Raw genomic sequence first — 72,089 nt, forward strand, 5'->3', positions numbered from 1 at the left:
ATATGCGCTCTGACTGTCATACCAATGTAGTTTGAAAAGCGATGGTGATATCAACGAAAACACTGTTACAGTAATAATGACGTTATTATTAGTAGCCCAGTAATAGTGACAACCGTATGTGTAGTACTATTATTATTATTATTATTGTTGTTGTTGTTATTGTTGTTCATATAGTTTAATTTCATAATAATCATAATGATGAACACTTATAATAATTATTGTTATGAAATATGATTCATATTGGGTGAGTTAGATGAGTTGTGTATGTTGTGGGGTGGCAAGGTATAAAAGTGGGTCTACTCCCTTTCTGTATACGTTTAGATGTTTAGTTTTTCCTTACATAAATAATAAATATGAAACAAAGCATGTATAAAGACAATGTTTATGACAACGCAAAGGAGAGATAATAAATTAATGCAAGGGGCATAATTTGGTCATCGTAGCCAAATTAAAGAGGCATCTTAATAACGTAATAAAACAACAACCAAAATCAGAGGCTTTAGGCTGTTTACAAACACAAGAAAAATATATATTTTTTAAATTGTAAAATAACAAAACAATAATCAACAGTCAATTAATTCAGACAGATTGATTAACCATGTTGTTATTATTGTTATTATTATTATTATTATTATTGTTGTTGTTATTGTATTCCACCCACATCGATGTACAACGTCCTCAATAATGGAAAGTTATAGGCTACAATTAGCCTACTTCCTTTCATTTATTTTTATATCATATTTTTGTCATGCTCCTTGAATAACGTGAACAAAACACTGTCCTTTCATTATAGCGCGTGTAACTCGAACTACAGCAAATATTCCTTCCTTTGACATGAAAATCGTTTAGGAAAAATCGAATTCTATGGTCATGCCAGGACTGCGGCCTTTCCCTGTAGTATCATTTTTCGTTGGAAAGGTGAAGGTGAAACTAAGCACATTTGACTGTTACGCATAAATGAGCAGTGAAACCTGATTGAGTTAGACCATTATGGCTCCTTGAGCATCAGGGCGAGAAGGCGGCTCCCTGAGGAGTGCTACCTGGCGTGTGGTGTGGTTCTCCCTGCCTGCCTACTGCTGCAGAAGGAGAGTACAGGTACTTGAGCGCCGTTAACTTTACAAGAGAGCCTCTCCTGAAACGCAATTTCTTTTGACTGGCTGCATGGCTTTCTGATCTGAGACGACGAGACGAGTTGAGCATCCGGATATGGGGCGATACGCTGCTCTCTCTCCTCGCGCCCAACTAATGATAACAAATCGAAAAGGGGTTAATCATTCACGCGCTGCCACTTAACACGCGGATGTGTATTTGTTTACTTATCCGTCAATTTTCCTCCCTTGTAGCAGAGAGCAAGTGCACTTTTGCATGTTTGAGTAAGATGCGAGCATAATGCAAACACGTCTGCAATCAACCAGAAGCCTCTCGCGCCCATTAAAAGTCACTAGTTCAACTCAGGCTTTTCTCAGAGTACAGAGCTTGTGTCCTAAATGGCACCCTATATTCCCTATCGTGCATTATTGACCATCAGCAGTGAAACGTGGTTAAAAAAGTGCACTAAATAGGGAATAGTGTTCCATTTGGGAAGAGATCGGGGTGGGTTCCCCAGCTATGAGACTCTCAAGTCCGTCTAGGCCCCTTTTCATCAAGAGGTCCTCGTTAACATCACTACAGTTAATAAAGTGCAATGTGGTGCTTGTGCCCACTGATATCATTATACTGCTGCGTGTTTGTCAACCACAACACAACAAACCCACCTACCTACTGCTACTAAAGTAGCCTACCTACTGTCAATAGCCTATAATACACAGGTAGCCAATGTGCATGCACTTTGGTTTATGGATTTGTGGGAGGGAAGCTGCAGAGCGCATGCTGTAGCTTGGCCAACATGTAAGTGAAATTATGCCTTTGGGTGCAACGAGGTTGAAAGGAGAGGAGGATAGAGCTGCTTTGTATTGTTGCCGTAGTTGGTGATGCCCCGCCTCTGATGCTAGACAAACCTGGCACCCTGCTAAAACAAACGAAAGCCAGCAGCACCAAGCTCAGCCCAGCTCAGCTCCCACTCAATGCAATTAAGGCGGACTTCAGTCGATTCTTCTACCTACGCGCTCATCTAGCAAGGATCGACGTTGAGTCAACAGGAACCAAAGGGAGAGAGAGAGGGGCTTTGGTCCCCCCCCCCCAAAAAACAGAAGGAGAGATTGCCTAGCCTTCTAATTTCTCCTCTCCACCAGCCCCAGAACAATGTCGATGAGCCCTAAGCATACGACTCCTTTTTCTGTTTCCGATATCTTGAGTCCTCTTGAGGAGAGCTACAAGAAAGTAAGTATGGAGAATAACAACTTAGGGGCACCTCTCGCGTCTTACCGGCAACCGCAGGTGTCTCAGGCGGCGATGCAGCAGCACCACATGGGCCACAACGGGACTGTGTCCGCAGCGTACCACATGACGGCGGCAGGGGTGTCCCAGCTGTCACACACCGCGATGGGGGGCTACTGTAACGGCAACCTAGGCAACATGAGCGACCTGCCGCCCTACCAGGACGGTATGAGGGGCAGCGCCACTGCCACCGGCTGGTACGGAGCCAACACAGACCCGCGATTCTCCACGAGTAAGTGTACCTTTAGACTGCATGAAGCCGTACAGCTGAGGGTATAGCTTTTTGTCACGCATCAACACGTACGCTAGTCTACACTAGATCCATATGCTCGAGTCTGCACTGAAATTAGCGATAGAAATGACTTTGTTTTCAGTTTTTGCATCGATACTGACAGGCTATTGTTTCACTAAGAGGGAGTGTCAGGTATATTCATTGTTAATCACCCAATTTAGTGACTCACTCTGTGCCTTTTTTTTTTGCCAGTCTACCAATATCATGTTTACCATGGATAGGAACATGTTTCGAAGAAAGCCGACATTACCTTGAAAATGTCCTTCACTTTTTAGTTTCTGATACATTTAGGCTCCCGCGGTCAAGATTGATGCTTCTAATAGTCTTATTTGATTTAAGATTATTGTCACTCCAGTCTGTAAAGATATAACACAGACACCTGTTGCCGGTTTCTACTCTAATGTGAGTAGCCTGCAGAAGTTTCATGCACCTGTCATGTGGAGGGTGTATCGAATACGTTATTAGCCGATTATTCATCTGATTGCACTAAATATATAAACGATATAATTCTGTTAAAATAGGCTACTAATTATGGTTAAGTCATTTGTCCATTAGGAGACAGGCCTGTGAGTGACATAATCATATTAGTCACAGTTTTTAATAAGGAAGAGTCATATTCCTACACGTTTTAAATTCAATTCATTCACATTGTGTATTAGTTTATGGTTAAAGGTATTGAAGCGTTATAATAATAGCATTATTATTATTATTATTATTATTATTATTATTATTATTATCATAATCATCATCATCTCACTGGCCTATTTCTGCTTTCAGTCTCCCGCTTCATGGGCTCTTCCTCGGGCATGAACATGGGCAGTATGGGCAGCCTCGGCTCCCTCGCGGATGTGGGCAAAAGCATGGGCCCGATGTCAAGCACCCCGAGAAGGAAGAGGCGCGTGCTGTTCTCTCAGGCTCAGGTCTACGAGCTCGAGCGGCGGTTCAAACAACAGAAGTATCTCTCGGCGCCCGAGAGAGAGCACCTGGCGAGCATGATCCACCTCACCCCGACCCAGGTCAAAATCTGGTTCCAGAACCACCGGTATAAAATGAAGAGGCAAGCTAAGGACAAAGTGTCGCAGCAGCAGATGCAGCAGGATAATAGTTCCTGTCAGCAGCAGTCCCCTCGGCGGGTGGCCGTGCCGGTGTTGGTGAAAGACGGCAAGCCATGCCAAGGCAGTGCCCACACTCCCACCACTACTGTCCAGACACACCACCAGCAAGGGGCCAATGTTATGATCATGTCCAGTAACGGTTCAGGCCTAGGCCAGCACCAGGGCCAGCAGGTGGTTAGCGCAGATCACTCTCCAGACCTAGCACATCATTCGGCCAGCCCGCCGTCTCTCCAGACCCAGGTAGCTAGTCTCTCTCACCTGAACTCATCCAGCGCCGAGTACGGGACAGCCCTGCAGTGTTCTGCTCTCTTATACGGCAGGACATGGTGACAGCAAGACAAACTATGATCACACACAAACAACACTGCTGTCAAAGCTTTTGCTAAAAAAAAGTCCCTCAACAGACAAACAAACAAACTCGGTTACTTTGTATACATTTTCAACAACACCGCTTGGTGCATTTGGTCCACGCTCTTCTGAAATGTTATTTACTCTGATGGAAAGCCATGTTGGATGCGGACAGTAGGAGGGGAAGAAAGAAACTTGAAAGACGAAGTGTTGAGTACATGCGATTTCAAGCCTCGCCTTGAAGGTGGATTTTTATTTATGTAAATTATACTGAGAAGGTATAAAACGTCAAGAGGTAGGCCTAGGTCTCAATAGAAAAACTGTGGGTGCTTTTCAACTTTTGTCACAGAAGGCTCTGGTTTATCATAGATTTAATGTAAAACGTAGGTTGTATATTTCTGTAAGAGTTTTGAATTGAACATATAGCCTAGTTTTTAGCAATCTGTTGTACAAAGTTTTTATGCTTTTGACGGTTTGTTGTTGGTTCTTTTAGTTCTATCGGTATTTGTACGTTTTATTTACTTGTAACTTATATAGATATTTTACTTAAATACAGCCAAACAATCCTATTAATAAATTATGGAAATAAAATAATTCAGACCCATTTACTGAAATTGATTTGTATACTGTTTCAGAGAAGAATATATAGGCCTACGAGAAACCTTGACAATTTCTTTTCAGGAAATGATATAGGCCTATTAACAACATCATCTTCAACTTATTGTTATTACTATTATTATTATGTGATTTTGTTTTTTAATGTAACCTTTATTTAACTAGGCATGTCAGTTAAGAACAAATTCTTATTTACAATGACGGCCTAGGAACAGTGGGTTAACTGCCTTGTTCAGGGGCAGAACGACTGATGTTTACCTTGTCAGCTCATGGATTCGATCCAGCAACCTTTTGGTTAACTAGTCCAACGCTCTAAACAATAGGCTACCTGCTGCCCCAAAATAGTGTCTATTACCCATTTTAGCTTGTCAATTCAGTACGCCTCAATTTATACCGACATTATTTTGCTGTTTCATTAGAATAGCCTATGTTAACTGCACACAAAATTGGCTTATAAGCAATGCATGACTAATGAAAACCTGTTTCTTGACTAGGGGTAATCCAAATTGCTGTTACAATGTGCTTGCTTGGTAGACTAGCCTACATTGCTATTAGCCTAATGCTAACCTTTGCGTGTTAAGAGCTCGACCCCAATTCCACGTTTTTTTCGTCACGTTTATTATAGCTACAATCAACGACTGTGAGTAATATGGTTAATGGATCTCTGTGGCCGTTCCTACAAAACGCGGCTCTTCACAAATCGTATATTAAGCTAATGGATAATTGTGTACACAGTATCTCTCTTGGATAACGCTGAGTAAACCTAGGCCAGGCCATTGTGTGCTGTCGGCGGCCCTTTGGTTCTAACTTTCTTGTATTCTCGGCTGCGCGCCTGTGTGTTTCTGGTTTGGGTGAGTCAGTTAGGTGAGGCCCCGAGGCGTTCTTTTTAACAGTGGGGATCAAACACGCGTTGGCTGAAGTCTTATCGTTCAAATCCCTGCCCAAACAGCTGTATTCTTCTCAAATAACTTCGCAAGACAAATCTCTTCGCTTCTTATCAGAGGTAGGCGTGCGTTTATCAATAATCAATCAGTCAACTGGGATTGAAAGGAAAATAGCGTGCCCATAGCCACTCTTTACGTGGTAGGCCTATTGGTAACTCGCTTTTAACCTATAGGCTTTGCACCAAAAACTTTTGATAGCCTACCTATTTTATTGAATTGTTCTAAATCTATAGCACGTAGGTCTTGGTCACTATTTCCCACTGTGCAAAAACTGGTTGAATCAACGTTGTTTCCACATAATTTCAACAACAACAGAAAATCTAATGTGATGACTTGAAACAACGTGGAAAACGTGGATTTGCAAAAAGTCCCCAATTTAAGGGAATTTCGTATTTTTTCACCCAACTTTGAACAAAAATCCAATGACATGGTTCATTTGTTGTTGATTTCACGTTGAATTCACGTTTGTTGACAACTCAACCAAATGTAAATCAAAACAAGATGTTGAACTAATGTCTGTGCCCAGTGGGTTCTTTCATAGTCTCTTTATGAGCATTTCTTTGGTTTGTTGCCAACTTCAATGTAAACATGTTGTAGAAGAGTGACCCGAGTTTAAACGATATGAAATGGCCAGCCTTGCACAGGGATGCAGACTTAAATCTAGACCTATCAAATAGGATATTATTTTGACTGAGTATGTTCATGCATTTGGCTCTGGCGCGTCGTGTCATTTGCATGCCGTGGGGCAGAGATTTTGCGGTTCTTAATTGATTCGAAAAGGTTTTAACATACTCCAGAATATAAATGGTACATTTCAAATGAATTGTGTGAGACGGATACATAGGTACATAGTGTGGAAGGACTAGCTGTGTGTTCTTCTGTAATTTAGCTGTTAATTACCTTGATGTAACATACTGCAACTAATAGTATGATATTATATTGGTATAGATTATTCATATTATTAATATTAATATTATTTATTACTGTATTATTATGGGAATTGCAGGTATTTTGTAGTCTTTATGATAAGGATATTATATAGTGACTTGTTTGATAAGGCTATGTCAAAATAGCCATACGTGCTCCCCCCTGCAAATGCGAAGCGATTGAACAACGACCCAAAGTGCTTTCTCAAAATACTTTAGTCTTAACCGCACTGGGCCCCTAAATAAATATTTCAGTATGCTGTACGACGCCCACGGTTACACTATATTCTCTTTATTTCATGCATTATGATAGGATATTTGCGTTATGATCTTTAGAATATTTATACGTAAACTTGAGACACTTGACAGAAATCATGAGATCGTCTTTTACCAATTATCAAATGGCTGATTCAAGCAGCAGATTGTGCAAACATATGAAGAACAATAGAATACTCTCATCAAACACTTCTGTCAAGTGGAGAAAAGTATAGTTGTAAACTCGATTATTATGTTTTAATGAGCTCTCACAAGAGTTACACTTCAAACAAGCAAACATCCTGCATCATCAGCATTTCAGACTCATGCCAACCAATGGTAAACACTTCAAATTTAGTGCAATGCTATTTTCAATACTGTGCATTTGACCTAAAGGGATTATTAACCTAGTTTCAATATAGCTTATTGATTTTGATAAGACTAATGACACAGGTGGTTGTGCATGCGCTTGCCCGGTCCTGGCTACATTGTAGCGTTGGGCTATGACAAGCCATTGTTGGAAGCACGCCTTTTGGTCGCAATGGGGTTTTTGAGCAAGAGCTTTCTTCGACACAAGGTGAATAGCCTAGCGTAGCCAGCTTTCCATTACATCGGCTGCACCATTATGGCACAGGTGCAGTGAGGTTGCCCTGACTTTAAAACAAGTCGCTGGTGCATCTATCGCCTCAGTTACAGACGTCTCATCCTACTGGCACATACGTCAATTCAACGTCTGTTCCACGTTGGTTCAACGTCATTTCATCGAAATGACGTGGAAACAACGTTGATTCAACCAGTGTGTGCCCAGTGTCATGACACGGTTGACTTTATCTCGCTAAATATGGTTTGGAATAAGCATTGTTTTAGAGATTTTAGGACTTCACGAATAGACTAACATTTAATTGAAATATAGGCTACTAATCGAATGTCCGGAATAGTCAACGGAATTAACAGAGCACCAGACGTCTGTCGTAACCCTGCGTCAAAACGCAGCAGTGCAAGGATTTTAATGAGGTACTGATTTTAATGGCGCTCTACTTTTCACTTAAAGTGGATCATTCAACCAATAGGGCTTTTCGTCGATTATTTTCTATATAAACTATAATGTACAAACCTCTAGCATTCTGGGCATAGAGCCTATTTGCTCTGTGATAGCCCAATTTGATGTTTGATATTATATGCGGCAACCTCTAACCCTCAGCATTGTTCTTCCCTTTTGCCTAAGCATTTACTTCCCGTCTGTGTGGCAGTCTATATATGCCTGCCAGGAAAATGTCAACCCTCCATCTGTCCTATATTCGTTCTATAGCGACATGCGTAAATTGAGATCTCCGTTGTCTGCAAACGGATGTAGTTTGCTTCCTTAATCGACCCATCTACCACCAGTATGATACAGGCTAATTAACATTGTATCAATACTTTATTGGTTTTAATTGTGTTGAGTAAACACATTCCAATTCTTTGTCCATTTCAATTCATTATTAGGCTATTTGATATACACCGGAGCACATGATTTGACCCCATTAACGCCGCTCGTGGATTGGAAATGAGTCTGAATATTTCACACATACTTACATGGAATTATGACTATAGCTCTATTATAAAGAGAGAAATCCCAAAATGTCCATGGCTTCCTCAACTTCCAAAGAGATTCAGTCCTCTGTCTGCTCACTCAATATCTATTTTTATTGGGATCTGGTACTATAGTCCTAAAGTCCAACCATTTCCCTAAAACTTTAATTCAGTGAGAATTCGGGGCATTTTCAAACGACCCCTTTGCAGCGTCAGATAGAGCAGAACAGCGTTCTGTGAAGTATTTGTTGGTGTGGTTTTGTTCAGGATGAGCTCTGAGAGGCTCAAGCTTACGTTATTACCATGTCTGTGGCGCAGTGTGTGGTCTTTTTGTTGGGCTTGTAGCTGTTCAGAATGACTTGTTGGAAGCGTGTGTGCTCTCATTGCTCTCTTTAAGACTTGTCTTTAGACAGACACATTGTACAACTCCGGCAAGTCCTCCTTGCTTTATACTCCCCAGGTCTCCACCAACCCAAAAGCAATTAGTTCCTAATCTCAAGGCAATCATATTTGAGTTGCGCGTTTGTTTCCCTTATTTACTGTCATTTAAAATGCAAAAATATATTTAGGACAGCCTATAGAACCTGTGTGGTATACCCTCATTATTTGGAGACTATCAGCCATTAGACCACCTTAGTTGAGGATATTTTAGTTGAGGAACAAGAGGTAGAAGGGTTAACTTCAGATTAAGTTGTAGGCCTGTGATAAATGAATCCAATGTTAATCAAGAGGGGTCCAATTCTGAGTGGAAAACCAAAATTGTCTTAAACGCATCAAAGTTTTGCTCCTCAATTGATAATTAAGTCAAGAGTTACAACTTTTTGACCGTATGGCATTTTCTTTGGAGGTAGCGTTGATTTTCACATGCATTTACAATCAGGGAAATATTTGGAATAAGTAAACAGAGCTTTAAACAAACTGGCATGCAAAACAAACCAAAATGTTCTGGAAAGTGTCTCCCATTTGGCCTAAAGTTCGATATTTTTACACCTTTGACTTCAGATATATTTTAATAATATCCCATAGAGTCTAATTAGCATAATACAACAATCCCCATAAAAATGAAGATTGATCTGCGGTGGAAGGTGGCAGAGATATGTCCACTGTTTGTCAGAACGGGAGACATCCCTATAATCGGTCTTCTCACGAAAACGTCTGTGGCATTTGAATGGTTAGGCCTACAAATGAATGGTGTTCTCCGTTTTACTCTACGACCCCTACGCGCGTCATGGGACTCCTCTGAAGGTAACCAGGTACCGGGCTGAAAAATGAATGGAAGTGAATGGGGAATTTCCATGTCAAAGCTGTGCAGATAATTTCAACATAAAAAAAATTCCCTGCGCTTTCTTGTATCTCATAGATATAGGACAACCACTACAGAACATACTTCCTTTTGATTTATTTTTGGACTATCTGTTTTTCTGTGTACTGTATGAATCAGTTATTCAATGCGTTTCTAAGGGGTAATATCATAATGTCAGTAAAGCCAAATTAAATGTTTCATCAAATAATGTTTTATAAATACAGGTCAAGTCGAAAGTTTGGGCACACCTACTCATTCAAGGCTTTTTCTTTATTTTAAAAATGTTCTACATGGTAGAATAATAGTGAAGATATCAAAACTATGAAATAACACATATGGAATCATGTTGTAACCAAAAAAAGTGTTAAACAAATCAAAATATATTTGCACACTCTTGGCATTCTCTTAACCAGCTTCACCTGGAATGCTTTTCCAACAGTCTTGAAGGTGTTCCCACATATGCTGCACACTTGTTGGCTGCTTTTCCTTCACTCTGCGGTCCAACTCATCCCAAACCATCTCAATTGGGTTGAGGTCGGGTGATTGCGGAGGCCTTGTCATCTGATGCAGCACTCCATCACGCTTCTTCTTGGTAAAATAGCCCTTACACAGCCTGGAGGTTTGTTTTGGGTCATTGTCCTATTGAAAAACAAATGATCGTCCCACTAAGCGTAAACCAGATGGGATGGCGTATCACTGCAGAATGCTGTGGTTGCCATGCTGGTTAATTGTGCCTTGAATTATAAATAAATCACTGACAGTGTCACCAGCAAAGCACCCCTACACCATCACACCTCCTCCTCCATGCTTCACGGTGGGAACACATGTGGAGATCATCCGTTCACCTACTCTCCGTCTCACAAAGACACTGCAGTTGGAACCAAAAATCGCACATTTGGACTCATCAGATCAAAGGGCAGATTTCCACCAGTCTAATGTCCATTGCTCATGTTTCTTGGCCCAAGCAAGTCTCTTCTCCTTATTGGTGTCCTTTAGTAATGGTTTCTTTGCAGCAATTCGACCATGAAGGCCTGACTCACACAGTCAACTCTGAACAATTGATGTTGAGGTGTGTCTGTTACTTGAACTCTGTGAAGCAATTATTTGGGCTGCAATTTCTGAGGCTGGTACCTCTAATAAACGTATCCTCTGCAGCAGAGGTAACTCTGGGTCTTCCTTTCCTGTGGCGGTCCTCATGAGAGCCAGTTTCATCATAGCGCTTGATGGTTTTTGCGACTGCACTTGAAGAAACTTTCTAAGTTCTTGAAATGTTCTGTATTTACTGACTTTCATGTCTTAAAGTAATGATGGACTGTTGTTTCTCTTCGCTTACTTGAGCTGTTCTTGACATAATATGGACTTGGTATTTTACCAAATAGGGCTATCTTCTGTATACACCCCTACCTTGTCACAACACAACTGATTGGCTCAAACGCAATAAGAAGGAAAGAAATTCCACAAATTAACTTTCAACATGGCACACCTGTTAATTGAAATGCATTCCAGGTGACTACCTCAGGAAGCTGGTTGAGAGAATGCCAAGCGTGTGCAAAGCTGTCATCAAGGCAAAGGGTGGCTACTTTGAAGAATCTCAAATATAACATATATTTTGATTTGTTTAACACTTTTTTGCTTACTACGTGATTCCATATGTGTTATTTTATAGTTTTGATGTCTTCACTATTATTATACAATGTAGAAAATAGTAAAAATAAAGAAAAACCCTGTAGGTGTCTCCAAACTTTCGAATGGTACTGTGTATTTGATTGCCTACCTACAGAAGTCCTCAAATTCAATATTAAAAAGCTAAATGATCCTTGGTATGACCATCTTAAAACAATTCCATATGTTACTGACTCATAGATGAATCAGGAGGATGTCAATAACAAGTGGGTTGATTTGGGCCTTGATGAGTGCAGACAGCTGTCCTTACTGGCGGTGACAACAATTTTGGACCCCCTTGTGGCCCCCCTAAATGTGGAGTATGAAATAATTTTTACATAACTAATACTTGCTATCATTCTTTTTTTACATCCGTTATTAGACAGTGGCAACGATGATGATTATGAACATGGTCTTTTGTCTGCTAATGCCTGCAATGCAGTGAAGAAAACTATATGACAACAATAACGTCTAATGTAACTGGCCCCTCTAACAGTACAACTGGCCCCAGCTTGCCCCCCCCCCCCCCCCCCCCCCCCCCCCCCCCCCCCCCCCAGTTGAAATGGTCTAGAACCGCCACTGTGTCTGCCTTGATTGTTTTAGATAGATTTGACCAGCAAATTTATGAGATCAATTACGAGTCTTGCTAGCTGCCTACCTAATGATGCTGGTATTGAAAACAACTTTAACATAAAAGATAAGCTTACTCGTTTTCGAAAACGAGACATTTCGTTATTTTCGTTAGCCTTTTACTAATTTAGCCTACATAAACTCTTCGTTAGCCATGTGTACAAATAACAATTTCACGTCAAAATTCAACATCACTGAGGATTCTTTTCAAAATCCCAACTTTTTGTTTTCTTATTACCGACAGGCCTACAGCTTTGACGTTAGGACCAGGGTATGGGGTGGAATAGCTACGCCTCAATTTGGCGCTGTCCAAGGTTCTGCAATCCACAAGGCGATGAGCGTTTACCAAACCCGCCCGGCGTCAGAATTCAAAATGACTGCCACTCATGTTTGAATCAACACAATCTGCTATAGTAAAGCATGAAGAGTGACTGATCGACGGTGCAGTTTTATTGAATCTACTAAAACCCTATGTAGGCTATATATAGCCTTGCCGTCTGCATGGTGGCTGCATGGCGCAGAGAAACGTTGGACTGCCCGGAAAGGATTCATGTGGTTCTGAAAAATCTGCGTTTTGAGGTCAATGCATTGTTTACCAGCTCGAATTCGAATCGATCTGCAAAATGGTTTGTGAAAACTTTTTATAGGTATAAGCCTATCTGATACACATATGTGAATACCGCTTGTTGACTATTCTGATTTCTAGACAGTTTGACACAATACAGTTAATGTAACTCTGAATAAGGAATAACTTTAGTAAAAACGACTTAATTTTGCTAAGAGTTATTTTAACAACATCACACTAAGCAAGCATTCCTTACTATGCTGTGCAAGACAAATTGGACAATTACACTGTAACTGCAATCACCTCCTCTTTAGTAAATCTTATTGTCAAACTGGTAAAAAGAAATCTTTAATTGTCCTACATTTATCTGGTTCTTGAAGCCATTGTGCGAACAGGGCACCCGAGGTTCATTTGCGAAGTGAAATACTTGGGTCGCATCCCAAATGGCATCCCTTTCCCTATATACTCCCTTACTTTTAGTGGGATATATAGGGAATAGGTTGCCATTTGGGACGTAGTCTTGTCATGCAAAGCGGAATACAAGATGCTGTATAATACTTGACCTTTTCAGCATAATTGTTGCAGCAATGAAATGCAGGGAGCGCATTCAGAGCCCGGCTGAATAGTCTTTTCCCTCATAAAGGAACAAAAAGACACATTTTTATACCTTCGTTTTTCATTTGGTTTTGTTTCTTCTGTGAACATTATTATTTTAATGGCTATAGTCTACTCTAGCTGCAATCAGTCAGCATTCTGAATGGGCGAGGAGCGGAGGGAGAGGAGACATGAATTGCAGAAATGTCATGTCTCCATTTGTTGTTGTATGGGTGAGGAAATGCATCGTTCCACTGATGATTTGTGTTTTAAAATGTACACGGGATGGTTATTCTGCGGATTTCATGGGTCATTGTTGGAAATGAGCACTCGATTTCCTGAAAATGTTATTCCAAATGAATCAGTCGAATAGACCTACATTAACCTTCATATAAATTGTATTACAGTATAAAACAAACATTTTCATTTTTCTTTGATGAACTTTTAAGATGTTCTACTAGGACTACTTCAGTTGACATGGATCACCAATAGTGCTCTCGCAAAATAGGACTTATTTTTCGTTGGTTGCAAAACATCCTTTAGTGCCGCTTTACAAAAAGGCACTACTGCACTTAACAAGACCCAGGTCGGGCAGGCACGGCTGTCAGTGAGGCTGTGGACATGCGTAGCATCTCAATCACAGGCTTTCATTGATACAGACGTTAATTAGCCACATTTCTCTGTGGCCCGGCAGCCCGGCTGAGCTAACCTAAAGTCTGCTCTGAGACAGCTGAGAAGCCACATGCCATGTGGGACTGGGCCCCTCTCCCATCACACTTCCTCCTTACTGGAGAAGCTCACATGATGGGGTCTGAGGAGTATTCAATCACATTCGAGTTGTATATATTCGAGTGGGGGTGGTGGAAGTATGCGCGTCAATGTTATTGCTCTTGTTTAATTGTGGTACAAACTGTCCGCTATAGGTATGGGAATGCTTTTATTAATTAAGAGGTTTCATCCCGCTCCAACAGGGGATTTGCCATGCATGGCCTTGTAGGCTACTGTACCAGCGGGGATCCTTTAGTAGCTACTGAGCCATTACTAACCGTGTTAACACGAAGTCTTTACTAAGTGGCGTGTAATCGTCTCTTTTCCCTGTCTCACTGTCGAATCCCACCATCCCCCACTAAAACAGCTGTTTCTATATTTCAAACGGCAAAAAAGGTTTAGCATAATGTAACTTAATTCGAGGACATTGCAAGACACCTACTGAGCTTCAGTCTGCTCTCACAACGGGTTTACTGATCTGGATAAATGTATTTAGAGGAGATGAAATGGAGGCTCTCACTCCCCTGCCACAGTCAAATTGAGAAATAGGGCGTTATTAGGCTTTAATACAGCAATAATGAACCAACCACACCAATTACGGGAAAGATGCGGCTGGGCAATTTTTCGCCTCATTTACACAATTGACTGAAGTTAGAGAAACGTTGTTTTGACAGTTGCTCCGATTGACCTGGAACAGCAACAACAAAAACATCCGTTAGAATCTTCATCAGGACTAACGTGGATATGAACATATTGGAATTCCGACAGAAAAGCATTATGGGAGATCAAGGACACATTGAGCAAACTGCGTTATTGGGTTTTATTATCAACATGGTCTCATTGTAATATGTAAAAAATGGTGATATTTACCGTTGTAGTCATGTCCAACACGAATGTCACATTTTTACCCTATACCCTAGTTTACAAATGGCCTTGTCAGTAGGGAGGCATTATGGGAACCCTATATCACATACCCAAAACGCAGTCTTCTGTAGGCCGTATAGATGGTGAGAAGTGTGCCTATAGCCAAACCATTTCCCTACGGAGGGGGTGAACAAAACGAGTCAAAACGTTTCTAAAATAACTACCCTAACAGTAACAAGCCAAAATAACAAGCAATCCAATCAATACACTTTATTCCTAAATAACCTCGGAATTACCATGCCATGACAGCATGATGAGTTCAGACTGAAAATAATCCCTCTAAGTATATGTTTAACCAACAGGTCTATACGGGTCGGGGCTGCGAAAGGCAAAGCACGTCTGTTTAACTCAAACCAAAAGAAAAAAAAAGAACGGCAGCCGAATGAAAAATACCGGGGGGTGAGGTGTGAGGTTGGAAAGGCTAGAGCATTAGAACCTGTTGAGACGTTGGTAGGCGTTCCACGTTCGTTTTGTTCTAGAACCTCTAATGAAATATGCAATTAAGACAGATTCATGCGACACAAAAGGCACGGCAGTCAAAAATTGCCCCACTGTCGTTCGATAATTATATAGTTTGCCCTGGCAGCGGGCTGACTCGTGCCGAGGCAGGTGGCGATAGTCCATCATGCAAATGGGCTTGGCTGTGTCGACATAATTAGCCTCTGCGAGCCGCTTAAATGAACAATTAGCTAACATGCAATTCGGTCCATGCAACGTGGTAGTTCTCCTTTGTATTGTATTTCCCGCCCATCAGTTGAATGCAATGAACACTGTAGGATTTGTTTCATAGGTCAATACTCAGCTGGCACATTTGGTTCCTTGGAAGTTGTGGGAACATATGTTTTTGGTTTCACATTGATTGTGGGAACGAAGCCATAAATTGCCTGAGTGGTAAAACTGGACGTTTTTTGTTCTGAGATCAGAATGATAATAAGAAATGTGCCTGTTCTGAGAATGTTTATTTTTTAGTTGCAAGGAGGTTCTGAGAACGTTTTACTCTGGTTCCTTGAACGCTTTCCTGGGAGGTTTTATTAACGTTCTGAGAATGGAAATGATATGTTATTTAGAGGTTTTTTAATAACTTCCTTAAAACTGTCAGTGAATGTTTCAATATGACTTTTAATACAACTGCTAGTTTATTGTAGGTTAACTTTTTTGAATTCCAAGCACAGATAGAAATTAATTTCCTTAGGCATTAATCATGCAAACTCATGTATTTCTTTTATTGGGAAACGGCATCAGTGAGATTTGTTCGACCCTGTAATCTTCTGTTCTCTATCAATGGAATTAGGCCACTACGCCACCAGGATGGAGCTAGCATGCTATGTTTTATTTACGCATACAAAGCAGTTCATTTTATTCTATTCAAACAGATCCCATTGCAAAGAAAACAAGCACTCATTAAAATCAGGTGTGGCCAATTAGTGGGCGGGGCCAACACACCTGAACACACTTAGCAAGATAGAGGATAGAGTTTTGTTGATGCTCAGAATGGAATGTATATGTTTAATAACATTCTAAATGGAAGTTTTCTTGTGGTTTTTATAAAAAGTTTTCTTAAAGTTCTCAGAACAGTTTGAGAACATGACTTTAAATAAAACCATGAGGAAACCTGTACGAAACGTTATGCTGAAGTACTGAAATTCCCACAGAGGAACGTTTTCTTAACATTATCTGAACTATTTGCGAACATTCTCCAATGTCAAACCAGTTGGAGAACATTCCTAGAACATTACCAAAATTGAAAATAAATGTAACCATGTTTGAACTTTTAGGAAAGTTCTGTTAAAATAATGAAATACCAAGAAAATTGTTCCTTAAAAATATATATATATATATATTTTTTTTTTTTGTCAAGTTCCTTTAAATGTGCATAGAATGCTCCAAAGCCAAGCAACTATCCTAATCTGCACTATTCCCAGAAAGTTGTGGGAAGGCTATATGTAAATTAACCATAGGACAGCCAAGCTCTAACAAACATATGGTTCTAAAAACGTTATGTGCTAACTGGGTATTAATAAGCTAAATCTGAGGGAACGGAACTCGTTGGTGGTACAAGCCCATGGAGACACAGTCGGATCTCTGTGTTTGGAAGAGCTGAGTAGGTTATTATCAGTTAACAAGTTCAATACATTTAATTCACACCCCATGGCCATATAACTTTAGTCAAAGTTACGTTTCCTCCCTTTTGATTAGGCTATTCTTTCAAGTCACTGTATAGTTTTTACTTTAAACTGGGTGCTTCGAGCCCTGAATGCTAATTGGCTGACAGCCGTGGTATATCAGACCGTATACCATGGGTATGACAAAACATTTATTTTTACCACTCTAATTACGTTGGTAACCAGTTTATAATAGCAATAAGGCAATTCGGGGGTTTGTGACATATGGCCAATATACCACCACTAAGAGCTGTTTCCAGTTACTCTGCTTTGCGTCGTGCATAAGATCAGCCCTTAGCCGTGGTATATAGGCTATATACCACACCCCCTCGGGCCTTATTGCTTAATTATACTGCCATCAACAAATCAGACATTAGGCAACTTTAAACCCTAGGACGGGAGTAATCAGGACCCCGTTTCTGTTAATGAGAGGAAACATGCAGAGGGATACACACACAGCCTAATCAGTAGAAGCTGTCGGACAATACTGGTTTAATGTTCAACCGATGGATGGACTCTGAACGCAAAGAAGGGAAAATGCAAGTCAATTAGAATCCCTTATGACAAAAACGATTTCATTTCACATGTGATCACATTTGATAACATGAAACTGCACATCTGAAAACTTTATCTCATGTGAAATAAATGTGGGATGCAACGTTTCAACCATGAAACTACCCGTGACAACATTTTGAAAGTTTTTCACATGTAAAACGGCAATTGTACATCAGAGAGAGAGATTTTTACGTGTGAAAAAGTCACGTGAGGCGAAACATATTGTTCTCCTCACATGTGAAAAGGTGAACGCTGTACATGTGAACATATGCTTTCACATGTGAACAACTGACCTCACATCTCTCTTTTGTTGACGTGAACTTTTTTAAAACAGCTATTTCACATGTTTTTTTTTGTAAGGGAAGTAATGAAATGGTATGTGGGTTTTTAAAGTAAGTTCTGCTAAAATAGTGTAAAAATATTTATTCAACAAGAGTATGATTACATTTGACATGATCACTTAATACTTACTTTTCAATATTATCCCACCTGGGGTTTGAACTCACAACCTCTGGATTTGGAGTACACTGATCTTTCTGCTGTGCCATAAAGTCTGCAGCATTATCAGAAGTCCCCCTACACATTCATTAACTATAATACATCTCTGTACTTTGCAAAAGAGTACAATCTGCACTGCCATTGTAGTTATCCGTTTTTTTTCAGTATTCTCTCATCATTGATTTAATTGACTTATTTCAGCAATTTGAGAGTTTTCTGTATAGTTGTCTAATGTTGGTGAGGCATATTATTCTGTTTTCATGTTACTCCTCGATCACTAATAAATATAATTGTTTTTGTTGAGTGTATTATACACAGCTGAACTTTACTTTGAAGTCCAAATTGTAGGAATACAGGTGAAATCAGTAAATGACAGACATGGTGGTGTCGCAGGAAGATTGGAATGCTGTGAACAAAGACATTAGGAGTTCAAACCCCAGGTGAGGACATGTTGAATAATAATGATTGTATAGATAAACATGCACATTGTAGTCATATATGTCAAATATGTAAGTTGAAAACAATGACTATTTAGTGATGTTCCCGGCAACACCTAACCACTCATTTTAGTTTTCTGCTCATCACTTGTGAAATCAAATTGTCACGTGAAAATTTGAATCCTCATGTGAAAGGTTATGTGATCACATCTGAAAATCCACATGTGAAATATTGTGTGAACTATCACGTGACGTGTTCCAAAACAAAATGGTTTCACATGATTTCACATCAAATATTACATGTGCAAAAGTGAAAATGTTCCATATGTGAAAGATTGTTTTTTCCATAAGGGATCCTCGTTCTGTGTTTGCCTTGAAACCATTCAGTCTATCTGTAGCAATTACTTCATTAAATGTCATTTGTCGTCCTAGCGTATAGGTTGCCCTAAACAGCCACAACAGTTGTTTAGTCCCAGTCATCATTTTAACAAGACCTAATGAATGTGATGGGACAGGACAGCCGTCTGGCTATGCAATGAGTTGACAATCCCTTGAAGTCACTAAATTAGGTTAACACATTGCACAGTTGCACAATGAAATCACTGAAACACTTCAGGAGGATTTTTTTGGGGGGCTATTTCTTTATAAATGTGTAGATTCTAAAGCTTACAACATCATGAAGTTTAAAACATAGGCCTATACCATACCACCCACTACAGACTGAATATGTAGGCTATTGTGCGTTTATTGATGTTATGTTTAGAAATAATGTTTTTGATCACTTTTGAAAAAACAGGGGTCAAGGGATTTTATTTTGATCAGACAGAACTGAATTTGTGACACATATCATTTGGAAAGTATTCAGACCCCTTGACTTTTCCACATTTTGTTACGTTACAGCCTTGTTATAAAATGGATTACAAATTATTTTTGCTTTGTCATTAGGGGGTATTATGTGTAGATTGATGAGGGGGACATTTTTTTTCTCATCAATTTTAGAATAAGGCTGTAATGTAACAAAATGTGGGAAAAGTCAAGGGGTCTGAAAACTTTTTCAAAAATGCACTGTGTCACGTATTTTTTGTATTATCTTTTAGTGTGTGATCACTGTTAGCTTGACTCACTGCAGCTACTACAACGTTACTCGGCTTCTGCCAGAGGCCTTCCTCCTCTAGACTATGCGGTTGCTATAGCATTCTCAAGCACCATTCTACTAAATCCCCACCCCCACAAACCTGCTCTGTGCACTTGTCATAAATTAGCCTCAAGTGAAACAGCTCAAATGATATTTGGAGCAACTGGATTAGGCTGGACATGGCAGGGGCACTTTGGTGAATCATACCTCACAGACACACACTCTTCAACTTCATATTGTGTGAGTGACCCTGAACCTACTCTATCTGTATACAGTTGATACACCTGGCGTGTCCATTTCTGGTTTTGTTTTTCTTACATAATCCCAGCGATGGGTTTGCTGTTATGTGGTCACATTTGGCACCAGTGGCAGATTGGCAACAGACAAAATCTGTATGCAGCAGAAGAAACATGTCTCGCATGCAGAGCCTACGCCTCGCCCCTATATTCCAGTTTGAAGTGCAAACATATGTGACGACCAGGCTACTGAGAAGAGCTCTGATTTGTTGACTAATTGAGAATGGCCCTTCAAAATGGCCCCTAAAGCGAACCACCACTGTAGACAGGCACCTCCAGGTTTAGCAGTGAACAAGTGGAAATTTTTATAATTCAACCCCCTTTTCTATGAGCCCCATCTTTGCCAAATTGAATGCCGATTGAAAATAATTTTACAGCTCTTGACTTGTGCGATTCATTGGCTCTCTGGATTTGTTTATCACTGTCACATTGCCACTAGAATGCCAATAAATGCAGTTAAAGCTGAAGTAAATGCTTCACATGATTACTACGCATGGTTGCATGGTCATTTTGTGGAGAATGTGTACAGGGTGAAGGAATAATGACTATATTGAAATATTTTCAAAAATGGCGTGTTTTTTACTTTTGGAGCTTTTCAGGACAGCCTGTTAATGTTGTGATTCTTTTTTTGGAAGGTTTTGAATTGACAAATCTTTTTTTATTTACTTATTTACTTATTATTTACTTATTTATTTATTTTTTATTTTTATTTACCTTATGCATTGACATGGATGTAACAAAAAAAAAAGCATTGATAATATACTCAAGCTTGGTAAATAGTCGGTAGATGTAAAAGCATCACAACATCCAAGTGTATTGATTGCTTTTGTGCTCAGGGAAGTAAAGCACCAGGCAAAGAATCATTGAGTTTGTCTTTTTTCATACCTTTATAGAAGTTCATACCTTAGGAGACATTGATACATGTTTTCAAATACTAAAGCCTACTGAACATACCCCCCCTTACCAGCTCTCCTTACCCTTGCCCCCCACCCCACCCAAGTCAACCCCCCACCCTATTCACCTCCCACCCCAGCTATTCCCCCGCACTCCACCACAGGACCAGGACCAATCGCACGCTGCGATTTGGCAGAAAATCAATAAAAGGGAAAATCTGTTCTAATCATCGGTACATTTACCATCACAATCAACAATCAAAGCCAAGACCCTGGCGCTTTATTTGTAGGCCTGAGCCGCCCAATTTACCCACTGTGAGACGCAGGCTAAATTAGAACCTTTGGTTCCTGTTAGCTGCTCCTAATGGCCCTGATTTGTGAACTGCTAAATGAGGTTATGTAAATGGCTCCTGAGTGTAGTGGAGTCTAGGCAGCAGAGGAGGAGCAGAGCAGGGGCTCCCAGGTGACAGGTGCAGTCGTCCCAATGTGGGGGCAGGGTAGAGAGAGGGAGGGAGGAGGGGGGAGATGTAAGGGGGGAGGGGGATGCTGGCAAGAAGCGCTGCAGGGCCACTGACTAAGTGAGAGTGAGAAATGAGGCAGTTTGACTGCACATTCCTCAAAACGTTGAGTATTGCCCTACATTTATTTGCCCCACAAAATCACCTTTGATACCTAAAATGGCAACAACAAAAAAACGATGGGTAATATTGCTACCGCAAGAAATAAAAATAAAAATATGTCTTTGACATTTGGCAATTGCTTCACCAATTAGTCACGCTACAAAGATCCATATGATGCATCCATCTACAGCATGCAGACAAACAGTCTTCCAGACTGGAGTGCTCATAGTTGTGAGGATATAATAGCAAGACAACTATCAGCATGCTTCTTCTCCCTCTCAGTGGAAGTAATGCTGCAGAGTGATTGGCGCACTCCTCCGATTCACTGCACTTCACTTCTGCTCCCTGTTTAGACCCCCCATGACCCGGGTTACTGTCACAGCTGAGATGGGAGAGAGAGGGGGCTTCTTTCTCTCTTCCCCTATCTTCTCTTTCCCTCTTCTGATTCTTCTCCCTTTGTTTAGGCAGTAGGCATAGGGACTTGTGTTTACCTACCTCCATCACAAGGTTGCAGTCAATTTTATGTCAATTCAGTCAGGATGTAAAATTAAACTCCAATTCCAATTTGACACTAAAATACAAATTCAAATTTCAATTAAAATGTTTCTCATTGGACTTCCAGTTTGCTTCCAAAATGAACTGAATTGAAATGGAATTGATTGCAACTCTTCTCGCGCCGTAGATATTTTATTAAGTAAATACTGTATATGTAATGAGAAACTTTACTCAACAAAAAGGTGAAAGAGGTAAGTCTGAGCGTCAGTCAGGCTCTTGAATGTGAAGCCGGATCTTTATTATATTAAGAGGTCCAATTGAACATGGAACAGCCTGGGCTCTGGTGTTCGTAGCTAAGCCTCTATAGTACTTCTGTTGATTGGTGACACAGTCAGTGGTGGGAAAGAACAGAACAGCACTATAACTGACTGCTTTAAAAGCCTAATGAGTATTCTCATTAATGCTCTCAACAGCGTAAAGTGGAACTTTTACGTAACTTTTTTTCATTTCACTATTTGATGTTATTAACACATGTTAAGGATGTCGTTTTCTTTCCCACTGTAATTGCTTCATTTAGTTGAAATAATGTAAAAGCTAAAGGCTATTTAAAGTTGCATTTGTTTCACCTGTCTGGTTGTTTATATATTTTTATTTATATATTTATATTTTATTTGTGTTGTCTTTTTTTAAGGCAAAAATACAATTATTGAAAGATAAAAAAAATATATATAAATATATGCATTTCATTTTTCATGAGACAAAGAGGTATCTAGGCTATTCTACCGTCAATTGTCTGCTGTACAGTTTGCGTTACAGGATCACTCTGTGAGATTTACAATGTTATACAATGTTGAAAATAGTGCATGTTTAAAAACCTCGCTGATGATCAACATATGTGGTAGGTCAGAAATACACGGCCTGGTATTAGTCTACAACTACTTACAGTTCCACATTTTACTGTGTTTCTTTTTCCTTTATTTAAACTGTTCAACTATAGTTCTACGTCAGTCCAGACACATGACATTACATGATGTTGTTTTGAATAGGGGAAGTACGACTAGCACTTCTTTTTCTTTTCCCTTTGTCACTTTTGTCTAGAAGACTGGAAAAGAAAACAGAAAAGAAATGAATTAATCAGAGAAACAATCATGGACAACGTTCTCTTTGTGCTAAGGAGTGTAGCTGAGAGTGGGAAATATCCCTGGCATCTCGAGTATAGGTGTGTGCGTTCTGAATATTGCTCCCAAACTGAAGCAGGAAAAATATCAACGCCTATCAAATCCCCATACAAAAATATAACATTTCAGAAGCCAACACTACTCTCTCCTTTCCTGTCACTCTCTCCATCTCTCTCTCTCTCCCTCCCTCATTTTCTGTCTCTTCCTTTATCCGTCACCTACTCTGTCAACATCATCTGCTAGTGGAGACTAGACAGACGGGCTAAATAAGCAGCTTTTTACTATGCTGCAGGTGGCTGATGGTAGAGCAGCAAGAGGCAGCCTCAATCCCTCTTCAGATCCCCATCTCCCCACCACCTCCACCACCTCCACCACTTCATGCCAGCCTCCTCCGTCTTCCATCCTCCCGACTCCAACACAAACTCCTTAGACCTGTGAATGCACCAATTCCTGTCCTGAATAAAGCTAAAACCATTTATCATAGAGATCAAATATGAAGTTATCCAGTTTCTAATGATTACAATAAACGTGTATTTGTTTAGCACCTTTAGCACCAGTTTGTGCAAATATTGTTTTGGATTATTTCAATGGTTATTTATTTTGTTTCACAGCACAATTGCAACATATTTGCTGAGCACAGAATCATATTTAGAATCAAATACAGTACCAGTCAAAAGTTTGGTCACACCTACTAATTCAAGGGTTTTTCTTTATTTGTACTATTTTCAACATTGTATAATAATAGTGAAGACATCAAAACTATTAAATGACACATATGGAATCATCTAGTAACCAAAAAAGTGTTAAACAAATCAAAATATATTTTATATTTGAGATTCTTCCAAGTAGCCACCCATTGCCTTGATGACAGCTTTGCACACTCTTGGTATTCTCTCAACCAGCTTCATGAGGTAGTTACCTGGAATGCATTTCAATTAACAGGTGTGCCTTGTTAAAGGTGAATTTGTGGAATTTCTTTCCTTCTTAATGCGTTTGAGTCAATCAGTTGTGCTGTGACGAGGTAGGGTTGGTATACAGAAGACAGCCCTATTTGGTAAAAGACCAAGTCCATATTATGCCAAGAACAGCTCAAATAAGCAAAGAGAAACGACAGTCCATCATTACTTTAAGACATGAAGGTCAGTCAATCCGGAACATTTCACGAACTTTTAAAGTTTCTTCAAGTGCAGTCACAAAAATCATCAAGCGCTATGAGGAAACTGGCTCTCATGAGGACCGCCACAGAAAAGGAAGACCCAGAGATACCTCTGCTGCAGAGGATAACTTAGAGTGACAAGCCTCAGAAATTGTAGCCCAAATGAATGCTTCACAGAGTTCAAGTAACAGACACATCTCAACATCAACTGTTCAGAGGAGACTGCGTGAATCAGGCCTTCATGGTCGAATTGCTGCAAAGAAACCACTACTAAAGGACACCAATAATAAGAAGAGACTTGCTTGGGCCAAGATACACGAGCAATGGACATTAGAATGGTGGAAATCTGTCCTTTGGTCTAGTGAGTTCAAATTTGAGATTTTTGGACCCAACTTTAAGACATGAAGGTAAGAAAATCCGGAACATTTCAAGAACTTTACTGTCTGTTGTGTCTGCTGTGTCTTTGTGAGACGCAGAGTATGTGAATGGATAATCTCCGCATGTGTGGTTCCCACCGTGAAACATGGAGGAGATGAGATGTTGTGGTGCTGCTTTGCTGGTGACACTGTCTGTAATTTATTTAGAATTCAAGGCACAATTAACCAGCATGGCTACCACAGCATTCTGAAGCGATACGCCATCCCATCTGGTTTGCGCTTAATGGGACTGTCATTTGTTTTCAACAAGACAATTACCCAAAACACCTCCAGGTTGTGTAAGGGCTATTTGACCAAGAAGGAGAGTGATGGAGTGCTGCATCTGGTGACCTGGCCTCCACAATCACCCGACCTCAACCCAATTGAGATGGTTTGGGATGAGTTGGACCACAGAGTGAAGGAAAAGCAGCCAACAAGTGCTCAGCATATGTGGGAACTCCTTCAAGACTGTTGGAAAAGCATTCCAGGTGAAGCTGGTTGAGAGAATGCCAAGAGAGTGCCAAGCTGTCATCAAGGCAAAGGGTGGCTACTTTGAAGAATCTAAAATGTAAAATATATTTTGATTTGTTTAACACTTTTGTGGTTACTACATGATTCCATATGTGTTATTTCATAGTTTTGATGTCTTCACTATTATTCTACAATGTAGAACATTTTCAAAATAAAGAAAAAACCTTGAATGAGTAAGTGTGTCCAAACTTCTGACTGGTACTGTATATATTTGTTGAAATATATTTTAAGTAATTTCTGTAAAAGTCAATTGTCAGTCAATCATACACAGTCCGTCAGAAAAATGAAATGAGCAGCTAGCTCCTCTCAGTGTGGGAACATACAACCACAGCATGTCAAAAGATGTCAAGTAACCACGGCTCAGCATGTCAAAAGATGTCAAGTGTTACAGTTCCCTTCCTGCTGCAAGGAGAGAGAGAAAAAAACCTAGAAATGAATTAAAGTGAAAGGCTTGTCTCTAAACCCCTTCCTAAAATGATTAACCCGTCCACCAGGACATTATGAGGTTCAGCTCTGAGTGCTCATGCTTTCTTATTGCTGTTAATTGTTCTTTTTCTGTTGTTGCCTCTCTTCATCAGTCTCCCCCCTCATTATATGAAAAGAGGGGAAAATGTCGACCTGAATAGAGGAAGGAGATTTTCCCACAGTCACTTAACAGAGAAATTCACCATTGTAGACCAGGCAGGTTCCCATCCCTTGTCTGACACACACACACACACACACACCTCCAGCACAGTTTGATAGACAGTGTTTTTATAATTGAGTGACCAGTGAAATTGAAAAAACTGAGAATAATATAGTTTTGGTAACAGGGTGAGTATCCCAAGTCATTCACTTTCTGTCAAACTGATGGACCATTCACTCAGGTAACACTTCAGTGTTTAATTGGTATTTTATCATACAAACTATGTCCCAAATGGCACTATAGGGTGCACTACATTTAAGCAGGGCCCATAAGTCTCTGGTCAAACGTAGTGCACTAAATAGGGAATAAGGTGGCATTTGTAATTGCCTGGGAATAATTCAATTCACAATTACGAACCATTTCAATAAAAAATATATGTATATAATATCTTCAGATTGGAGATTAATAAACCAAATGAATCAGTTTTGGAAATTGTCAAAGCAAAACTGTGTACATCAAATGTTTTGTGATTCAATTTTTTAAAAACTATTGAGCTCAGGTGCATCCTCTTTCCGTTGATCATCCTTGAGCTGTTTCTACAACTTGATTGGAGTCCACCTGTGGTAAAGTCAAAGAAAAGACATGTCTATATAAGGTCCCACAGTTGACAGTCCATTGTCAGAGAAAAAACCAAGCCATGAGGTTGAAGGAATTGTCTGTAGAGCTCGAGACAGGATTGTGGAGAAGGGTAAAAAAAATGCCATTTGTAATTGCCTGGGAATAATGCAATTCACAAACACAACTCATTTCAATAAAAAAGTACTGCAGTATGTCTCTATAATATACCATCTTCAGATTGGAGATTAATAAACCAAATTAACCAGTTTGGGAAATTGTCAAGGCAAAACTGTGTACATCAAATATTTTGTGATTCAATTAGAAAAAACTATTGTTAAAACACAAAAAAAGCTGCATAAACCAATAAAATGTGAAATTAGGAGGCTATTATTTGATTGCCAGGTCCTTGCTACTAATACAGGTCCCATTTGATTGTGGTACATAAAAGTTAAATGTTAATGGTTTAGTCAAATATTTAGGACTTTAGTTTTGAGTACCGATTCATATATGATGCAAGTTAAATAATTGTTCTGAAGTGCTACTACTGGTTCTGGAGTGTTTGACTAACCAGGTCGTTGGTTCACTTTGTTGTTAGCAGTATCTGCCCCCTAGCTCATTTGTCCATTGTATATTATTCATATATACTTGTGTTCCCTCATGTACTTCCTGTATTGTTTTGTTGTTAATAAAAAAATAAAAAAATAAAACAAATTAGCAGTATCTGACTTTTCACCTTGAGTAGTCCTACCTTCTGATATTCCAAAAGGCTGATTATATTCAATTAGTTATATTTTCGCTACAATGATAGTGGAGGTATATATGGATTTTATATGCGCATAACATTTCTTTTTTTCTCAGTTTGTTTATACTAAGGCCAACTTGTTGAACGTTTTATGCACCATCCATTTATTGCTTTGCAGGGCTACGTAATGAAACTTCCGGTATTGGAGGGACCGTTTCTAACCAATCGCTGAGCACTGTGCTTGAGACGCGGAAATGCAATGGCGGACAGGATGAAGTTGAATGACGAAAACGGTGTGGGCGATAAACAAAGGGAAAATGTTGCCATAACGTCTTCTTGCAAGGAAATATCAAGCTACAGAGACAGTATGTTCATTCTTTTGAATCTGCTCACAGACTTTGGGAGTGAGGTTGGTATAATAATGCTTTTTACACAATCTAATTCAGCTACAATTGCTTCGATCACTGCGAGAGATGCCCACGAGATGTGCAGCATGTCTGTTCTTATCAAATAGGAATTTGTCAAATATCCTTTGTCGCATGCAATCGCACGCTAAATGGTACAATGTTGTAAGAATATTTTGTGTTGCAGCACAGTAGGCTACTACTACTAGCTTGCTGTTGCAGTGATTACAGATAGACTCCTCCTTTATCTAGCAGGCTGAATACGACAAAGTAGCAATCAAAAAAATCTTACTGACAACTGCCACGTGGAGCAAAGTAACAAATAACAGCCCTCGTTTGTATTAACAACCTTTGCTTGTTTTTTCCCCCAGGTTCTTATAGCCCTGGAAATAGTTGTGTAGACTTAGTATATCTAAAATGGAGGCTTAACTACTCTTAGTCCAGGTTCTGACCAAGTTTCAATTATTTATTTTCTAACTATTTTTCATTTCAAGCTGAAATTGGGTGAAGCTGCACTGAAAATCAGCGCCAGTTTAGAAGCAGTGGATGTGGCATCTCTTCAACCTACTCGTCATGTGTTCACCTGTCTTCAGCGACACATCTCCAAACTACAGGTAGACTACACTACAGTCTCACAACAATGTGCTGGCAGGTGCACAGTGGTGTCATGTCTGAAGTGTCGGAAATTAAGGATGGATATGCAACACGACTTTCAGTATTTATTACATTTTTCATTCATTTATTACACTTTTCATTTCGTTCATTACTCTAGAGCAAGCATTCCCAAACTGGGGTATGCCAAATAAAATGTGATTCACATTTAAAAAAAAAAAATATTTATTTAAAAAATAAATTCTTCACATTTTCAAATAGTCCATTTATATTTTCCAACGGGGCTATGCATTTGGGAGTTTTTTTTCTCACCTGAGTAGCCTCGTTTCACTGCCAAAAATAAAATTAAAGCATCTAGTGTTCAGCGAAATAACAACACAATGTCAAATACAGGTAGCCTAGTCAAATAATTAACATCCGATCACATTAACCGTTACTCTCTCGCGGGAATTCCACTAACGATCGCGTGTAACCAAACGTAGCTGCTGCTCATTCCGTTTGCTAGAAAATGGATAAATGGTTTAAAAAAAGTAAGGCACACGTCCATAGACGCATACCAGTTCTACTGGTAGTACTGCTACTACCAGCAGTACTACACCTGCACCTGTCGACGACACAAGTTTTTCTGCTTCCATGAGCACATCCAATGCTAGCATCAGTAATTCTACATGTGTTGTTAGCCCAGCTAGCATGGACACTGACAGTTGTGAATCTGATACAGCTGAAGAGCTACTGCCCCCTTACCCGGGAAGCACCGAACAACAGACAGGGACGTTGGACCATCGAAGAGGCGCAAATATGATGAGAATTTGGGGTTCACTTATATTGGGAGTAGTGCCTTTCTTCAGCCACAGTGTGTTATATGTGGAAAAGTACTCTCTCACAACTCGATGAAACCTTCACTCTTGCGTAGACATTTAGAAACAAAACATGCCAATTTCAAAAATAAGCCACAAGTTTTTTGAGCGAGAATTAAGATGACTTTCGAGTAGTAAGACATGTATAAATGCCACAGATACCATTTAATAAGAAGGGGCTAGAAGCGTCTTATATGTTGAGCTACCGAGTGGCTAGGACAGGCAAGCCCCATACTATTGTGGAGGACTTAATTTTTCCAGCTGCCGCAGATATGGCTGGGACAATGCTGGGGATAAAGGCCCAAAAAACTATACAGACAATGCCTTCATCAAACAACACTGTTTCACGACGCATCAGTGACATGGCAGGAGATGTTTCGAAACAGTTACTGCTTTGTATACAAGCCATTGAGTTCTATGCGTTACAGCTGGATGGGTCAACAGACCTGTCAACGGGCCTGGCACAGCTCCTGGTATATGTTGTTTATGTTTATGGGGGGTCAATTAAGGAAGGCATCCTCTTCCTAAAACCACTGGAAACCAGGACAACAGGAGAGGATATTTTAAGTACTGGACAGCTTCGTGACATCAAATGGACTTTGGTCATCAAGATGTGTTGGTATCTGTACTGATGGCGCGAAAGCCATGACAGGGAGACATAGTGGAGTGGTAACGCGCGTGCAAGCAGTTGCTCCCGACACCACTTGGGGACACTGCAGCATCCACCGAGAGGCTCTTGCTGCCAAGGGAATGCCTGACAGCTTGAAATAAGTTTTGGACACTACAGTGAAAATGGTTAACTTTGTTAAAGCAAGGCCCCTGAACTGTAGTGTATTTTCTGCACTATGATGTAATATGGGCAGTGACCATGTAACGCTTTTACAACATACAGAAATGCGCTGGTTATCAAGGGGCAAAGTATTGACATGTTTTTTGGAATTGAGAGACGAGCTTAAAGTTTATTACTGACCATTTTCACTTGTCTGACCGCTTGCATGATGACGAGTTCCTCACACGACTGGCCCATCTGGGTGATGTTTTTTCTCGCCTGAATGATCTGAATCTAGGATTACAGGGACTCTCCACAACTATATTCAATGTGCTGGACAAAATGGAGGCTATGATTAAGAAGTTGGAACTCTTCTGTCTGCATTAACAAGGACAACACACAGGCCTTTCCATTGTATGATTATTAAATTTTTTTGTGTGCAAATTAACTCAGGCTTATGGACAATGTCAAATGTGATATATCGAAGCACCTGAGTGAGTTGGGTGCGCAATTACGCAGGTACTTTCCCGAAACGGATGACACAAACAACTGGATTCGTTATCCCTTTCATGCTCTGCCTCCAGCCCACTTACCGATATCTGAACGAGAGCCTCATCGAAATTGCAGCAAGCAGTTATGTGAAAATGTAATTTAATCAGAAGCCACTGCCAGATTTCTGGATTGGGCTGCGCTCAAAGTATCCTGCCTTGGCAAATCGCTCTGTTATTAAGACACGGATGCCCTTTGCAACCACGTACCTATGTGAGAGTGGATTCTCGGCCCTCACTAGCATGAAAACTAAATACAGGTACAGATGGTGTGAGAAATGATTTAAGACTGAGACTCTCTCCAATACAACCCAACATTGCAGAGTTATGTGCATCCTTTCAAGCACACCCTTCTCATTAACCTGTGGTGAGTTATTCACAATTTTCAATGAACAAATAAGGTTTTATATGTAAGATGGTTAAATAAAGAGCAAAAATGATTTACTATATTATTATTTGTGCCCTGGTCTTATAAGAGCTCTGTCACTTCCCACGAGTCAGGTTGGGACGAACTCACACTCATTCTTATGTTTTAATAAATGTATTGTATAGTGTGTGTGTGTGTGGCAGACTTACAATGATGGTAAAAAACAACATTTGAGAGTGTGCTGACCCTGGTGCTAGCTGGTAAGCAGCTGGTGGTTGAATGTTTGAAGTGGTACGGGACTATAAAAAGTTTGGGAACCACTGCTCTAGAGTTCAAAAAAAAAAAATGGTTGCTTTTTAATGTATTTTGTGTTTTGTTTATTCTTTGTGTTCTATTAGTTAATGGATGTTGATAGGGACTTCACCGTCTCTCCCCGTAACCTGCTTTTAATCCTCAACAGTCCGTATCAGACAACCTGAGGGTACTGGTGGAGGCAGAAGACCAGTCCTCGTCTTCAAAGAGCAACAAGGATGAAACCACTAGCGCAGTCTCTTCTGATGAGATGACCATCGACTCACCACCCATTCTACCTGCAGCTCAGCCAACCAGGCCAGAGGTAGAGGAAGAGGGCAAGTTGCAGGTTGATGACCTCAGCATTCAGATCAGAGCCAACAAATCAGAGGTGAGTGACTGTAGCTTCTGTTTGGTCATTGGTCAACTCTGCTCAGCTGTACTGACGCTGCGGTTTATACAGTAGTATTTTCAATACTATTTCCTATTCCCAGCTAAAGCCAGTGAATACTCATAAGTAATTGCCTCCGAGTGTGCTGCACACTTTGCAATAACATAGCAGTGAATCAAATGCTTGATCAGGACCTGATGATAAGCCAGTTTAGCACAGAATAAGGGCTCCTTCTGAGTGCTGCAGTCAGGGAATGTGGGAGTGTGTGTGTGGTCGCTGACTGGTGTGGTGGTAGTAGCAGGAGGGCTCTGCGAGAGGGCCAGGCCCTTGATATATTATGAAGTGGATGCTCATTACTCTAGAGAGATTGCATGTGGATGAAGGACAAGAGGATGCCGAGGCCTATTGTATTTCATTGTGTATTTATTTTGGTAGCCAAATAAACAGTATTTTGTAGTACTTCGTCATTTTTAGAAATGGCAAAACAATTGAGATGGGGTATTCTGAATCCGAGTACATTTCACGTGCTGTTTGGAGGTGAATGCTAGTCTCGTTCCGCTTTGCTTGCCCCTGCCTTTATTACCATCATATAAACAAAAAAAATCGACTGTCGTTTGATTTCAATAGCTCTTTAACCCAGCCTGTGTCACATCTCCAACTGTCTCCTCTACTACTATAGATTGATAGGAGGATATCTGCATTTATAGAGCGAAAGCAGCTGGAGATCAATGAAAACAACGTGAGGGAGTTCTGCAACGTGATCGACTGCAATCAGGGTAAGAATCTGAGTGAGGTGTGGGGAGAGGCGTGTGTGTGAGAGAGAGTTGGTGGAGGGAGGGGGGGGGGGGTGACCGTGCACAGATTGCCAATGTTTGGAGAGGGCTGATTTCCACAGCCAGAGAGGCAAGAGGTCAGACTGAACTGTTATAATAGTGGGCCTGAAGTAGCTAACACCCTCCTCAGCTGGTCTCAAAATAAATCCAGCTTTGTCCAGGTTCTTTGAACAGAAGGGACAAGTTGTTGTTTTTCTTCAGAAATAGATGGTGTGAAAGGACAGTAATACAAATGACAATTAACAGTAATGACCATAACAGAAGTGAACATGTCACATGGACAGTTCATTTAATTTTAAACGGATGCATCAGTTAATTATCTACGAAATGCATATTTCAAATCTAAAATATATATTTTGCGCTGGTTAATATAAACTGTTTTCTTTTGCTATGATGTAGAAGACAGCTGTGCCAGAACAGATGCAGTATTCACACCCTACCCAGGCTTCAAAAGTCATGTTAAAGGTAAGAACATTCTATTTAAAGTTTAAACATAGTTTTCTTATGTTTATTGGTGGGTCGTTCAAAGAAATGAGTCCCTTTTCGCTAGTGTAACTTGATAAAAAATAAAGTTACCTAATTTTAACATTCTGTCATTTATTAATAAAAAAAACCCAGTGTATTACCATCAAGTTAAATACATTACTATAGTAATTTCCTATTAAGTGCCAATTAAAGTGACAGCGTTGCCTGTATCAGGGTTGTCAGTCATTAATCCCCATGTGACAGGGGGAATGGAAGCTTGTTGTTTGCAACAGGGAGGGGCAATTGAATGCACGTTTCACAAAGAAATATACATTGTAAACATTTCTAGCCTGTCTTTCTAAGGGTAACAGGGTCGACATGTTATGTTTGACCCACTGTTTTCCACCACGATACACCAGAAAATGGCCATGAAGAGTAGAACCGGCTCACCTGCCTTTACACTATGATTTGACAATTAGATGTTCAATGTTCCTTTAGAAAAAAGATTTAAAGGTCAACTGCCCCTTGGAACCAACTTCTCTGGCTTTAAAGGGCCTATGAGGCATTGATATGGGTCAAACATTAATTCTAGTATCAGAATTGACTACAAAGTATAAATAGGATCATTTTGGTTTATAAAGTCAGTCTCGTCCAAAACGGAGTTTGGTAAGTGACTGCGTTATGACTTACTTGATGGTTTGGATTACGGTTATGTCAACAATTCATGCCCCATTTTAGCCTATTTACGCGTGATGACACTGTGTTTTCTGGGAAAAGACTGGGCGAGTTTGCTTTGCGTGGCCCGGTGCCCCTCGACAGACGGAGGAGACCTCTCCTTAGGACAGTTTTTCCCAACCCTGGTCCTCCAGTACCCCCAAAGTACACATTTTTATTGTAACCCTGGACGCACACACCTGATACAACTTGTTAACTAATCATCAAGGTCTCAATGAGTTGAATGAGGTGTGTTTGTCAAGGGCTACAACTAAACTGTGTACTGTTGGGGGAACTGGAGGACCAGGGTTGGGAAACACTGCCTTAAGAGGACCGTTCCATTGGTCCTCTTAAGGTAGTGAGCAGACCCCGTCTACCCGAGGCACCGGGTCATGCAGAACCAACTCACCCACTGGAACCTCTTCCCTAGACAAGACGTGGTTAGTACATACCCTAACCCATACTATATATGCAGAAGTATGTGGACACCCCTTCTAGTTAGTGGATTTGGCTATTTTGGTATTTTATTAGGGTCCCCATTTAGCTGTTGGAAAAGCAGCAGCTACTCTAACTGGGGTCCACACAAAACATGACCCATAATACAGAATGACATGATACAAAACATCAATAGACAAGAACAGTTCAAAGACAGAACTACATAAATTAAATAAAAAGGCACATGTAGCCTAAATATCAATGCATACACACACACTATCTAGGTCAAATAGGGGAGATGCGTGGTGTTGCTTTATGGTTTTTTTTAAACCAGGTTCGCTGTTTATTTGAGCAATGTGAGATGGAAGGAAATTCCATGCAATTAGGGCTCTATATAATACTGTACACGTTCTGGATTTGGGGACTGAAAAGACCCCTGGTGGCATGTCTGGTGGGATAAGTGTGTGTCAGAGCTGTGTAAGTTGACTGCAAACAATTTGGGATTTAACTCATTAATGTTTCTTATAAAAAGAAGTGATGCAGTCAGTCTCTCCTCAACTCTTAGCCAAGAGAGACTGGCATGCATAGTATTTATATCAGCCCTCTGATTACAATTAAGAACAAAACGTGCTGCTCTGTTCTGGGCCAGCTGCAGCTTAAGTAGGTCTTTCTTAGCAACACTGGACAATTTGCAGCCACACCTGTTGCTGACAGGTGTATAAAATCATGCACACAGCCATGCAATCTCCATAGACAAACATTAGCAGTAGAATGGCCTTACTGAAGAGCTCAGTGACTTTCAACGTGGCACCGTCATAGGATGCCACCGTTTCAACAAGTTAGTTCATCAAATTCTTGCCCTGCTATAGCTGCCTCGGTCAACTGTAAGTGCTGTTATTGTGAACTGGAAACGTCTAGGAGCAACAACGGCTCAGCCGCGAAGTGGTAGGCCACACAAGCTCACAGAACGGGACCACCGAGTGCTGAAGAGCATTGCACGTTAAAATCGTCTGTCCTCTGTTACAACCCTTACTAATGAGTTCCAAACTGCCTCTGGAAGCAACGTCAGCACAAGAACTGTTTGTCGGGAGCTTCATGAAATGGGTTTCCATGGCTGAGCAGCCGCACACAAGTCTAAGATCATCATGCACAATGCCAAGTGTCTGCTGGAGTGGTATAAAGCTTGCCGCCATTGGACTCTGAAGCAGTGGACTCGTTCTTTGGAGTGATGAATCACGCTTCACCATCTGGCAGTCCGACGGACGACTCTGGGTTTGGCAGATGCCAGGACAATGCTACCAGCCCCAATGCATAGTGCCAAATGTAAAGTTTGGTGGAGGAGGAATAATGGTCTATGGCTGTTTTTCATGGTTCCGGCCCCTTAGTTCCAGTGAAGGGAATTCTTAACGCTACAGCATACAATGACATTCTAGATGATTCTGTGCTTCTAACTTTGTGGTAACAGTTTGGGGAAGATCCTTTCCCGTTTCAGCATGACAATGCCCCTGTGCACAAAACAAGATCCATACAGAAATAGTTTGTCGAGATCGGTGTGGACGAACTTAACTGTGTGGACGAGCCCTGACCTTAACCACATGGAACACCTTTGAGATGAATTGGAACGCAGACTGCAAGCCAGACCTAATCGCCCGACCTCACTAATGCTCTTGTGACTGAATGGAAGCAAGTCCCTGCAGCAATGTTCCAACATCTAGTGGAAAGCCTTCCCAGAAGAGTGGAGGCTGTTATAGCAGCAAAGGGGGGACCAACTCCATATTAATGCCCATGATTTTGGAATGAGGTGTTCGACAAGCAGGTGTGGCCCATGATGATGCCAATGCTTCCCACAATTGTGGCAAGGTGGCTGGATGTCCTTTGGGTGGTGGACCATTCCTGATACACACGGGAAACTGTTGAGTGTGAAAAAGCCAGCAACGTTGTAGTTCTTGACACAAACCGGTGCGCCTGGCACCTATTACCATACCCCGTTCAAAGGCACTTACATTTTTGGTCTTGCCCATTCACCCTCTGAATGGTACACACAAAGTCTCCATTGTCTCAAGGCTTAAAACTCCTTTAACTTGTCTCCTCTCTGTCATTTACACTAATTTGAAGGGGATTTAACATGTGACATCAAGTAAGGATCATAGCTTTCACCTGCATCACACCTGACCAACTGAGCTAATTGATCAGTTCAGTGATTGCCTAAATTCAACACACCTGGTCTTCCAGGTCGATTAAATCAAAAACATGTGGTGCCTGCGGCACTCCTGGACCAGGGTTACCCCTGTACCAGGCTAGCTAGCTCATAACTAAGCAAAGCTGACAACATGTTTGATGCATGTTACCAGCTTGCTTTCAGCACATTTTTTTTAAATGCGAACTGGTTAGCTGTCCTTTTTTTGTTGTGACTGAATGACAGTCAAACCCAAGAAACACGCACATCAAACCACACCCCCAAGACGACTCTTGTTTGCCTTTTATTCACAGCCGCTAGCACTCACTGTATATAGACTTTTAGTTTTCTTTTGTTCTACTATATTATTGACTGTATGTTTTTGTTTATTCCATGTGTAACTCTGTGTTGTATGTGTCGAACTGCTTTGCTTTATCTTTGCCAGGTTGCAGTTGCAAATGAGAACTTGTTCTCAACTAGCCTACCTGGTTAAATAAAGGTGGGAGAAAAAAATACAAATAATTCCTAATGAGCAATGATGAAAGACGAGGCCAAATCAGGAAGTGCAGTCGCCCTTTAACAACAAATACTTTCACCATATTAAAAGGTTAAAAAAAAATGTAAACCTTAAAATGCATCACTAATCACATTAAAAGAAATCTTCTGAAATGACTTTGTCAAAGCAACGAAAGAACTAGGGCTTTGTGAAAACTGCAGAATTTTGGGCACATTAGCTAGTCTTTATTCATATATATTGAATTTTCCATGTGCTCTATATTAAAGGCCACTACATTTTAAAATAACAGGCTTTTAAAATCCAATGTAGGTGCACGATTTCTACTTAAAATATCAAAGGGATGTAAAAGGGACTCATTCCGTGAAACAACCCTGGTATGTTTCTTTCATTTGCTTGTGACATTTAATGGGTTTCTATTGTCTGTATGCCTTGTCTGTGCAGTGACTCGTGTGGTGAACACCTATGGGCCTCAGACTCGTAGAGGTGGAGGTTTAGGAGGAGGTGCCTTGGGGGAGGCTGAGGAGCAGCAGAGGGCCATGGTGTCCAGAGACTGTGGGAATCCAGCCATAGAGGAACGCCTGCACAACATCGAGACACACCTAAAGCTCCCAACAGGTGAAGAGGTTAAACAACATGTGGTATCGGCCATATTGTGGTAGTTGCATGTCTCTCTTTACCCAAACATTTGTATTTCATTTCAATTTCTGACACTTGACTTTAAGGAATTCTGGTCTTATACTCTAATATTCCTATCAGACACGCACACCTTTCTTTTCCAGAGGGTCCAGTGCCTTTAAGTGTGTACCAGAGGCTGAAGAAGCTTGAAGATCGGATCCTGGAGTTGGAGGGACTTTCACCGGAGTACTTCCAGTCTGTGAGTTTAGTGTGGTAGAAAGATTTTAACACATCCACTTATTTATTTTTGTGTGTGTGTGTGTGGACATGTGTACGTGCGCGTTAGTATTTCTCCATATTGAGCGCGAGAGTTCTTATGCCGTGATTATCAGACGTGGGCTATTTCTTCCTCTTCAGTTCAGAATATATCATCCATGTCAGAATTTAGCCTATCAAAGTTAGCTGAGTAAGAGCGCTTGAGTTTCTGCGTGACTCTTATCACTCCCTTCTCTTGGCTTGATGTGCCGGGTTCTAAGAGCGTGCTGCTCTCCATGTCCTTTAGGTGTGTGTGTGTGTGTGTGTGTGCGCACACAGAGACCTGGGGTTTGAGAGTGTCTTTTTGAATAAACTGAGCTGATCTTTATTTTATTCCAAGTGCCACTGTTTAAGCAATTTCTGCAAATAGTTTGGAAGTACACGCTGAACAGGTTTCTGAGGGTGGAGGAGGGGAGGACTGGAGAGGTTTCCTCAGTAGCGGCCTAGCGAGTCTATAATCTCATCTTTAATACTCAACCTTTTACACTCGTACCCAGGGCCTAACATTAACACCTGCCAAATGCAGGTAGATTTTGGCATTGGTGGGTAAGATGTCTATTTCACCAGCCACGTCGGTGGGTGGTCAGGGCTCCACAGTGCACGCATTTCACTCGCATTTGTGAATTAAAATAGTCAAGTATGATCACATTTGTAGTAACATAAATGCTGCAGTAGCTGTTTTCAAAGTACACTACAAATGTATGTGGAAGCCTGCTCGTCGAACATTTGCTGCTAAAACGGTCTCCACTCTTCTGGGAAGGCTTTCCACTAGATGTTGGAACATTGCTGAGGGGACTTGCTTCCATTCAGCCCCAAGAGCATTAGTGAGGTCAGGCACTGATGTTGGGCGATTAGGCCTGGCTCGCAGTCGGCGTTCCAATTCATCCCAAAGGTGTTTCGATAGCACTACGCATTGGGGCAGGTAGCGTTTTTCCTGGCATCCGCCAAACCAGATTCGTCCATCGGACTGCCAGATGGTGAAGCGTGATTCATCACTCCAGAGAACGTGTTTCCACTGCTCCAGAGTCCAATGGCAGTGAGCTTTACACCACTCCAGCCAACGCTTGGCATTGCACATGATGATCTTAGGCTTGTGTGCGGCTGCTCAGCCATGGAAACCCATTTCATGAAACTCCTGACAAACAGTTATTGTTATAGCACGATTTCAACATGCTATGCGCTTCAGCACTCGGCGGTCCTGTTCTGTGAGCTTGTGTGGCCTACCACTTCGCCGCTGAGCCATTGTTGCTCTTAGACGTTTCCACTTTACAATAACAGCACTTACAGTTAACCGGGGCAGCTCTAGCAGGGCAGAAATTTGACAAACTGACTTTGTTGCTTTGTTTCATAGCTGGTAAATTAATCGCACAAAGTCAAAGAACTACGAATCCTATATAGCCTATACCATCTCGCGCTGCAACACTTCCTAGATTGGGGCTTTGCGCACGTGAAGAGCTGAGTGAAAGATAATTTACTTGAAACGAGTCTACTTAAGTGAGACTTTGTCATTGTGTTTCTTGGCTATTTACATTGTTTTGTTCACAAGCTAGGTTGTTTTTCAGTTTGAGTTTGAACTGCTAGGGAAGAGAAGACAACGCTGCTACTAGTCAGACTCAATCGCAAAGGCAGAAACATGACTGGCCCAGCGTTACCACGGTAACCTCCCACTCTTAAAGGGGCAGGTGAACATTGTTGTCTCATCTGTGATATTTTGGTAAAAGACTCAGGCCACAAAAGATGATATGAAGTTAAACAATATACCACATTACTAATTACTAGTAGTACATTTTTATTGTTTTAGAAACATTACAAAGCATTGCAGCATGCTCTCCTTTTTTTGTGTTTTGTTGGTGTAATTTTACAGGGGGTGGAAAAATGTTCTCTGGTTAAAAAAATAAATCTGAGTGGCTGTTAGATTTTTATTTTTTTAAATCTACCTGGCACTCTGGTTGGTGTACCAGGAAGTTCATTTTAGGCCCTGCTCGTACTCATATAGGGGTTGAAAAATTCCAGATTTGGTCACTAATAAACGCTTAAATTGGAATGCAGTGGCTGTACAGTAACATGCAGTACATGACATCAGAGCTCTGTCTCTCCACTTCACAGCTCTGTATGGGATTTGACTGACAGTCTTCTGAACTTGAGCACCACGCGTGACAAGAAGTTGCTCCCATCCCTCCCACCAATTGGGCAGCTTTTGCAGAAATGTTTGTCTGAGTGAGGGGAAAGCTCCAAATTCAGATGACTCAATGGTATTGTGAAAAATGAGACCTTGAGGATTCTAATAAATACCACTTTAATGTCATACATGCAAGCCACACTGTGTGCTTCACTTTTCCAAATCATAAAACTCTAAAACTATCATGTACAGCATCAACGTTTATGATCACTGTTTGATGTACAGTTACAGGATGACATGGCATCATACCCTGGGTTGTTCTGAACACAATGAGTCTGTTTATTTAACGTGAAGGAAATTTGCTGGGGCGCGCACACCTGAATTCACCTATGACTCATTTCTATGCGCACCAAAATGACGATCTGTTTCTCTGAATTGCCTTGTGAAAGCCTAACACTAAGATCATATTTTATCATTTAGCTAGTCATGTTGGCAATAGAGCAAGCTTTCAAATCATGACTTTACTATGTAAAGCGCTTTGAGTACCTCAGTTGGTAAAAAGCTGCTATATAAATAATAATTTATTATTCTCATCAAGTGGCTACTGGCCAGAGGTTACTTTGAGCTAATTAACCATAATGAAAAGGACCAGTGTGTGGCCTGGGCTAGTGGTTAGGGCAGCTGCTTTCAGAGAACAGTACTGTCCAATAAACTGCTGGTGATGTGGGAGGTGATAGAGGTGAGTAGCGGTCTCCTCCACTTTTCTATCAGTGGTTTAGTCATTGCCCAAGTCTTTAGATTTACAGTATTGTATGTTGCATAGCAGACTGCTGCAGTGCATTAAAATACTTTCATGGTGGGAAGGCCATGTTTTTGTACTCTCATTCCTGGCCCCTTTTAGTCTGCTAGTTCTGGAATTACTAAATAACTCTGAATTTTTCATGGCAATTCTTCATATGAGTAATGTACTTGCACTATTAACCTTCTTGCAGAATGTTTTTTTGTCACCAGAAAATTAAGGCACAGCTGGTTGTTTTTATTTTTTTATTCTGAAAGCTATTAGATTGGTGCCATTTCCAGAAATAGAATGTATTTTCTGAGGTCTGTGCATTGACGTAAAAAGAACAAGTAGCTCTCGGGGCTAATTTTAAAGCTACAGTATGTACGTTTTTGGATGACCTGACCTAATCCACATAGAAATGGGAGTTATAGATCTGTCAGTCACATTAAAAGCAAGTCTAAGAAGCGATATGTTCTATATTTGTTATTTCTATGCTTTCCGTTTTTGTCTTTTTACTTTCGTTTTTGTACACCAGCTTCAAACAGTTGAAAATAGAATATTTTTGGTTATGGAAAATATATTTCAGTGGTTTTAGATGGTACAATGATTCTCTACACTATACTTGCTTGTTTTGTCACATAAACTGAAATTATGCAAACTATTAGAATTTTAGCAACCAGGAAATGGCGTAGCGATTTCTGCATAGTGCATCTTGAATGGACGGGAAATATTTGTTCAGTCCGTCTGACCCTGTGCATGGCAGGAATGTTGCCGGTGGCTAACCTCTAACTGGTCTAGTTCTCTCAAACTTACTTAACCTCTTTTTTTTGTCTCTGCGCTCTCTGAGTTACCTAAACATTCTAACCTCTCATCTCCTGTGTTCTTTCAGAGTTACCTACACAAGCGACCAAAGACATCAATGTCTCAGGTGAGATGTGTTATCATACCTTTTCACTTGTCTCATACCTTTCCTCCTTCCATTACATTCAAGTTCAAAGCAGTGTTTCTCAACCTCCGGTCCGTGGACAACTACCAGTTTAAAGTGACACTGATTTTAGTGTGCACGTATGTGCTTATACTTGTATGCCTCTGGAGAGTTAGATCTGTGTGCAGCGGGTTTGACTGTGATCGTTCTTCTCTCCCATGTTGGCAGGCCTGCAGTCTGTCGGAGCTGGATGTGAAGATCAGTGCTGTCAAAGCGGCCTTGCTGAAGAGGATGGGGGAGTTTGGGCCGGTAGAGTACGACACCGAGTGTCCACTCTGACCCCCAACCTTTTGACCTACGACCTTCACACATACCCACCATTATGGGGAACCGACTAGAGGAAGAGATTAGAGACATTACCGTTGAGGTGTAGATATCCACCCTTACACACCGCTGAATGCTGCTTCAGTTTTATTGAGTAAAATGTTTCGAACTGAAGGTCTTCGTCAAGTTATAAGGTCCTGACATAGGCCCTCTAGTAATTTAATAGGATCTCTATGTCGTAAAACCCTCAAAGTTCTAGAATTATTACCCTAAAACTGGCTGGCTAGCTAGCTGACCAACATTGCAGAAAAGTTCTTTGAATTCATATTTTATGAATCACAGCTTTGAGTAACCATGGTTGTCAAACTCCCTGACCAAGATGGCGGACCTTTATCCCATCATAAGAAGGTTCATGTCCATTCTGGTATTCTAATTCCTAATTCTATGGGTCCTGACCTGAAGGTCTTGGTTTTCAACCTTCGGGTTGAAACGTTGCACTCCATAAAACTACTGGAGAATTCAAGTGTGTGGGTATCTATCTTTCTAGCATGATGTGGCTCTGCGGCTCTGTGTTTTTCGGGATCTTTAGTCTGCCTCACTCAAAGATCCGGAGCTTCCCGAAGCTTCTGCGCATGTATATATTCTCTACTTTACTCACAGAGAACAGGCTACTCAGGTGAATGGTGCTCGTTTAATAAAGTTAGATCAAAGCTGAAACAGTGTCGGCAAGATCACATAATGATAATATTCGACATAAGTTTAATATAATAGCGTAGTATAACGTTACTGTAAGATCTAAATGCATATCCCCATTTTTGTCTTGCTTTATACAGTGTTGTTTTGAATGATGTACAGTGAATTCATTTTAGAGCAGATGGTGTTAACAAACTGTAGCATAGCCTACCTGTGTATTTTGCCCAGTGGCGCATGCTCTTGCGTTTTGGCCACATTGGAGAGAAATGCGTTGGTGTTTTTAGTTTTTTTAGAAACATTATACGTTGCTATTATCTTATTTTCTGTTAAGGAGAATACTATGCTCATTGATCTAACTTGATTCAGCGTTGACACTTCCTCCTTTTGCTGTTGTGTTGCAAAGTTTTAATATTGATGTTTTTGTAAATAAATTCTCTTTTTCATTTGGCAAACCTGTTGAAGTAGACTTTGACTCATGGTTCTAATCACACACTCACTACATGAACTGTGACACACACACACATTGTACATGAACAGTGTTAGTCATACACACAGCTAATCAGATCGCAATTAATTCCTTTTCTAAATTGTACACAACTGAAGAGGTTTAAATTTAACTACGTGAGGTAATTCATATTAAAGGGTGACAGTGGGAAATCAGCAAATCCAGGAAATGACATGGCAGGGGGCCACTGAAGCCTGCATGCTCTGTTAAGTGAACTTTTCAACAGTACATTTAAAGTACAGTAGTTTGCAGTTAGGAATTGAGTAGAGCTATTTGTGTGTCCGTCGATATACACTGCTCAAAAAAATAAAGGGAACACTTAAACAACACAATGTAACTCCAAGTCAATCACACTTCTGTGAAATCAAACTATCCACTTAGGAAGCAACACTGATTGACAATAAATTTCACATGCTGTTGTGCAAATGGAATAGACAACAGGTGGAATTTATAGGCAATTAGCAAGACACCCCCAATAAAGGAGTGGTTCTGCAGGTGGGGACCACAGACCACTTCTCAGTTCCTATGCTTTCTGGCTGATGTTTTGGTCACTTTTGAATGCTGGCGGTGCTTTCACTCTAGTGGTAGCATGAGACGGAGTCTACAACCCACACAAGTGGCTCAGGTAGTGCAGCTCATCCAGGATGGCACATCAATGCGAGCTGTGGCAAGAAGGTTTGCTGTGTCTGTCAGTGTAGTGTCCAGAGCATGGAGGCGCTACCAGGAGACAGGCCAGTACATCAGGAGACGTGGAGGAGGCCGTAGGAGGGCAACAACCCAGCAGCAGGACCGCTACCTCCGCCTTTGTGCAAGGAGGAGCAGGAGAAGCACTGCCAGAGCCCTGCAAAATGACCTCCAGCAGGCCACAAATGTGCATGTGTCTGCTCAAACGGTCAGAAACAGACTCCATGAGGGTGGTATGAGGGCCCGACGTCCACAGGTGGGGGTTGTGCTTACAGCCCAACACCGTGCAGGACGTTTGGCATTTGCCAGAGAACACCAAGATTGGCAAATTCGCCACTGGCGCCCTGTGCTCTTCACAGATGAAAGCAGGTTCACACTGAGCACGTGACAGACGTGACAGAGTCTGGAGACGCCGTGGAGAACGTTCTGCTGCCTGCAACATCCTCCAGCATGACCGGTTTAGCGGTGGGTCAGTCATGGTGTGGGGTGGCATTTCTTTGGGGGGCCGCACAGCCCTCCATGTGCTCGCCAGAGGTAGCCTGACTGCCATTAGGTACCGAGATGAGATCCTCAGACCCCTTGTGAGACCATATGCTGGTGCGGTTGGCCCTGGGTTCCTCCTAATGCAAGACAATGCTAGACCTCATGTGGCTGGAGTGTGTCAGCAGTTCCTGCAAGAGGAAGGCATTGATGCTATGGACTGGCCCGCCCGTTCCCCAGACCTGAATCCAATTGAGCACATCTGGGACATCATGTCTCGCTCCATCCACCAACGCCACGTTGCACCACAGACTGTCCAGGAGTTGGCGGATGCTTTAGTCCAGGTCTGGGAGGAGATCCCTCAGGAGACCATCCGCCACCTCATCAGGAGCATGCCCAGGCGTTGTAGGGAGGTCATACAGGCACGTGGAGGCCACACACACTACTGAGCCTCATTTTGACTTGTTTTAAGGACATTACATCAAAGTTGGATCAGCCTGTAGTGTGGTTTTCCACTTTAATTTTGAGTGTGACTCCAAATCCAGACCTCCATGGGTTGATAAATTGGATTTCCATTGATTATTTTTGTGTGATTTTGTTGTCAGCACATTCAACTATGTAAAGAAAAAAGTATTTAATAAGATTATTTCTTTCATTCAGATCTAGGATGTGTTGTTTAAGTGTTCCCTTTATTTTTTGAGCAGTATATATATATTAAACTCAGCAAAAAAGAAACGTCCCTTTTTCAGGACCCTGTCTTTCAAGGATAATTCGTAAAACCCAAATAACTTCACAGGACTTCATTGTAAAGGGTTTAAACACTGTTTCCCATGCTTGTTCAATGAACCATAAACAATTAATGAACATTTACCTGTGGAACGGTCGTTAAGACGCTAACAGCTTACAGACGGTAGGCAATTAAGGTCACAGTTATGAAAACTTAGGACACTAAAGAGGCCTTTCTACTGACTCTGAAAAATACCAAAAGAAAGGTGCCCAGGGTCCCTGCTCATCTGCATGAATGTGCCTTAGGCATGCTGCAAGGAGGCGTGAGGACTGCAGATGTGGCCAGGGCAATAAATTGCAATGTCTGTACTGTGAGACGCCTAAGACAGCACTACAGGGAGACAGGACGGACAGCTGATCATCCTCGCAGTGGCAGACCACGTGTAACAACACCTGCACAGGATCGGTACATTCGAACATCACACCTGCGGGACCGGTACAGGATGGCAACAACAATTGCCCGAGTTACACCAGGAACGCACAATCCCTCCATCAGTGCTCAGACTGTCCGCAATAGGCCGAGAGAGGCTGGACTGAGCGCTTGTAGGCCTGTTGTAAGGCAGGTCCTCACCAGACATCATCGGCAACAACGTCGCCTATGGGCACAAACCCACCGTCGCTGGACCAGACAGGACTGGCAAAAAGTGCTCTTCACTGACGAGTGGCGGTTTTGTCTCACCAGGGGTGATGGTCGGATTTGCGTTTATCGTCGAAGGAATGAGCGTTGCATGAGGCCTGTACTCTGGAGCGGGATCGATTTGGAGGTGGAAGGTCCGTCATGGTCTGGGGTGGTGTGTCACAGCATCATCGGACTAAGCTTGTTGTCATTCCAGGCAATCTCAACGCTGTGCGTTACAGGGAAGACATCCTCCTACCTCATGTGGTACCCTTCCTGCAGGCTCATCCTGACATGACCCTCCAGCATGACAATGTCACATTGAGCACGTCTGGGACCTGTTGGATCAGAGGGTGAGGGCTAGGGCCATTCCCCCCAGAAATGTCCGGGAACTTGCAGGTGCCTTGGTGGAAGAGTGAGGTAACATCTCACAGCAAGAACTGGCAAATCTGGTGCAGTCCATGAGGAGGAGATACACTGCAGTACTTAATGCAGCTGGTGGCCACACCAGATACTGACTGTTACTTTTGATCCCCCCCCCTTTTTTCAGGGACACATTATTCCATTTCTGTTAGTCACATGTCTGTGGAACTTGTTCAGTTTATGTCTCAGTTGTTGAATCTTATGTTTATACAAATATTTACACATTAAATTTGCTGAAAATAAATGCAGTTGCTGAGTTTATGTATGTATGTGTGAACAACTGTATTACGTTGTGCATATGTGTGTGTACACAAGTCTATTGAGTTGTGTGTCTGCATGCATGTGTATGCAGGGCTGGGTCTTGCCTTCTGGGGGCCCTAAGCAATTTACTGCAATTCTGCTGATGCACAATCAAATTTTGAAATTGCACCTGCTGTGTTGATCTATTCTTTCTCTCAATAGTTGAGACCCCGACTGAGTTCCTAAACTGGGACGGGGGCCCCCTAGTGGTCGGGGGCCCTGAGCTACCGAATATGTCGCCTATGCCTGGAACTGGCCCTGAGTGTATGTGTACAAGTGTATTGAGTTTCTCAGTGAGTGTGTAATTGGGGTGTGTCAGAGTGCACATGATTCAGCTGTCTGCTATGCTGCGAGGTTGATGATCACCATGATGTCTATCATTACAACAAATGACCTGATTACTAGATCTCTGTCTGCACCGTACAATGCATAGAGCTGTGAGTCCTCACACATGCAAGCACGCACACAGCAGTTAAGAAAATTGCTCTGTGTATCAGTGCAGGCATAAATTGATGCGTGAAAGCTAGATTAATGTTCACAGCCACACGACTAGACGTTTTCAACACCTGATATAGAAATGCTATTGATTGTCATTTCATCTACAAGATGGATCTATGGTTTACAATGATTGGGTATCAAAAAGCTTTCACATTTCATTCTACATTTCTTGGAGAATTTAAATCATCTAATTGTACAGTAATCCTTCTTTTCTCACTCTTATTTGACATTTCCTCTCAAGTAAAATGGCACATCAACGTTCTATGAATTCTCCGGTGGTGTCTCGACATTGATTGATGGAGAGGTCTCTGAGCACAAAAGGAAAAGGTCCTTTTGTTTCTGTCTTGTTCAGTCACATAATATTCTTACTGTGGAAATGGGGAAACCTTTTCCTCTCAGTCCTTTTCAGGTGTTCCTCACTTGTTCTGGTCTCTCCCAGTCTTTTATTCTCTCATTCATCTAAACTTTCTGGGCACAAGGCCCACACGGCACTAAAGGAGGTACTTGAGCACTGACAATGTGAACAGGCGGTCGCTGTATTGCTGTCACAATGTGAACAGTGGGTCTCTGTATTGTTCCCCTGTGGTTCCTTTGTCTTAGATACAGAACCCTTATAAGGGTTAATGAGAAATGATTGGTCTGAGTGTAACAAATGGATTATGGATGTGGACAAAGGGATTATCAGTAGGCATGGCTCGTGTCTCAAATGGCACCCTATTCCCTATATAGGCCTTAGGACTCTGGTCAAAAGTAGTGCGCTATTATAGGAATAGGGTGCCATTTGGGACATCCCCTGTCTGTCTAGCTGGGATGGATCCACCCATGATGAAGGTATCGAACTGAGAATACAGACCAAGGAGGAGGTGATGGAGGACTACACTGCTCATTGCTAAATATCCCGTTATCTTTATTTGAATTGAACACAACACAATATTTTAGCGGCCGCCAGGTACTAGCCCGGCTCCAGAATATCTGAACTGATCCAGTTCACTTCCCTCACGTCCTGGTTATAGCCAGGTGATGACGTGGCATTCAGTAACAATGCACGGCTCAAAAACATTATTTTACTTTGTCACTACATGAGCTATAATTAGGAGCAAGAGCCACAGCAGAAATACATACATGGATTTTAATTGTACCACCATGTTTGGTTCAATAAAGAATAAAGTCAACAACATTAGTGTCAGTAAATAGCGTATTAGTCCATGGGTGGATGAGCAAAGTATGGCCTTCTAGAAGACTACAGAGACACTTCCACACCAACTCTATGCTCCCTCCCTGTCTCTGTTTGTCTGTCAATCTCTCCCTCTCCCTCTCTCTCTCACTATTTCTAGTTCTGTGATTGTCTATCTGGGAACCTTTCTGAAAGCCTGGGAGGTTTATGCTTGTCTTGTGTCAAGGTCTCCCTACATGATATCAAGGCCAGGGGGGAGTTATTCATAGCCATTCATAACTCCCCAACTCGTAATGGGCTCGGACCCTCCATAGAGAAAGGTTTTTCATGTGACTAGTCAGCTCCAGTCGTCATTCAGCCCGTGGCTCCGTGTCAAAAAAGACTGTTGCTCGTTTGTGTCCTGAACAATGAGGAACAAGGCTGAATCTCTGGCCGGGAACAAAGGGGAGAAAACAGCCTTTTCATTCTGCAGAACATTAGATTCTGACACATTTTGCCATGGCAGGTTTTTTTTCCCCTGGGGCCCTGAGTGTTGCAGGATCCGGGTCTTTAAAAGGACCACCTGTTGGTTACCAGCCTGGTCTTCTTTACGAGCTAGGAACTATTATCACATGGTGTGGAGTGCAGCACGAGGGACTTCTAAAGTTAACCCTGTTGATCAGGACCCGGCTCAAAGGAACCACGTTCCACAGCAAAGCCTGTACGGGGAAAGAAACCTACAGAACCAAATCCAATGTCATGTCCAATTCTGTCATCACTATGTGGATTCATCATTTTTTTGGGGGGGGGGGCTTTTTGTGGATCGAGGAGAAGGGGGGGGGGGGGGGTATTCATTCACAGCTGTCACTCACTCACAAACGACACATAAAGACAAAAGACCACCAAATAACCATTGTTCAAACCACTCACTTATAGACAACTCATTCTTTCTTTTAAGTGCAGAAAGGTTTATATGCATGCAGTGGGCAAAAAAAACGATAACTTTATTATTATATTTTACTTTCCAAAACGTGTTAACCATAATTGATGCTCCAACAGTTCAGTCGATTATTTTCACAGCATTAAGGCTGCCTAGAGAGTTTAATGGGAATTTTTCTTGATGGAAATTGACCCATTTTCATTCCCAAATCCATTATCAGAGCAAGGACATAACCTCCTATGATGTTTATGACTGCTGTGAGTGTGTTCATGCCTCTCACCTGCCTCACAATCTAATAGTCTGCACGAGCACTGAAGATTGATTTGAACAAACTAAAATTCAAAGCAGATCGCGTGGCATGATTGCCATTCAGATGACCTGTGTTAAATACATCTGATGCTGCTATAGATGCTGTACCAAATACCTATACATACAGCATCGTCACTTTGTATGTGAATGTGTGTACAGTATGTTGTACATCTTTTGTTTTAAATCACACATGCTGAGAGGAGCTTTCACCTCTGACCTCACTGGACCCACTGTGGAGCAGAGAGAGAGAGAGAGAGAGAGAGAGAGAGAGAGCCAGTCATCCAGCTGCTCTTTGTGGTCCTGTCTGCCTGCTGCTGCAGCCCCCAGTCAACATGTGCCTGTGATATTGCCAGGATGGATCAGCGGGAACCGAATTCAGGCAATTACAATCAAGTCAGGGCATAGTTAGTGCATGGGCCCAGCACCTGAGCTGGATGCTGATGAGAGACTTAGCCTCGACCAACCCCCTCCCCAATTCATTGTACCAGACACAGCCTAGTGCAGGGGTGGGCAATCATTTTGGCTCGAGGGCCACAGTGGGAATTCAAAATTCAGCAGAGGGCCGTCCAGATTTTTTTCCAGGTCAATTTGTTAATTAAAAGCAATTTGCAGGTCAGAAAAAGGGCAGTTATTTGAAAACGTGTAGGTCCGTTATAATTTCTACATACTTTCTATCTCGTTTTAGATGTTCCAGAGTGGCCTGGAGTGTTTTTAACACCCCCCCCCCCCCCCCCCCCCCCCGTGCCTCACCCCCCCAACCTCCAACACCCAACCTCCCAACCCTCGTTTAACAGCAACCGTTCCCCTCACCTCATTCACTCCCCTCCGTAATACTATCTATCACCTGTCTCTGTTCATTCTATACTGCACTATATGGTGGTCATCTACATTTACAATTCATTCTTCACACTGTAATACGTCAAGTCACACTTTCCATAACATCTGCACGTGCTGGACATTGACTGAATTGCTCATGGTACAGCACATATCTGTGGTAAGAGAGGGGAGAGAGTGGAAAAGCAGGTTGGTCAGAGAGTCCTCTACCTGGCTGTCATGCAAGAATATGGAGTCACAAGATGTCACAGCTCTCCAATCATTCTTTTCCTACAAGATGCTCTCAACCCTTTGGAAAGGTAAGGACAGCCAGCCGGCTAGTCACCCTCACTCAGGTGGGCAGGCAGCACACTTTGCTGAAGGGTCATTGTGAATCTACAGATCAGGTTACCCACTACTAGCTACACTACTCCCACCCCTGGCTATTCTTATGGAGTCCCTATAAATCTCCCCCCCCCCCCCCCCCCCCCCCCCCCACTCTCCATCTCTAATCTTTCAGCCTCATCTTTCATCTGTTGTTTTGAAGTGCACTGACTGTCTGTTTTGGGAGATTGCTAGCCTTCACCCCCATTCCATTGAACCCTCAGAGCCTGTGGCAGCAACATATATTTTAAGTCCTCCTGTGTGTTTGTGGTAGTTTGGTGGGGTGCTGAAGTTGAACACATCTCCGTGGGGTGCTGGACTTGAGCACATCTCTGTAGCCAAACATTTCTGTTTAGATTACACCAGTGTTGTTTCTGGTAGTTGCTAGTTTGGCCGGGCATAAGGGTGAATTTGAACGGCAATTCGCTCTCCCGATTCTTGCCATAATGATTGTTTTTTGACTATGGTTTATTTTCCTGAGGCTATAGATGCCAGGCCGCAGCCAGCCAAGGGAGTCAAATGATTGATGCTTAAAGATTCCTTCTGTTTGTGATAAGTGGTAGTTGGTGGTATTTTGTTGGGCGTATGGGTGAAGCTGATGACCCATATCTTTTCCCCAATTTTTGCCATAATGGTTGTTTTTTAACTCTGGTTTATATATATATATTTTTTTTTCTCTCTCTCTCTGTGGATGGATACCGACCGCCAGCCCAGACAACCAGGGTTTTCTCTGTAAAATTATTCCATTTTGGTTGAAGAAAAAGAAATTGGATTGTGTTGATCCTGTTCTGTTCCTGGGAGGGCGGCAGCAGCATTATCCTCGGCTGACACCGCTGTCCAAGAGGCAATCACAGTGGCCTCGCTCTCTTCGCCTCGACTCGCCTCACTGCGACAAAAACACTCCATCTGCTAGGAGAAGGAGGAAATCACACCACAATGAGGTCTCACTCTCTGAGACTGCTGCTATGGCGGTATGGCTGGGCTGGGCTGACAGCTGGGCCCTTAGAGAGGGATGTATACTGACGGGCCACTACCTACACAATGTTCACACACACCATACCATACCCCAGAACACACACCAGCAGCCATATGTACTACACTAGTGCTGTGCACCTGTTCACGTACAAAGAGTATTTTAACTATTCGTTTCACAGTTCCTCAGTTTAACAAATAGACTAGAAATCACAATATGTACACATTATGGAAAATATTGTGGAGACTGTTTTTTTTTTCTCTATAAAGAATTGACAGTTAATATACGGTCTCCTTGGTTATGGAATGAGAAGATGTGGCTGCCCCACCGTGGCACAAACCATTACACACAAGATGGATAACACAATTAGCCTTCCTGGTGTAACTAATACTTATATGACCACCCAAAGAAATCGTTCATAAATCATTCAGAAAACCACAATGCCTCCCACTGTAATCCTAGCGTACAGACATACAAAACACATTGGCACAAATACTACCATTAGGTCAGCAATCTGGGATAGGGAAAAACCACACACTTTTATGGAAATAACTGCCACCGTTTACGGGTCGCCCTTTTAGCATCGAGGAGAGTCACCCCCCCAAATGGCACCCTATTCCCTATGTAGTGCACTACTTTTGATTAGAGCCCAGTACCCTTTTGATTAGAGCCCTATGGGCCCTGATCAAAAGTAGTGCACTATATAGGATATAGGGTGCCCTGCTGACACTGCCTCTTGTGCCATGTAGATGGAGGCCCGTGATTACAAACAGGCAGTCAGACAGACAGGCAGCACAATCCTGAAGAGAACTCCACTCTCCTCTCTTACTTTTCTCCCCATCTACCCCCACGCACGAGCACACGCACACACACACACACTTTCTCCCCCACAACAAATGCACATGCTATCTCTGACCTAGATGTTAATCTCCCAGCCAAGCCACTGCGAACTCGCTGACACACAGTATATAACCATGCCAGAGCCACGCTATCACTAGCAACACACACACACACACACACACACACACACACACACACTGCACCGTGAATAACAAATGGAAGGCTTTTTACACAGAGCGGCGAGATAGAGACCACGTTACACAAAAACGGATTATTTATAGTGACAATTGCTCTGAAAGATTAGAATTTGAGATTAGAACGTCACAGAAATTGTTCTTTCCCCCTCTAGAATAAAGTACAGTAGAGAGAAGGCATTGAAATAAGGGGAAATATGACTTAGTTGGAAGAGAGCCAGAGCAGAGTGTCACGACTTGCTCCGAAGTCGGCTCCTCTCCTTGTTCGGGCGGCGTTCGACGTCACCGGCTTTCTAGCCATCGCCGCTCCATTTCTCATATGTCCATTTGTTTTGTTTTGTTCCATACACACCTGGTTTACATTCCATAATCACACTGCATGTATTTAGTCCTCTGTTCCCCTCCATGTCTTTGTGTGTAGTTGTTTATTGTTATGTGGATATTGTCAGGCGCCATACTTTGGTTATGTTCCGTGTTTTTGGCACGTTTATGTTTTTATGTGCTGTCGTTTTTGGACCGGAATTAAAGTGCGCCTGTTTTCTACACTCTGCTCTCCTGCACCTACTTCGCCTCCCGTACACACCCCTAACACAGAGGCTCATGTGGGGTTTCACATAGCAAATTAGCAAACCCTCGTCTCAAACCCTCTCATACAGACACGCATATACACTTCAGGACACCCACACACAAACTCACCTACGCATGCATCCCTTTCAAATCCTTGAAATCAGTCTCTCTCTGTATTATTAGAGAACAGGTGCATCAAAGCTGGGACCGAGAGATGGAGAAACAGCTTCTATCTCCAAGCCGTTAGACTGTTAAACAGTCACCTCTAGCCAGCCTCCGCCCAGTACCCTGCCCTGAACTTTAGACACTGTTCTAGCACGGCTACCACCCGGTACTCAACCCTGCACCTTAGAGACTGCTGCCCTATGTACATAGTCATTGACCACTGATGGACTCATTCTTTTTCTGGATTACTTGTGTATTGTTATTTTTGTATTGCTAGGTATTACTGCACTGTTGGAGCTGGAAACACAAGCATTTCACTGCACCTGCGATAACATCTGCGTACCCGACCAATAAACCTTCATTCTATTTTTTATTTTGAATTTGATTTCACACATGCACGAGCACACACGCATGCGCACGCACACACACACGCATGCGCACGCACACACACACACACACACACACACACACACACACACACACACACACACACACACACACACTTGTACAGTGGCAAGAAAAAGTATGTGAACCCTTTGGAATCATCTGGATTTCCGCATAAATTGGTCATCAAATTAGATCTGATCTTCATCTAAGTCACAACAATAGACAAACACAGTGTGCTTAAACTAATAACACACAAATGATTCTATTTTTCTTGTCTATATTGAATACATCATTTAAACATTCACAGTGTAGGTTGGAAAAAGTATGTGAACCCCTAGGCTAATGACTTCTCCAAAAGCTAATTGGAGTCAGGAGTCAACTAACCTGGAGTCCAATCAATGAGACGAGATTGGAGATGTTGGTAAGAGCTGCTCTGCCCTGTAAAAAAAACACTCACAAAATTTGAGTTTGCTATTCAGAAAAGGCATTGCCTGATGTGAACCATGCCTCAAACAAAAGAGATCTCAGAAGACCCAAAATTAAGAATTGTTGTTCATGGGAGGACACCACGGAAGAAGCCACTGCTGTCCAAAAACCCCATTGCTGCACGTCTGAAGTTTGCAAAAGAGCATCTGGATGTTCCACAGCGCAACTGGCAAAATATTCTGTGGACAGATGAAACTAAAGATGAGCTGTTTGGAAAGAACACATGTGTGGAGAAAAAAAGGCACAACACAACAACATCAGAACATCATCCCAACTGTAAAGTATGGTGGAGGAAGCATCATGGTTTAGAGCTGCTTTGCTGCCTCAGGGCCCGGACTGCTTGCTATCATTGATGGAAAAATGAATTCCCAACTTTATCAAGACATTTTGCAGGAGAATGTAAGGCTGTCTGTTTGCCAATTGAAGCTCAACAGAAGTTGGTTGATGCAACAGGACAATGACCCAAAACACAGAAGTAAATCAACAACAGAATGGCTTCAACAGAAGAAAATACGCCTTTTGGAGTGGCCCAGTCAGAGTCCTGACCTCAACCCGATTGAGATGCTGTGGCATGACCTCAAGAGAGCGGTACACACCAGACATCCCAAGAATATTGCTGAACTGAAAAAGTTTTGTAAAGAGGAATGGCCCAAAATTCCTCCTGACCGTTGTGCAGGTCTGATCCGCAACTACAGAAAACATTTGGTTGAGATTATTTCTGCCAAAGAAGGTTCAACCAGTTATTAAATCCAGGGTTCATATACTTTTCCCACCCTGCACTGTGAATGTTTACACGGTGTGTTCAATAAAGACATTAAAACGTATAATTGTTTGTGTGTTATTAGTTTAAGCAGACTGTGTTTGTCTATTGTTGTGACTTAGATGAAGATCAGATCACATTTTATGACCAATTCTTGCAGAAGTCCAAGTAATTCCAAAGGGTACACATACTTTTTCTTGCCACTGTATCTGCAGACACAGAAATCAATCTCTTGTCTCTTTAGTTAATCCGCAATGGCTCTGCCACTAATAACGTATTGAGCAGGTGAGACTACGGACTGAGGGGGGAGAGGGGCTGAGGGGAGAGGTAAGGAAAAGGTGGTGAGAGAAAAACAGAGGGAGGAGATAGGACTGGGGAGGGGCAGGGGGAGAGCAAAGAGATGGGGGAGGGCAGGGGCTGGGGCTGGGGGGGGGGGGGGGGGGGGGCAGGGAGGTGAGGTGAGGAAGAGGTGAGGGGCAGGTGAGGGGCCTGTAGTCTGAGACTGACCTGGCACAGTTCCAGTGCAATTATGGGACTTGTGTATGAGAGGAGAAGGGTGCAGGAAAAGAACCAGCACAGAGAGAAAGAGGAAGAGCAAGAGAGAGAGAGAGAGAGAGAGAGAGGAAGAGGAGAGAGAGAAAGCAACAAAGAGTGAGTGAGAGAGAGACCAAGAACCGAGAGCGAAAGAGAGAGACGAGACGGAGGGGGAAGGTAGGGTAAAAATCGATCCCATCTGTGGTCTGATGGTTAATTACCACGTCTGTGGATGAGAGGAGAGAGAGCAGAGCAGAGCAGCAGCCCTGTAAGGATGAATGAGGAGGATGAGAGGCTTGGCTGGCCTCCCGGAGCCTCAGCTCTGATTAATACCACAGAATAGAGGGTTTCTTAGCAATGAAAGGAGGAGGCCATGAGCTGCCTGGTAGGGTGCACAGAGGGTAGAGACTGAGAGAGAGAGATGTGCATTCTACACACACACACACACGCACATACATGACCGCAAGTATGCACACACACACTTTCACACAAACTACATTTCCATCCAATTGGCGACAGATTTTCATGCAAATAATCTAAAATCCGCATAAAGAAAATAAGCGCATTTTCCCACCAGTGGTGTGTATCCACCCATTGGACTTGTTGCAAATAAAAGTCAATACATGATGACCTAGTACACAAAATATACTTTTTCTCTTAAGTTTTCATGTACTTAATAAAAACTAAAGTTCAGTGTGTTTCCATCGCATTTTCAACTCTACCGATAGAGTTGCATAACAAATGTGCCTACTCTGGTCTTGGTCCATGCACTCTATAGCCAACAGCTTGCAGATACAGTGCAGGTAGGCTGTGCGGGTAGGCTAGTCTACATGATGAGAATATTATGGAAAATAGCTCGAATATTTGTATTTGTCAAACGGCAGTCAAGTGCTGATCATCATGTCACCAGAATAAGACCCTAGATATTTATTGGAAAAGGAGCATTACCACTCTGGTAAGTTCATCACCATTTATTTCATCTGTAGCCTAATAAACTGCATGATTTCCCCGAGTCATAGTGGGAGGACCACACACCATATCATCACGTGACTCCAAGTTTACTTCGATATGATATTATTATTATATCAATATTTGTGCGTAAAGGCGTTTCCGCCACCATTTCTTGCATAATTAATTTTACCACCATGTCGAACAAATAAATGATCTGTCAGCATTTGTACAATTGTACCGAAACTACCTGTTTCAATTACAGCTGTCGTTCATTTTTTATACGGTAGGACTCACATAAAAACTGTGGACACGTGGTTACAGGCATCAAAAGTTCAAGCTTATTCGATTTTAAAGCCCATTTTACAAATGGTCACGACACACAAGACGGATGAAATATGACAAGAAATGCACGTGTGGAAACACACGGAGCTCAAAAATGACCCTGATGAAATGTTACTGCAGATAGACAGGATTTCCAAGCCTCATCCCAGACCGCCATTGATGTGCTTGATCATATTCTTGACCCCTGACCCTCTCAAGGTTCAATTGAACAATGCTACCAGAGCCCCTTTTTGCAACTCTGCCTGGACAAAGGCTAGCTAAAACAGCTGGCCAGAGCAGAACAGGGAGGGGATGAAGAAGTAGGGAATAAGAGTTTACTTTGTAATATCTATGTTTTAGTTTCCACTATCACTTACAAATAGGCATGGTTATTATGGAGGTTGCTACTATCCTTCTTCGATCATCCCGTTCCCAAGCTACCTAAATGTGCAGCTTTCTTCTGGGATAAGGCCACTGCATGGTGGTGGCACTTTGGTGTGACCCCACCCCCGTATGGAGAGATTGGGTATTACATAATAGTGGTGGGGTAGTAGTAGGAGTTTAGTTGTACAGCAGGGTACTAGGGGGTAACTAGCCCCCCCTAAGAACAATGTCTAATTGCTGACACAAAAAAAGCAATGTTTAGAGAAAAAAAATTGGTATGTGAATGAAGGTCATGCTTAGGCGAATAAACAGCTACAGTTTACACTTTTTTTTGTTATTTCATGAAATGTTGTTTTTAGAAAAGGAGTGTTTTTTTAAGAACCGGGAAGATTATGGTATCGGATTTCACACAAGGGTGTTAAAATCCATTAAATCGGTTTTATTTAGAAATTCTTCAGTAAAAACGAAGTCTAGTTGTCTTATTTTAATGATTTAAATAAAATATGGGGGGGGGGAAAATGGTGTTGCACATGTCACCATTAATATCCATACTATGAGGAGATTTGATGTAAGGTCGCTCTTTTTAACTCACCTGCACATTCATTTGCTTTGTTCTTGTGTTGTTGTTCCTTTTCCATACAATCCCTTATGTACAATTGCACTAAATAGGATTTCAATAATGCAATATTTTAAATCGCAGCAGTCTTTAAAATTACATTCAGCAAAAGGTTTTCAATAGTTGTTTTTAATTCATAAAACATTCATTGTAATATAATTTTGGAATGGAATATAAATAATAACATTGGAATATACAATAACTTAACAATAACTTAACTAATTAACTCAGTGCAACATTGATGTGGCAACGATTCTAATTTGTACCAAAGTACTCATCCAACATATTACTACTTTACTCAAAATGTAACAAAATGTTTCTCTCTAAACAAGTGGATTATATATCTTAAGGCTTTCCTATTTGTATATACATATACAAAAATAGAGATCTAAATTCATTGGAATATACCTACAACCTTTTCAAAATTGCAATTTTTTTAATCAATTTACCACACAATAATTTTGTTGAATTATCTCCAAAAGTTGTGATGACACAGAGGAAACGTTTTGTTCAGCAAGAACAGTGACAGACAGTGTTGGGAAAATAATTTGGTGTCATCTTGTGGTCTTTTATGTGAATTACAGGTGGGGGGGGGGGCAGTTACCCCCTACTACCCTACTAATGCCAATTTGATCATTTAATTGAGCTCTGGCAGTTTTATTGACACGCATCTGTATTCTCTTCCAAAAGTCTGCATTGGAAACAAGCGACAGCCAAAGATATCGAGCCCGAGAGAGAGATGATGATTATACAGAGAGAAAATACATCCTATTCTTATTAAGTCAAGTCTAACGGTACAAATGAATGTAACTATAATCACACGTTTAATGCCGGAGAGAGGGAATAATACATCTGAATCATTATTCCACCTCAGGTAGATGAATTATGTATAGCTATGATGATTTGATGGCTGAATGTATAACGACTCAGAGTGAGTCAAATTAGTGAGTAGCTGATTAGAATCCTCCGCCAGAGCTTCACATGGCTGTATCTCAGTCTCAGGGTGTGTGCTTGTGTTTTTATCTGAGGTCAGAGCCCTGTGCTAATTGGCGGAGGGCCGAACGCTCTGTGAGGAAATTTGAAAATTACACGTTTGAGTACGGGAGAAAAGAGCAGCAGTTCTTGGGGATCCGTGTAGCTGTGTGCACAGTAGTGGCTAGCTACTCCTCGGTCTTGTCTGTGTGGCAGACTAGAAGTGGCTGTAAGGCTGTTCACCTTGGTATTCAGAGATAGAGGAACTCAACACACACTTGAAGGCACACAGAGGTAGGGTTGGGGTCAATTCCATATAAATTCCATTAAGATGAAATTCCAATTCTCCTTAACGAAAAGTAAAAACAGGGGATCTGATTCTTACTGTAAATAAGATATATTTAATGTGGGATGATAGTACAGAACACTTGTTACGTTCCCAAAGGACAAACCGAAAATATTGTCGCTTCCAGAAACGAGAACTAACAAAGTCACTTCGACAACCAAAACAGAAAGGGGTTCAAAGGTGGTTCTGAAAGTTTGCAAGCAACTAATAAATGAGCTGTATACGGCCATAAGCAAACACGAAAACGCTCATCCAGAGGCGGCGCTCCTTGTGGCCGGTGACTTTAATGCAGGAAAACTCAAATCAGCTTTAACTCATTTCTGTCAGCATGTTAAATGTGCAACCAGAGGGAAAAAAAACTCTAGACCATCTTTACTCCACACACAGAGACGCGTACAAAGCTCTCCCTCGCCCTCCATTTGGCAAATCTGACCATAATTTTATCCTCCTGATCCCTGCTTACAAGCAAATCTAAAGCAGAAAGCACCAGTGACTCGGTCAATAAGAAAGTGGTCAGATGAAGCGGATGCTAAGCTACAGGACTGTTTTGCTTAGCACAGACTGGAATATGTTCCGGGAGTCTTCCGGGACATCCACAAATGAATACATACCAAACAAAACATATCGTACTAAATGGAGTGTAGCGGATTTACATACAGAATAATATGAAATGCTCTGAGACCAGGTTGCCAGCCAGTCAGCTACAGGCCATCTATTAAGTTGGGTCAACAGTCTATGCAATAGGCCAGACAACACCTTAGCAAAAATATAAACGTTTTATTAGAATTGTAACATTAAACTTTACAGGTTCTAGGCACATTAAAAGGGAAACCGTTCAGATACATCAGCAACGTTTAACCAAGCTTAGAGAATTAGGTTTGCTCGTTTGACACAAACAAGAGTACACCAAAATTACTTCTTAGATCTGTTACTTCCAGTAGATACAGAGATTCAGCTGACCAAGTTCACAAGAGGACCTAAAACGGTGACAGTGCTGTACTTCTGATGGTAGAAAAGAACACAGTTAACCACAGCATTTACATGAATTGATTTTAGAAACACAAATTACTTTACTTAAAGATAGTCACCTTATTACAGAGCACTGCCAATAAACTGCCTGGACCTCAAACCAATTGAGAAAAAAAAGGACATCTTGAATATTGTCACATGAATAAACTCACCTATGTTTAAACTCAACACATACCATTCAGAACAATCGACCAAACCCCAAACATTTCTTCCAGAAGGTATGGTCACAAAATGGTTGCTCACAGAACTAAACCAATATCAACAGTGTCATACAACCTTCCAAGTACAACGCTCTCACCTGCCTGTCCTCAACTGCATGTTCCCGGGGAGACACTGACCAAAACTTTGGTTCCTAGCCTGTCACAATATTATTAATTTACTAGATTGTAACTGAGTGAGGTTTAGGTGAGGGTTATGGGGATGCCCATCTACTGTGGGACTCCAGTTTAAGAGTCTTTATAGATTCAGGTAATGGGGATGATATATGGCAGGGAATGGTTGACAGTTGTTGACATGACTCTTGTCTTGAGACATGGTTGGCTTTGTATGGAGTATGCTTGATCTAAAAGGAAACAGAAAGCTGCAAATAATAACGGGCAATAACAGCAATGAACATACACGATTGGCTATTAATGGCAAAAGTCAATGACAATATGCAGATGCTATAAGCATATAAATTGGTAAAGCTATGCATACATTTAGCAGCAGTTAACATTGAATGGCCAGAAAGGGGTGCAATAACATGTGGCATGGTAGGCTGAATCTATAGCAGGCAAATGTACCAATGGCTACATAGCATGGCAAGCAAAACAATATAAAGCTAACAAAAGTAGCAAGCAAAGGCATAACGCAGTCCTAGTTAGCATTAAGGCAATGCACAAGAAGTGCAACACTTATAAGCATGTGTCCATTAACACTACAAGTACCAAAGATGATATCAGTAGTGATGGGACGATTGATACTGGAGCCTCGGTATCAATCAAAGCACTACTGAGCCGACAATGTACCGATGCTCATGTCAAAGTAACATTATCACGTGATCAATCATGTCAAAACTTTGTTTGATCATGTGGTTTTTTTGAACCGCGTGTTGCAAAATGCGATGCGCCATTGATTTCGCAGTGGTTCCTTTGCTTTCTTTGATTCCAAACTGCTTTTAAACACCGACCGGCAGATCAGCGGATAGGGTCTCGGGGACCAGAACACTCAGACGACAGGGAATGGGGTTGAATCCCAGCAATAGCAATGCTATTTAGAAAATAATTTTGGGACCACACTTTCTGCACATTGTTGTTTAAACAGTTTGTTTTATTGAGTAAAGTATAAGCTTCTGTCTTAAGCATCCTAAATAATGCCACAGATTCAGTTTGACAGCAAAATAAAAGGGATTTGCAATAAAAAAAAGGAAGAATGATGGAAGGTGCAAACCTCCAATGGTAACTGATTATAAGATATTAAAGGGATACTTCGGGATTTTGGCAATGAGGCCCTTTATCTACTTCCCCAGAGTCAGATTAACTCGTAGATACCATTTTTCTTTTTCTGTGTGCAGTTTGAAGGAAGTTGCTTACTAGCGCAATTGCTAACTAGCGTTACCGCAATGACTGGAAGTCTATGGGCATCTGCTAGCATGGTTATGGATATCTTTGGTCATCTTGTGGCATCTGTGTACATAGAAAATGGATGATGAAAATCTGGAACAGAAAGCACCGGTACTGAGGCTAAAAGGGCTTTTGACTTGTCATAAGCTTCTTGGCAGTCTGGGCTCTAACAGAAAATGAATTTGGTACAGGTCAAATCTGTAAGTGCACAACGATCTGGGCGAAGTTCTTGAAAAATGTCGGTAGTAGCCAGCCATCCCCAATAATGGGTGCAGTTCCTGGTGAGAAGTTGGCACAGGAAGGTTATTGATGGCCTCCACTTTTGCCATTGCCGGTCTGACTTTTCCTTGGCCCACCACCTTCCCAAGATACTTCACTGTTGTATGGGTGATTTCACTCTTTGACAGGTTAACTGAAAAGTTGGCAGATGCAAATCGTTCGAACAGACTCCTAAAGTTCTGAAGGTGATCTGGGCCAGGTGGTACTAAATACCATCACATTGTCCAAATATGCCTCATACCAAACAGAAGACATAGGTAGGAAAACAAACCATCAGGAATGACAAAAGCAGATAGCTCTTTGGCACACTCAGTTAGAGGAGCCTGCCAATACCCGTTCAGCAGATCAAACTTGCTAACATACTTAGCAGCGCCAACACGGTCCACACAATCGTCGACCCTAGGCAAAGGGTACGAGTCTGATATAGTAACGGAATTGAGTTTGCGAAAATCGGAAACAAACCGGAGAAACCCATCCACCTTAGGTACTAATATACAGGGCGAACTCCATGGACTGTTGTCATGTTGTGCAATACCATGCTCAAGCATGAACTCCTAACTGCGGAGTTTCTCTCTCTTTTCAGGATTCTGTCGATAGGCATGCCATTTGATTGTGGCAGAGTCTCAAACGTCAATATAATGCCCTAGTACATTTGTCTGAGTAGGCACACCTGAGAATAAACCCTGATATTCTAAAAGCAGTGCAGCAATGTCGCCTTTTTCCTCTGGAGACAAGTTTGCCAAAAAGTCATCAAGGTTTTTTTCTGAGTTACTCACACAGGGCGTATTGGGCTTTCCTCTCAAGGAAGACAATAGTGACTGCAGTGGCCACAGCCAGATGATCACTACCTGTTTCCACCGACCTCTCTGACTGATCGCAACGGGAAAAGTATGACTTTAACATGTTGACATGGCACAGCTGTTTTTTCTTCTTCTGTGCTCCGGTTGGGTGATGAAATAATCCAGATTACCAACTTTTTTCTCTATGGTGTAAGGCAGCGTTTCCCAGACTCGGTCCTAAGGACACCAAGGGGGGAACATTTTGGTTTTTGCCATGGCTCAGCTGATTCAAATAATGAACTCATCATCAAGCTTTGATTATTTGAATCAGCTGCGTAGTGCTGGCCAAAATGACATGAAAAGTGATCAAAATATATTAACAGCATTGTAGTAATTTCAGCAGTTCAGAATTAGTTTGATTTAGATAGGATATCGATTGCTTTTCTATCCTAAACTTGTTGGAAGCGAGAGGCATTTTGCTGTCATTTGTTAGCTATGTCATTTTGAGCCGCATCCCATTTCTTGCTAGCACTGGCCACTCGCCTTCACCCTCCTCAAAGATGCAAAAGCATTAGATAGGTGTAGATGAATGGTCTACCAATACAATAACACCAATCCACTTCATTTAATCTTTGAGCATGCAGTCTTCCCGTTGTCTAGTTAGTCATCAATCATCGTTGAAGCTAACGGCTGACTTCTCAGATAAATAGCTTGCTTGTTGTTTTATATTGGTAGTTACAGTGAATAAAAATATAAAACGCAACATGCAACAATTTCAAAGATTTTACTGAGTTACAGTTCATATAAGGAAATCACTCAAGTGAAGTAAATTCATTAGGCCCTAATCTATGGATTTCACATGACTGGGAATACAGACATGCATCTGTTGGTCACATATATCATGAAAAAAAGGTAGGGGCGTGGATCAGAAAACCAGTCAGTATGTGGTGTGACCACCATTTAACTCATGCCTCTCCTTTGCATAGAGTTGATCAGGCTGTTGATTGTGGCCTGTGGAATGTTGTCCCACTCAATTTTCAATGGTGGTGCGAAGTTGCTGGATATTGGCGGGAACTGGAACACGCTGTTGTACACGTCGATCCAGAGCATCCCAAACATGCTAATTGAGTGACATGTCTGATGAGTATGCATGCAGGCCATGGAAGAACTGGGACAGTTTCAGCTTCCAGGAATTGTGTACAGATCCTTGCGACCTGGGCCCATGCATTTTCATGCTGAAACATGAGGTGATGTCGGTGGATTCAAATCTGTGCATTCAAATTGCCATAGACAAAATGCAATTGTGTTTGTTGTCCGCAGCTTATGCCTGCCCATACCATAACCCCACCGCCACCATGGGCACTCTGTTCACCGCGTTGACATCAGCAAACCGCACGCCCACATGACGGTGCCATCTGCCCGGTACAGTTGAAACCAGGATTCGGCCGTAAAGCGCAGACTTCTCCAGCGTGCCAGTGGCCTTTGAAGGTGAGCATTTGCCCACTGAAGTCGGTTACGACGCAGAACTGCAGTCAGGTCAAGATCTTGTTGAGGACGACGATCACGCAGATAAGATTCCCTGAGATGGTTTCTGACAGTTTGGGAAGAAATCATTTGGTTTTGCAAACCAACAGTTTCATCAGCTGTTCTAGTGGCTAGTCTCAGATAATCCCACAGGTGAAGAAGCTGGATGTGGAGGTCCTGGGCTGGCGTGGTTACATGTGGTCTGCGGTTGTGAGGCCGGTTGGACGTACTGCCAAATTCTCTAAAAAGACGTTGGAGGCGGCTTATGGTAGAGATATTAATATGAAATAATCATTGTATGAGCACTTTGTGACATCTGATAATGTCAAAAGGGCTTAATAAATACATTTTATTGATTGATTGAGTCCACCACAACATCCTGTTTCAGACCAGGCCAGAAGAAGTTGCGCAAGTTACGGTCATACGTCCTGTTGACCCCAAGATGGCCTGCCATACTACCATCATGAGCCAACCCCAGTATCTCTTGTCAAAGTGTAACTGCAACAAAAATTGTAGATACACTGGTCAAAACGTCTTGCCCAGAAGTGGCGTGAGAATGCCATTTCCTCATCAGAACACAATCTCTGTCAAAGTAACCCACACAAACTTCATAATACATTGAAGTGTCAACTGGTAAAGACCCTCTCTTCTTTCAGAGGTCCTTAGGGGTTTTCAAAGGAGAGGTCAACTCAGGAGGTTTACCAAAATCAGGACCACACAAACGTCTCAGACAGATCAAACATGGTGGATTCGCTGACATCCTCCTCAACACTATACTTGCGCTCTACAATCTTCTTAGACATGAGCATGTGTAACAGCATCAGGTTCCTCTACGCTGGCTCTCCAGCCAAATCGATTCCCAAAATGAATGAGAACCCCTTTACAGGTAGGGTAGGCCTCACTCAAAAGACCACAGGACCTGAAACAAGATCCGACTCGAGTTCCACATTATACAAAGGAACGTACATGCAACCCATATCCACAACTTGATCTAACATACTGTCACCGGTTGCTGAAGTATCAGACAAAGGCAAAACACCCTCCAAAATGAAAGACTGGGCTGCCCTAGTGTCCTGCAGCATCTTCACCGGCTGCTTAACAGCATCACCCCTCTGCAGAGACACAAACCTGTCTGAAACAAAGGGTTCATACAAACTGATCCAAAATCTTGTTTAGGAGATAAACCAGTCCCAACCAGTGAGATAACGGGCTGGCGGGCTCCCACAAGAATATGAAATGTTTTTTATCTCTCTCATTTCTCTGTTTCGACTAAGGACACAGAGACGATATGGCCTTTTTCGTGGCAGTAATGACAAACTGGCAGATATGAACAATCAGCATTCTGCCAATCCCCGTCTTTGGACCCTGGGGAAGAAGACTAAAACCTCGTAGTAGGAGGTGACTTCTCTGGAGAGTTTTTTTTTGTGTAGGGATAACGACTGGGTGTTTTGTTTGGGACGATAGTTTCATGTGTCAACACAAACTCATCTGCAAGGACTGCAGCTTTCTCAAAAGTGCTCATAAATGAAGGCCACTTTGAACTGCTAGAGTTGCATGAGTGTCTTTAAATCCTGAAAGTCCTTGACCTCTTGGGAAGCACACCACCGATCAAAAAGACATGCTTGTTCCTTTGGAACTTATGGAACTGTTGTCTGTATGCCTCTGGGACCAATTCGTAAGCGCCGAAGGATAGCAGCTTTAACAGTGTCAGAATCTGAACTCTGATCAAGAGGTAAAGCGGCGTACACTTTGAGCTTTTCCCACATGAACACTTTGGCGGAGCAGTGACCGAATATTGCGCAGCCATTTTAAGGACCTCTCAAACAGTAAAATATACATCAACCTCCTTTTCATTGAAAGGCGGCACAAGCCGGATGTTCTGACCGAGGTCATACTCTGAGGGTGCAGGACGGCCTGACTTGAATCTAGTCTGGCTGCACATTCATTTTCCTTTTCTTTGTGTTGGAACGCGAGTTCCCTTTTCCTGAACTCTAATTTCCTTTCCTCGACCTGTTGCTATAATTTTGCCTGTAGTCCTACTTCCCGCAGCTGCACGTCTAAAGGATTTACTCTACAACCCGTAGCACTCTTTTCATCATCCACCCTCTCCGGGAGGAATTCCTCCTCCACCAAAGCAGTACCCATTAACTCTTTGATTGCTGCTTTTCAAATGGGCAGAGGCCACTTTGAGGTCTGCTTTGCAATGATAAGCAGATTCACCTTTGTAACTTTTATCCAGCCTCAGAGGAGAAACTAAAAGAAAACAACCCACACCAATTTAGGATGGGGATTAAAATGAATATTGGAGCAAAACAAAACAGGGGAAAACACAAAACTCAAGCTTATTTTTGGTTAACTGAAGTGGAAGAGCTAACATGAGGTGTAGCTCTCCCAAAGTCTCCTCTCCAACGGATTCACTGGGACAGCAGGTCCTAAATACCAGCTGGACCAGCACAGGTGAAACACATACTGACTAACGACGTGACTCCAATCAGTGCGCCTCAGCTAACATGCTAACGAACCTCGAAATGGATAAAGAAACCCTTAGCACTACACACAGAGTGTCAAGAATGCTCCACGCTTCAAGTGCCAGCACTCTTTTTGCTGCTCACACCGTATTCATGATGATCACCTTTGTCAAATTTAATTGTCAAGTTCTCCAACCTCTCAAAATCTCCACGTCTTGCTATTTTCACGTGTGCCTCCCATCAGGACCCTTCCAAACACATTCCTGCTCGCTGCCAAGATGATGGCTTACAAGTGTCGAAGGAAAATGGAAATCATCAGCTACAACAAGTCCACTTTCACCCCAACTACACACACACTACTGCAAAATGATCATGTCTAGATGTTTTTGTTAGACTGTTACAGTTACACAGCGCATTACAACATTATAGCCTACTTGTAACTGAGTTATGATTCATCGGCAACATTTATTCATTTGTATAGCTTTAAACCTCTTAAGGATCGGACACTTTTTGTCAGACACTGCCTGCCTGTAGCTCAGGACCTGAAGCAAGGATACCATTTGAAAGGAAACACTTTGAAGTTTGTGGAAATGTGAAATTAATGTAGAAGAATATAACACATTAGATCTGTTAAAAGATAAACTTTCTTTCTTTGTATTATTAAAAAAAAAAAATCCATCTTTGAAATGCAAAAGAAAGGCCACAGTGTATTATTCCAGTTTAGGCGCAATTTAGATGTTGGCCACTAGATGGCAGCAGTGTATGTGCAAAGTTTTAGACTGATCCAATGAACTATTGCATTTCTGTTCAAAATGTTGTATCAAGTCTGCCCAAATGTGCCTAATTGGTTTATTAATACAATCTCAAGTTCATAACTGTGCACTCTCCTCAAACAATAGCATGGTATTCTTTCACTGTAATAGCTACTGTAAATTGGACAGTGCAGTTAGATTAACAAGAATTTAAGCTTTCTGCCCATATCAGATGCCTATGTCCTGGGAAATGTTCTTGTTACTTACAACCTAATGCTAATCACATTAGTGCACGTTAGCTCAACAGTCCCGCGGGGAGACACCGACCCTGTAGAGGTTAAAGAGAGTCGCACACTCTATATATAAACTCACAGTAATTTATTGAGTAAACCACCAATGTTTTGGCATCACTGTGCCTTCTTAAGGGTAATGTCATGAATGCTTGAACCAGGTTATGTAGACAAACAATGCAATTAGTTCAACCGATGACAATAGCGAAGGGTGTCATAATTATTAGGTTGATTAGAATGAATTGAGTGAAACCGTTAAAAGACAATAGTTTACAGCCTATTGAATATGAAACTGGGTGGATCCTGAGTGGCACAGTGCTCTAAGGCATTGCATCGCAGTGCTTGAGGCGTCACTACAGACCCGGGTTCAACCCTGGGCTTTATCACAACCGGCCGTGATCGGGTGTCCCATAGGGCGGCGCACAATTGGCCCAGCATCGTCCGGGTTAGGGGAGAGTTTGGCTGGGGTAGGCCGTTATTGTAAATCGGAATTTGTTCTAAACCGACTTGCCAGGTTAAATAAAGGTTAACATTAGTATATTGTTATCATATGGCAACATAATTAGATATTGTACATAATATTAGAATCAACATACATTATTGTTTCATTTAATTTCACATATATATTTCATTCTTTCCAATTTCATCAAATGTTTGTTACATGTAATCTTTTGGTTCAACCTTAATGCATAGTAAGCATTATCAACAGGGGGACATATTGGGTGTACGCTGATAAGCTGTACAAAGAATATATTCAATTTACAAGACCTCTTAAAAAAATAGGAATAATTGATCATAAGAAAGGCCAGAGATCAAAGTCATAATTCAGACCAGTAGATCTCAACGTCAGCAACATTTGCCAGACTACTTAAATGTATTACCTGCTGTATTGACACATTTTTCTGGGGTTCTTTTTCTTCTATGGACATAGTACCCTTTTACTACACCTAAACCCAACACTTTCATAAAAAGAGTTTAAAGTACAGTACTTTGACACATAACTGAAATCCCCAAATGTCTCCAGGGGCTTTGTGCGGTAGTTTACTACACACAGACACCTAGTTTTGGATTTAGTCTTCACATTAGAGAACTACTGAGCAAATGATTCACCTCCAACCCAAACATTCCTCTATCCACTCAGTCACGCCCAACAAACAGACAAACAACAAAGTGAACTAACTTAATGACCAAAGCTCTGAATTGCCCTGCTTTTCTTTTGTTCCTTCTTTCATTCTTTCCTTTCTCTTCCAGGCTATCTTTCTCTCCGACTCTATCCAGACTCCTTTGGTGGTGAAAGCAGGTAATCTTGAGTAAACATACTCATATCGCCCACAGAAAGTATGCAGTGGCCCTCTTTGTGTTGCTATCAGTTGTTTAAAGAGGTTTTGTGCTGTAATGGCGTGGTCAGGCCGGGCAGACGGTGCCAGGAGGCTTTGAAGTACCAGCCGGTTGCTCAGACCCACCTGGACACCTGAAGACCCGGTGACCAGACTGGACACGGAGTCCAGACCTCTGCAAAACTGTTGCCACTATAATAATAGTACTGAAGACCACGTGACCTGACTGGGTACTGGATAAACACACCGTCAACTTGTTCAACTGGAGTCTCTATCATAATAAGACGTCACACACCATTTCAGTGTAGAATTCCTGCACATTTTCTACAATTTCCTGTGCGTAGAAAGGGAACCTGTACATGGGCCTTCAATCCGCACCACAATATAGTAGCACACAGTTGATAGACCTGAGGGGTTGGGCTAAATGCGGAAGACACATTTCAGTCGAATGCATTCAGTTGTACAACTGACTAGGTATCCCCCTTTCCCTTACCGTTGGCCTTTAGTAGCAGATTCTCTCGCTGATTTGACCATTTCTTGGGGATAGAGAACAGACTTCAGATCTGGATGGAGAGAGGTGAATTACGGGTGACGTGCATTAGGAGAAAGAGGGAGGGAGATGTTTGGCCTGTAGACTGAGTCAACAGCTGAGAGAACACAGCCTGGACCTGGACCCATTAGAAGCTGATTTAAGAGAGTAACCCTGTACTCTACTCCAGTGTCCGCTGGCATACAGTATATCCGCTATACCATCACACACACACACACACACACACACACACACACACACACACACACACACACACACACACACACACACACACACACACACACACACACACACACACACACACACACACACACACACACACACTACGGGTAATACACCTGCTCTTACCTCTGCTATGTACTAAATTATAAAGAGGTTAAGGGAAAGGGTGCATATCAGGGTATCCATCCATCTACCCTGGAAACCGACATGAGAGAGAGAGAGAGCGAAAGAGAGAGAGGTCTGATCCTAGCCCCTGCTGTGCTTAGTAAATACAGTCTAATGGCTCCTGATTAATTCTCATGAGGCCAGTAAAAAGAGATGTAATGACCTGCATGTCTGCCTCTCGCAATCTCTCTCTCTCCCTCTCCCTATCCCCCACTCTCTCTCCCTCCATTTCTCTGTCGCGTTCGCCCAGTTTTTGATTATGAATTAAAGGGATTGTAATGTAATGGCGTACTGTTCTGTTGGTTAGTCTCCTGATTGCTGTATTTGATTAAGAAATGTCAGTGTGCATGTGTCTCCTTCACTTCTCCCCCCCCCCCTTCTCTCTGTTCGATACACCATTCTACCATTCACACACAATGACCTTCACTTCCACCATAATTCTCCCACGAACAGCAGACCTCACGCTAATCAAACACATTCTTCCACCGTTTTCTTTCTCCTCTTTCATTCTTCTCTCATGTTTGCCTTTTGAAGACGTTGTGGTATATCAGGTGTACGAGACAGCAACAAGTGAAAATCAGGTTTAATCACAGAGTATTGAGATCACGATAGCCAGGTAGAGATGGAGAGTATAGAACATTCTCTTCACTCTTCACTGTTGTCGGTTCTTCACTTCTGTTATCCTTGAAGATGTTTCTAAGCTCTGGACCAGGGCGGTCCAACTTAGCTTTCTTGTAAATACATTTTGTGATCTCAAACAATGGGAACTTCTGGTGGCAACTGAAGTGAAAAATAATATATATTATAATTCTGTTGTAACTAAGCTCTCTAACGTTCTCAGGGCCTTGGGATATAGCGCTTTGAGTCCAGTTCTGTAAATTTGACTCCTGTGACCGTACTCTCAATTCCCAAACATGACTTTGTACTCAACACACAGCCCCCTGTCCTAAACCTCAATCACAGACCAGACAGCTATATTCCATGCTATTCTCCACACATCTCAACCCCCAATAGCTCTGTGCTGCAAAGCTTAGAGGCTGTGTGTGTGAAAGCCAGATTTATAATGGCCTGTGGCCGTCAGTACACTGAACACAACCCTCAGTATCAGGCAGAAGAAACACTTAATGCCTGCCACAGGGTCAGATAAGGTGTGTACAAAAGAAAATTGATTATATTTGAAAAAACAGAATCCAACGAAGGACAGTTTTCCCATTTGCTAAGGAATAAGAAAGAGCGATGGAGATAAAGAGAGAGGGAGAAAATGGATGGGAGAAAGAAATAGCATAGATAGACGATGACAGAAAACCTGAAAACATGTCGATCTTTTCAGATGGGAAACCTTAGCTATATTCACAGACAAGGGCTACAGAATGACACGAGGAGAAGCTCCAGGGCCAAAGCTATTCATAACCACCCCCCCCCCCCTTTCCTTTTCATTCCTCATTCTTTTGTTGATAGCACTGCCCTCATTAGTCAAGCTAGAGGTGGTGGGGAGAAGTTCATTTTTTTACTGTTTATTTCACATTTGTTTATCTTTTTCATTTGCTTTGGCAATGTAAACATATGTTTCCCATGCCAATAAAGCCCTTTTATTTGAGAAGAGGAGAGGAGGAGAGGAAGGCTCGTTGTGTGTCATCTCCCACCAGTAAAATGGCCTCCTTTCTCTTCCCACTCAGCAGAGAGAAACAGCCTAACCATACAACTCAAGGAGGAGAGTAGAGAAGGAGAGGAGAGGAGGAGAGCAGGACCCGGCAAAGAGGAGGGGAAGATTGAAGTTGGAAGTGAAGAAGTTGTGGAGGAAGTGAAGGAGCAGGGGACTGTGTTAATGAGGGGGATGGGAGAAAAAGAGATGAGAGAGAAAACCTGGAAAAGGTTTCAGTGCATTTTTGCTCTTCTTTCTGTGTGGGTGGCGGGCAGTGCTGTTGGCTCTTGTATTATGTTCTTGACTCTCCTCTGTGAGGGCCTAATGAAGCTCTCTAGTCACGCTGGACCTGAGGTTACAGAGGAACGGGGAAAGAGAGAAGAGGCACGCCAAGAGGATGGGGGAGAGAGAAAGAGGGAGGGGGAGAGGGGGGGGCAAGCCAAGAGGAAGGCTCGCCATCCAATAGGGTCTCTTTCGCCATCTTTTCCTCCTTTTCTCTCCATCCAACCTCTTCAACCTCTCACTTCCCTTCCCCTCTTAGAAGATCCTTCTACCTCTCCCTCTCTTCCCAGTGGAACAGGTTGGTAATGGTCTCACACACATAGCTCACTTCTTACATACATACTGTTAAAAAAATATGGATTCCTCAAAATGTCTTGAATAGGCC

At 41.9% G+C, this 72,089-nt stretch overlaps 2 protein-coding genes and 1 long non-coding RNA gene across 5 annotated transcripts; 2 read left to right on the forward strand and 1 right to left on the reverse strand.

Annotated features, from left to right (window-relative positions):
- Positions 1-1,983: 1,983 nt before the first annotated feature.
- Positions 1,984-4,735, forward strand: nkx2-1 (NK2 homeobox 1). Its single transcript, XM_014197881.3, has 2 exons — positions 1,984-2,608; positions 3,446-4,735. The coding sequence occupies exons 1-2, from the start codon at positions 2,242-2,244 to the stop codon at positions 4,111-4,113; spliced, it is 1,035 nt and encodes a 344-aa protein (XP_014053356.2). The 5' UTR covers positions 1,984-2,241; the 3' UTR covers positions 4,114-4,735.
- A 7,613-nt stretch (positions 4,736-12,348) lies between these two features.
- mbip (MAP3K12 binding inhibitory protein 1) lies at positions 12,349-42,849 on the forward strand. Of its 3 annotated transcripts, none has more exons than XR_001328310.3 (9): positions 27,471-27,655; positions 28,145-28,264; positions 31,264-31,485; positions 32,165-32,261; positions 32,718-32,783; positions 37,067-37,240; positions 37,382-37,499; positions 41,345-41,383; positions 41,609-42,849. XR_001328310.3 is itself a non-coding variant. In XM_014195765.3 (9 exons), the coding sequence occupies exons 1-9, from the start codon at positions 27,506-27,508 to the stop codon at positions 41,717-41,719; spliced, it is 1,074 nt and encodes a 357-aa protein (XP_014051240.1). In that variant the 5' UTR covers positions 27,472-27,505; the 3' UTR covers positions 41,720-42,849.
- A 16,692-nt stretch (positions 42,850-59,541) lies between these two features.
- On the reverse strand, positions 59,542-62,719 carry LOC123726749 (uncharacterized). Its single transcript, XR_006758875.2, has 2 exons — positions 62,470-62,719; positions 59,542-60,375 (listed from the first exon to the last, which is right to left on the reverse strand). It is a non-coding gene; the product is annotated as an uncharacterized LOC123726749 (long non-coding RNA).
- Positions 62,720-72,089: the final 9,370 nt, after the last annotated feature.

The sequence above is a fragment of the Salmo salar genome, chromosome 01 (genome assembly GCF_965601325.2).
Source record: "Salmo salar chromosome 01, fSalSal1, whole genome shotgun sequence".
NCBI classification, from domain to species: Eukaryota; Metazoa; Chordata; class Actinopteri; order Salmoniformes; family Salmonidae; genus Salmo; species Salmo salar.

Excerpts from the sequence above, each read along its gene's own strand:
- nkx2-1 (XM_014197881.3), top strand. The coding sequence starts at position 2,242 with ATGTCGATGAGCCCTAAGCATACGACTCCTTTTTCTGTTTCCGATATC. Across the intron at positions 2,609-3,445 it reads AGACCCGCGATTCTCCACGA|TCTCCCGCTTCATGGGCTCT; the intron begins GTAAGTGTACCT and ends TTCTGCTTTCAG.
- mbip (XM_014195765.3), top strand. The coding sequence starts at position 27,506 with ATGGCGGACAGGATGAAGTTGAATGACGAAAACGGTGTGGGCGATAAA. Across the intron at positions 28,265-31,263 it reads GACACATCTCCAAACTACAG|TCCGTATCAGACAACCTGAG; the intron begins GTAGACTACACT and ends AATCCTCAACAG. Across the intron at positions 32,262-32,717 it reads CGTGATCGACTGCAATCAGG|AAGACAGCTGTGCCAGAACA; the intron begins GTAAGAATCTGA and ends GCTATGATGTAG.